This window comes from Myotis myotis, unplaced genomic scaffold, assembly GCF_014108235.1.
Source record: "Myotis myotis isolate mMyoMyo1 unplaced genomic scaffold, mMyoMyo1.p scaffold_m19_p_8, whole genome shotgun sequence".
Lineage (NCBI taxonomy): Eukaryota > Metazoa > Chordata > Mammalia > Chiroptera > Vespertilionidae > Myotis > Myotis myotis.
This window is the reverse complement of record NW_023416390.1, coordinates 80,361,398-80,433,486: the sequence shown is the minus strand read 5'-3', so window position 1 is coordinate 80,433,486 and position 72,089 is coordinate 80,361,398. Positions and strand designations below refer to the sequence as shown.

Below are 72,089 nucleotides of genomic sequence, written 5' to 3'. Positions count from 1 at the left end.
AGCTGAGTGGAGAAACTATTTTTTTCAGTCCACACAGTTGAATTCGCTGATGCAAAACCAGGGATACAGAGGGCTGACTGTATAGTTGTTGAAAAAGGTCCAATATAAGTGGATCCTCACAGTCCAATTGCCCATTGTTCAAAGGTCAAGTGTACTCTGTTTATCTTTCAGTGAAGAAAGGGGTAGGACAGAAGTCAAGAGATCTCTTTTTAAGCCTCCGCCATGTGGTTTCCATGAGTTACTTCCACTTGAAATCTGGGTGGGCCTCAGTCTTATCATCTGTAAACTGAAACCAGATAATATCCTTTCCCAGACTAAGTGTCTGTAATTCTAAGCCGTTAGGAACTTGGCTTGAGGTAGTATATCATTTCCATTGGTTCAAAGTAGAGTCAAATTTTAAGACTGTAATTTGCAAGACTACCACTAAGCTATGTTGGACCAATACCACCATCCCATTTGTGCATAGTTAAGAGATCTGACTCAATGTCTCTTTTTCTTTAATGAAAACACAGGCAGTCCTCACGTTGCATGGTAGCCCAGGACCATAGAAATGATGGTGCAAGCTCATACTGTGCAAAGTAACTTTAATATTGAATACATAAAATTGTAATTTCAACCTTTGAAATTGTTGTCAAAATATTACTTACATTATTATCACTATAAATGTATGTTATAAATGTGTCAGATGATGAAAAATAGGAAAACTAATATCATTTAATACATTGTAACTTAAAACGTGAAAGACCTTGAGAATTAAGGCACTTTATTTCTTCCTCATGAACTTACCAAGAGTCCTTTGAACAGCGCTTCCCTTCTTCTCATCATGTAACTTACACACAGAGTGAGCTTCTTTGCTGGCCCGTGACAAATTGCCATATTCCTTTCTAAGTTCGGACTGGCTTCCAACATTTTACCCTTTGCATTTTCAATGTTATAAAATATCCCCGAGAGTTCCTTTAATTTGGAAGTTTTTCCTGGCACCACTTCCTCTAGGACATCTTCATCCTTTTCATCACAGCCTCTTTATGTCCATAAGTTTGCCTTCACTCGGTTTCTCTGGCTCCCTATGCAGCCTCTCAAAGACCGCAGAGTCAACAGTCCCAGGGCAGCTCTTGGTTCTCTAGTTTCATTTGTGTTCCATCTGAATTTCTCCTCCAGCATTATCATGTTCTCTTTCTTTACTGCACTTTTCCTCATTGCTGGCCACTTCTCTCTTTTGATTACCCATTTCTGTAAAAAGGCAACTGGATGTATCACTGGGAGACAGGGATGCAACACAACCATATGGCTGCTCTTTGAATGTGAACTAATAGGTGTGCAGTGGCCAGTCACCACAGTCTTACTTAGAAGTAAATAACTGGTTGCTGACCACAATGTGCATCTGTTATTTAATTAGTGATTTGTGCACTGATATTTCCAATTGTATGCAATTATTTACAGTTCACATACTATGGTAACTGAAATCTGAAAGATATTTTTTAGGACTGGTGTTCCTTAACACCACTTGTGCTATCTGTGGTCCAGGCACATCAGAAGAAAGCAAAGCAAAACCTCTACAGCCAAACTGGGGTCTTGCTTTTCTCTTGCCAACCTAGATAAGGTCATCTCAACAATGTTTCTTATAGATTTCCTCTTATTCCTTTTAATCACCTCTTGTATTTTCAACACTTAAAGTCACCACAGAAAAAAAATCTCCCTTCCAATTCTATATCTCCTTTCCTTCCCCACATTCTTCCAAACCAAAACCAACACAATAAGTGGTCTTAATAACATGTTACCAATATAAAAGTAGAAGTAGAAAAATACGTAAATCAAAGACAAAGGAAGTTGTGTGATAACTATAAAATTAAGAAAACAGTATTTGAAACAGTATTTGACTTATAAGCCCCTTAAAGACCTCCTAAGTTCTTTTAGAATTTTTTTAAAGGTCCACATCTAAGCTACTCTGTGAATTCAATTGACTCGTGTGAATAAGCCAGGGACCTCATTGTTGTTTACAAGTATCAACTTCAAGTTAACAAATGAGCTTTCTAAGCACATCCCTTCAGAAAGAGAAGGTCATCTCTAAAATCACAATAGCAAGAGGATGTTTTCCCATGGTAATAAGATACATATTCCTCTGAGACAATAGGAGAACATCTTTCTTTTTACTGGTTCTTTAAATTTTATTTTTCCCTTTTTCTTCTTAAAATAATGATTCAGTCTGAGATGGTAGCCTGGCTGCTCATCTCTGTATATACAACCTCCACTCTCAACTTTAGAAGGAAATATTCCATATTTTCAGAATGTTCATGGATAACTTTAAATTTTCATTAAACGCATACAATTTTGGTACTTGATTTTATGATGGAGGTGTTCTGAGGGAATAATCTGTCTAAGGTGTTCATTTTATGGTAACCAAAATATGAACTTGAGTGATGATGATTTAGGAAGGCATCCCAGCCAGCCAATGCATCTGAAGTAATATTTCCAATTGGCTAATCGACACTAGGATTTAAGAAAGCAGCCAGCAAGTCTTCCAAATCAGCTTTCTGAATTATTGAGTTCCCAACCAACCTCATAATGATTCCAATTTGCCCAAAAGATTATGGAGGAAGAGAAGTCCTAAGTCATTATGAATCTAGAAAAATCCAGAATAATGGAGACAGTCTGCTTTCTTACAGGGATCTGAATTTGAGGAGAAAGATGAAAAAAATGTCATGGTTGGTCATGGGTATGGATGGGACAATTCTGTATGGGAGGGGATATATGAGTTAGAATAAAGCTAAATATTAGGAGGAGTTTAATGAATACTATAGGATCTCTCTGGTAGGCATGGTTTTCCTCTCCAGTGCTGAGCTAAGACTAAATGAATCCACTAGTTTCACAGGCATAGAACAGCAAGCAGGGACTAGAAACCGGAATGTCAAAGCACTACCTGAATAAGCAGAAATGAACTCGGATGCTTGGGGTTATGTGGTTATCTTCTCAACCTTAAATTTATCTGTCATATTTATACAACTCTGGGAGTTCAGGATGTGATCCTACCAAAGAATACCAAAGGGTCCATGTAAATGCTCCCACAACTAAAACAGACAGAGATAACATAAAGAAAGAGGTGTTCTCTGGGTTACTCTAGGTTCTTTGCATTTACCTGTTGTGCCACAGTAAGTTTTGAAATATGCGATACCTGACTCTTTAGTCAGGGGCACCAACCTCTTTTCCCTTATTGTCAAATAAAAATGACAATAGTTGACATAACAATAGCCATTCAGTGTGAATGAATCAAAATTATATTTATATTTTTGTCAGATCAACAAAAAATATAATACATTTTTTGGTGTGCCGTAGAATTTTAGCAATCAGTTTATGTGTGCATGAGATGAAAAAGGTTGAAAATCGCTGCTTTAGGTCACTACATCCAGTCCATGTGCTCACCATCCCCTCCCCCCACTTTTTAGCCATGCCCAGTCTAGACTAGAACTAGGCCAACTACTCAGACAAAATAACACTGAATTCTAAGCCAAGATCCAATGATCTAGCTAAGCTCTTCCCAAGTTTACTTATTTATTTTTCTAAGATGGCTTGTATGCTCACAAAAGATTCCAAATTTATACTTTATTTTCTCCTGAATTATTCATCACCTTTTCCTAGTGTATCTGGACTGCAGCACATCGGAATTATTTCATGATTCTTTCTTTTTTATTTCCCATTTCCTTCAGGGAAGGGTGTTTCTCTTTAGCCTGTGAGTATACCTGTCAGAGAGCAGCCTTCAGTGATAAGAATAACCGTTTAATATGCTCTTCTAGACAGAGACTGCAATCCCCTGAAAATAAAACTCTACATCATAAGAAGCTACAGAGGACACAGTGAAATTAGTTTGAACCAAGGCCTAAAGCAAGGACAAAAAATATGCCTTTACTAACTTTGTTTTTATTCTTTATTTATTGCCAGCTGTTAGTTCAGGGCTCTTACCTCCCATCTATCTGTCAGTATGTGAAGTCAGAGCGCCTGAGGCAGTGAGAACATCCACACTCTTTATATATAATATTTGTTTAAACTGGTCCTATTTCTGTACTTGGTGACATGCTCTGCTAGCAAGGGCAGTGATCACACTCATAACATGTATATGCACCATATGTGTAAAACACATACAACACTCTTACACACACATACACATGCATACAACACACACACACACACACACCCCTCTGCATGCCTTCCAATAGTACCACTCATTCCCTGTGTCAACAACCGTGGTACATCTAACACTGTAGTGCATATAATGTGGGAAATATAAAAGTAGTATAAGTGCTTCTTCTCCACATGGGGCTTGACACCTAAATGAGGAGACAAGCAATGTTTAAATGTATAAGGCAATAAAACAAGCCCTCAAATATTCATTAGTGATACTGAAAGAATAAAAGAATGTTACAGACTGCACAGGCCCAGCTGCCAGGCCTAGCTGCCTGTTTTATCTCAACTCCCCAGGCTTCCCCCACTAGAGATAGGAACAGAGGGAATGATGCCCTCCCTAACGCTGTTCCAGGAAATAGCCCCAACACAAAGAGCAGGCTGAGTAAACCGGGCTTCAATCGCTTCAATCAACCGTTGAGATAAACAGGTTGTGAAAACACCAGGCAGGAATGATGAGTAAATCTCACGCCCTATCAAGACACAAACCAGACCCCTTTGGAATTTCTTTGTTCCCCTCTTACCCTCCTGCATGTAACCCCTCCCTGATGTGTGATTTTTTGCCTATAAATATCTGAAAGACTCTTTGCTCGGGGCCCAACTCCTCTGCTCCTGCGTGAGTTACGAGTTGAGCCCCAGTGCGCTGGAATAAAGCCTCTTGCTGTTTGCATCAAGTGACGTCTCCTGCGGTTGATTGGGGTCGCCGTCGATCTGTGGGACAGAGTGAGGGTCTCTCTTCGGGGGTCTCACAATACATTTGCTGGGGTCTTAAGAAACTCATCTGCAAGAGTTAGAAGGAGACATGGCATGAGATGTTTTCCCTACGAAGAAGAAAATGAGTTAGGAAGACACGTTTCCCATTAGACCATTTTGAGGAAGATAGAAGAATACCAAGTCTCATTTGGCTCTTGTTTCATAGTACCCCAACACTCAAAGAATGCCCCTGGCTTAGGTTTTTAAAACACCAAACTGGCCAATCAAAGTCAGCTGTCACTTTGCTAACCCTGAACTTAATAATTTTTTAAGAAATTATTGTAAGAAATAATATGGATGATTTGATCTTCTAAGTCCAGTTTACAGAGGTGTGGGAATTCTACTGGACTTACTGTGGTATATTATATCTGGGGACACAGCTGAAAGCTACTCAGAACCTATATGTGTGATGTGTTACCTTCTGTCTCATTCACCTCTGTGGGCCATGGTTCTTCTGCATGAACTCTCTGGAACCTTGAGGTCCCAAGGAAAATCTATGAAGCTCAAAATGCTTATATCTTACAGTTGATTCTGAACTGTCTATCTGCTTTGTTTTGAGGGCCTATTTCAAGATGCTTAGTCAATAATGTTTATGGGATTAGTCTGAATGCAAGCACATTATTATTTATTTATGAAAGTTCAACTAGATGACATTCTTAAAGATTTAATAAAGCAATCAATAAAACACAGAGGCTTTTGGGTAATCTGTGCTACTGTTCTGAAAAAGAAATAGAGGAGCCATTATTCTCTAATAAATAGGATGTGGAGGGGTATTCATTCCCTGACTGGGGCGGGGATTGGGCATGCAACCCAGGTATGCACCCTTGACCAAGAATTGAACCTGAGACCCTCCTGTGCGTAGGTCAAAGCTCTAACCATTTAGCCATGCAGGTTAGGGCAGGTCCCAGTATTTCTTATTTGAGGACCAGAATATGATGATTGGAAGATTCTAAGACAGTAGTTCTCAACCTTGATTCAGCATTAAAATCATCTGGGTATCTTTTTAAAAAATAACCATGTTTCAGCTATGCCAGCAGCAGAGAATTTTATTTAATTGTTCTGGATTGTGGTCCAAAGTTTTCCAAGCTATGCCAATGCTCAGCCAAAGTTGACAATCACTGCTATTCTAAGAGGTCATCCATTTTCTCAATATACCCCACAAACACCTTGTAGGTGGGCTTGCTAAGGCCCATCCATTTCTGCAGCTAGGTAAGAGTTAATTTTACAATTGCTTCTCTCCAAGAAATAAAAGTTTTAATTCTGGAGTATAGAAATATTAAAGGGATTTCTTAGATGTCAGCCCTCACTCAAGTCTCAGAAAAGGCTATATCTAGCCATCACTCTTCAAGGGAGGTAACACATTTTCTATGCAAGTGAGTTAACCTAAATAACAATTATTAGCTACTAATGTGACAACTACTGTAAATAGTGCACTTCCTTTCATCTTGGATTTTCAAAGAGATCTTCAGGGAAGAAAAACTATACTCTTGATTTTGCATTACTTGGCAACTAGCAGTCAGTGGCCTGAAACTCCAAACAACTGTCTTTTGGGGCCTCTGTTAACTTTGTTCTAAACTTTACACAGCTAATTAGAAGTGTTCAAAGGCCCTCATTTTGAACTACTTAGTTGATGAGAAATGCATGCTTAATGGGCATCCTCGAAGACAATTTAATGAATCTAGAAGGAAAGCAAAGCAAATTGATTACTATGCACGGACTTGCATGAGCTCCCTGTGACCAGCTTGTAAATAGCAGAGCATGGAGGTACCCAGGACGTGGATGTTGGCAGCTCAGATTATTAATGAGGACACTGATTGTGCTAATGATCAAGCAGCATTTTTAAACATTAAATCTTTGGGGGCTAGAAGAAAATATCCAAAGTTAATATCATTCAAATATAGTACTTTGAAAAATCTTAACTCCTATGAGCTATTTAAACAGTTTCAGAAGGGCTAGGGGGCAAGAGTTAAGAGACATTGGGTTACTTAGGCTGAGAAGATTTGAAAAATGTCCCTCCCCTGAGAATTCTGCGGCCTCCACATCCAAGGTGATTATACTAATCAGTGGTGGTTGAGAGGAGCAACAGCTAAATCAATGTAGCAGCGTTTTTGTTGAATTAATCATGGTTTGCACTGGGAATGGGGGGATTAACAAAGTAGGTACCATCCTGATAATTTGTTAAGGAAAGCAATCCAATATAGCGCTTTAACAGACTCAGGATTACCGGGCTAGGATCTCTAAGATACCCTCTTCCACCCTTCATGGAGTCAGGAGGAAGGAAGTGAATGTCGCTCCTACAGGAGACAGACTTTGCTTAAAACTCAACTCTTTCCAACCCATACCTTCCGTTGTCCCCTTCAGCACCTCCCAGGTGCCCGCACTTCCACATGACTTTACATCAGGGGGGCTATTAAAGAGCATTCCTAGTCCCATCCCCACAGTTTCTGATTCAGTAGAGGTGGCGAGAGGTCCTATAATTTGCATTTCTAACAAGTTCCCAGGTGTTGCTGATGCTGCTGGTCCGGAGACCACACTGAGAATCACTGCCCAAGACTTTGTTCTGTTCCTGACAAACAAGGCAAATTGCCACTATGGTTTGAATACACCCTATTCGTTTAGGTGAGAGGCTCACCCTCTCCGCACACCCAGAATTAGCAAGGAAAGGCTCCTGACACTTTCACCACCTTCAGAGGCTCCATCTAAACCACTCCCGTCAGCCCATCTCACAGTGCATTTTTCCACATGTTAATAATCTGCTGTCTTATGGTGCCACTGAAACAATTTCAAAGGTCCCAGCTCTGGCCTTCTCTCCTGCATGGGCATCTCTGATTCATGGTTAAATGCCTGTGGACAACACCTCACCTGGCCCATCCAAGGCTCTGGAGCAGTGGTTCTCAACCTTCCTAATGCCGCGACCCTTTAATACAGTTCCTTATGTTGTGGTGACCCCCAATTTCATTGTTACAAATTGACATAATTAAAGTATAGTGATTAATCACAAAAACAATATGTAATTTTATATGTGTTTTCTGATGGTCTTAGGCGACCCCTGTGAAAAGGTCGTTCGACCCCCAAAGGGCCGCGACCCGCAGGTCTTTGGAGCCTTATACTGGCACAGGCCTTTGGTGTGCATAAAATTATATACCCTTTTATAGCATAGAAAACAGGAAATAATAGAATATCAGCATGGAAAAAGAAACTAAATTATAAAGATATTTCAAATTATGTAGCTGCTAAGTTATTTAACGAATGCACCTGTAAATTTTTAAAATTATATATATTTTCATTGACTTCAGAGAGGAAGGAAGAGGGAGAGAGAGACAGACAGAAACATCAATGATGAGAGAGAATCATTGATCTGCCACCTCCTACATGCCCCTCACTGGGGATTCAGCCCACAACCCGGGCACATGCCCTGACTGGTAATCAAACTGTGACCTCCTGGTTCATAGGTCGATGCTCAACCACTGAACATTCCTCACATGGGTGTTCTCCCAGCTCCAACTTATCTCCACTCATGTGTTCTTCACACTACCCCTCGGTGGCCACCTAAAATAAGAGTACTCTGCAACTTAACCCATATCCACACACACATACACACACACACACACACACACACACACACACACACACACACACTTTTGGACAAGATCAAGTCCATTGGTATTTTACACACAGCCCTTCACAAGTTGGAAGTACCCTTGCTTTCCAGCCCCATGTCCTGCCATTGTTGATCTTCAGTGAACTCCTCATCTTTCACACCAGTCCTCAGCTTCATCGCACACCAGTCTTCCGTCACTCTTTGTACTGGGCCCCCTGACCCTTAAATGCCTCCAATGCTAGTGGGTCACAGTGTGGTTTCACCTGACTAAAACAGCCTTCTCCACCTTCTCCTTGCCTAACTCCTAGCTCCTATTCATCCTTTAAATTACATCTCAAGTGTCATTTCTCAGATAAGTTTGGCATAAGCACAGATACATACAGAGGGGAGAAAACAAAATGGATATATGTTAATTATGATAAATCTGGCTTCAGAGGAAGCTCCTCAGTCTTTTTTCTTCATTAGCACAAAGGCTTCTGCTTAATTAAAATAAGATTTTTGGTTACTCAGTGCTAGTTGTAAATCCACTCTCTCAGATCTTAACTCCTCATTCAAGAAAACTTATGAAGGGTGTTATCAAACAATACTCAGTAGTGTAGGAAATTTGGATGCATCTTCCTTGAGAGGAAACTCCTGGAGACTTAGGAGTTCTAATTAAAGATAAGAAAGGTACTTCAAGAATGCTTTTGAGGATTGGAAGGTCTCAAATGCCAGATTGAGGACTTTGGATTGCTAGGCAAATTTTGGTCAATTTTACTGGAATGAAAGCAACTAGATGCTTTAAAAGAATGCAAGTGTGCAAGCCCACAATAATTATATCCAGGGCACTAAATAACATGCAAAACTGGTCACAAAGCCAAATTAGTAGTCTTTGAGAAAGAATTGAATAATTGGCAGCATTAGTAGCCCATCAGTGGGTAGCTGTGGTCCTGGTTTTTGTAGTTGGGGAAGGTCACTTCAGGGGCTAACAGGAGAGTTTAATGCAATGGCTGCTAAGCCAGGCCAGATTTCTGCCCAAAGAAACAGCGAGCACTAGGCACCAGCAGAGTCTCACAAAGAAAAAGCTCTGCTGACCTAATTGACCTTTTAAAAAAAGGTCAACTCATCAAGGAAAATGCCACACATCTAACACAAATGGGTTGCAGATTGACATTTCTCACTGGCTCCTGACATCCTTAGCGTGAGGTAGTAAACCTTTTTCCCTCAAATCTTAATACAACTTTTGGCAATTAACATTAGCAGTATTGCAAAAAGCTCAACCATGTTCATTTACTCCTTACATATGTAGACCACATTAACTCATTATCACTTAATAATTTATACAATCCTATATAATAAAGAGGTAATATGCAAATTGACTGTCATGCCCTCACACAAGATGGCCACCCACATGTGGTCACAAGATGGCCACCCACATGTGGTCACAAGATGGCCACTACAAGATGGCCGGCAGGGGACGGCAGTTATGGGCAATCAGGCCATCGGGGGAGGGCAGTTAGGGGTGACCAGGCCAGCAGGGGAAGGCAGTTGGGGGCAACCAGGCCAGCAGGGGAGGGTAGTTGGGGGTGACCAGGCCTGCAGGGGAGGGCAATTGGGGGTGATCTGGCCGGCAGGGGAGCAGTTAAGTGTCGATCAGGCTGGCAGGGGAGTGGTTAGGGGGTGATCAGGCTGTCAGGCAGAAGCGGTTAGGGGCAATCAGGCAGGCAGGCAGGCAAGCAGTTGGGAGCCAGCAGTCCCGGATTGTGAACGGGATATCTGACTGCCGGTTTAGACCCGATGCCACAGGGATTGGCCTAAACTGGTGGCAGTCTGACATCCCCCAAGGTGTCCCAGATTGGAGAGGGTGCAGGCTGAGCTGAGGGACCCCCCCCCCCCGCCAGTGCACGAATTGCATGCACCAGGCCTCTAGTCACTTTATAATTCCTTATAATTCATTATAAGGGTTTATTTATGAAATGAATTCAATGACAAGTGAACATGCTTTCTTGCATTTGAGTTTTAAATGCATTGGGATTCTTCTATCCAAAACCACATTTTTACATCATAACATATTCTAACAAGTTATTTGAGGGGTTATGAAAATAACCATATATTTAGAAAATGTTGCAAAATATAATTAAGGATGTTCTTAGTAAGAAAAGTACTCATCAAAGTGGATATCGGTGATGTTTGCCTTTTGTTATGGCTATCCTCCTTCACTGCATAATTTTCTCCCTCCTTTCATTTCCATTAGCCACTAACCACATAGTTCCAAATGCAAACACCCTCATGATTTTTCCACCCTCTTCCAAACCCAGCTACCTAAATCAGGCAATAGGAAAAAGTTTGAAATTGGTTATTTATGCCCAGTAAACCTGGAGTTTTTCCAGGTGCTTTGAATATAGTTTCTACCTTCAAAGACCTTGCAGCCTACTGTGATATTTATCACATTTCACCAATTTTACATTTTTGCACATTGTAACACACTTACATGCATCTTATAATAAATAATGTTTTAGTTTCCATAAATTAAGGGATATATGAGCAATGTGGACAGACTACATAGAGAGAGAATTGATTAATTTTTGTCTGGAGGTTCTGTAGGGGAGATGGTAGAGTGACAAATGTGAAGGAGAGAGCACTATTTTTAAGAAGAATATGTTGTCTAAGTCCTATTTTAATGGGGGAGGGGGAAGGACAGGAAAGGAGGGGGGTCATTGCTCTTGTGAATGTATTCAAACTCCAGGTTAGTATTTGGCAATTGATAAGATTGTCTTTATGATTTCCAAAATTCATTCACAGAAAATCAGGTAAGCAGCAATAGATTTACCTGAATATAAACCAGACAGGGCTGCTACTATGGCCTACCTGAGCCATTGATTGCTGAGGAAGCTAGACCTGCTAGCATGTGAGGCATAAATTACCAACAATAATCAAAATAGTAGGAAAAAAAAAGAGTTACAGATTAACTTGCATATTAATTTACATTATTGTTATACACTTTTAGTGTCTCTGTCAATTAGTCTTAATAATAATGACTGTGAATACCTACTATGTACCAAGTATTTTATGTACAGTGTTTCAATTATTACAACAATCTTATAGATATTTTAATCCCATTTTATTTATTTTATTTTTCCTAAGTTATTTTTTAATTATAGTCAATACAATATTATATTAACTTTAGGTGTACAACATAGTGTTTAGACATTTGTATACATTACAAAGTGACCAATACAATAAACCTAGGAACCATCTGTCACCATACAGAGTTATTATGATATAATTGACTCCAATCCCTATGCTGTATAGGAGTTTACATCCCTGTGACTTACTTTATAACTCGAAGTTTGTACTTCTTAATACCTTTACCTTTTCCACACAATCCTCCACCCACATCCCCTCTGATAACCATCAGTTTGTTCTCTGCATTTATGTCTTTGTTTCATTTTGCTTTTTTGTTTCTCATTTTAGATTCCACGTATAAGTGGAATCATCTATTATTTGTCTTTCTGTCCAACTTATTTCACTTAGCACTTTTACTTCACTGGGTCCATACATGTTATGGCAAATGGTAAATTTTATTCTTCTTTTATGGCTGAGTAATATACCATTGTATATATGTATCACATATTTTCCCTTTTATTGAATTTATTGGGGTGACACTGGTCAACAAATTATACAGGTTTCAGGTGAACAGTTCTACAACACATTATCTGTATGCTGTTTTCCTATTTTATTTTTTTAAATATATTTTATTGTTTTTTTTACAGAGAGGAAGGGAGAGGGATAAAGAGTTAGAAACATCGATGAGAGAGAAACTTCGATCAGCTGCCTCTTGCACACCCCCTACTGAGGATGTGCCCGCAACCAAGGTACATGCCCTTGACCAGAATCGAACCTGGGACCCTTGAGTCCGCAGGCTGATGCTTTATCCACTCAACCAAACCGGTTAGGGTGCTGTTTTCCTATTTTAAAGGTTAGGGAAAAAATACTCAGAAAGGTCAAGTATCTTACCCAATATCGCACAGCTATAAAGTAGAGAAACTAGAATTTAATACTTTTTATTCAAAATTCTGGCTTGCTTTAGTAGACTATGCCTGTTGATTCACAAATTCATCTTCATTGCATAGTAGAAATTTGATGAGATATAGGATAGCTAGATAACCAAATTGCCACTTCTCACTTTAACCTACCCAGATCACTTCCAGAAAACAAAAATTTGGCTCAATCTTATAAGTTAATAATACAAAGTGTTGTCTAGAGGACCCCTATTCAAAAATATCTCTCTGTTCCATATCACCAGTCCCCGGGAATTATCAATTTCTCATAATAGAGTATCTGCCACATTGCACTTCAACTACATCTTTACTTAACTGTTTTCCCATAAGAAGTCGCCCCATTGATCTCTAATCTTTGTAGTACCAAAGCCTAGTCAGACAATGTCTGACCCACAGTGCACACTCATTCAAAATATGTAGAATGACAGAATGAATGAGTGGATGTGTGACTTCATCCAGGCATTCAGTCTTGAATGAGTGCCTCCAATGTGCTACGCATTAGCCTGAAAATTAGGAAGATGACAATTTGATCACCTGCCCTTTCAGAGTCTACCTTACAGTGAATTAAGTAGATAGTAATTAAATAAGTAAACAAAGCCATATATTTTCAGATAATAATAGTGGCTTATATTAATAGAGCATTTACCATGCTCCAACAAAAATGTTATTTAGGCAAACTACAACTTGAGGCAAAGCCAACCAAAAGGGAATTCTGAAAAAGTGTGGACTTCGGGCAGAAGAAAAATGATCACAAATGGAAAGTTTAATACACTCTAAGAAGGAATGAAAAACAAATAACTTATAACAATACCTCTAATAAGGGGTCAATATACAATATATATAAAGAACTCATACAACTCAACTACATAAAACAAGCTATTCAATTTAAAAGTGGGCAGAGGGCCTGAGCATACACTTGACCAAAAAAGATATACAAATGGCCAACAGATATATGAAAAAATGCTCAACATCACTATTAGCAAAATGAAAATCAAAACTGCAAAGAGATACCACCTCATACCTGTTAGAATGGCTATTATCAACAAGACAAGTAATAAAGTGTTGGAAAGATTTTAGAGAAAAAGGAACTCTCATACTTTGCTGATTAGAATGTAAATTGGTACAGCCAGTATGGAAAACAGTGTGGAGGTTCCTCAAAAATTAAGTATAGACTTACCATATGACTCAACAATCCCTCTTCTGGGTATCTACCTGGAAAATTTGAAAACATTTTTTCTTAAAGAGATATGTACCACTATGTTCATTGCAACATTTTTCACAATGGCCAACACGTGGAAACAACCAAAGTATCCTTCGATAGATACTGAAATAAAAAGGATGTGCTACATATTTACTATAGAATACTACTCAGGCGTAAGAAAAGATGAAATAGTGCCATTTGTGACAACATGGATAGATCTTGAGAATATCATGCTAAGCAAACTAAGTCAGAAGAAAAAAGTCAAGAACCATATTATTTCACTCATATGTGGGGTATAAAACAGAGAGAAACAAACAAGAAGAACAAAAACTCATAGACAGATAACAGTATGGTGGTTACCAGAGAGAAAGGGGGTGGTGGGAAAAATAGGAGGGTAAAAGGGGGATTAAATATATAATCATAGAAGAAGACTTGATTTTGGTGCTGACCACAATGCAATATAAAAAGGATGTGTTATAGAATTGTACATTTAAAACCAATATAATCTTATTAACCAACTAGAGGCCCGGTGCATGAAATTTGTGCACAGGGTTGGGGGAGTCTCCTCAGCCCTGCCTGCACCCTCTCCAATCTGGAACCCCTTGGGGGATGTCTGACTGCCAGTTTAGGCCAGACATTCCTCTCACAATCCTGGACCGCTGGCTTCTAATCGCTCACCTGCCTACCTGCCTGGTCACCCTTAACTGCCCCCCTCTGCTGGCCTGATCACCCCTCACAGCCCTCCTGCCAGTCTGGTTGCCCCATGCAGCCTACTGTTCAGTCGTTTGGTCATCTCTCACTAACCCCCCTCCTGGCCTGGTCATAGGCAGCCATCTTGTGAGGGTGTGAGGGTTAATTTGCATATTACCTCTTTATTATATAGGATTATATAGGATGTCACTTCAGTAAATTTAATGAAATCTAAAAAATAATTAGATCTAAAACCAGTAGTTTATTTTTTAAAATCATTATCCTTCTTGAACTTTGAGCACTAACATAGGTTTTTTTAATATCAAAAATCTAATGATTTCTCAATGTATATTATTGATTTGTATGTTGATTCAATATAAATTCCCAGGAAATATAGTCTATTTTCTTTCAAGGCTAAATAACATGTTTGTGTTTTGCTTATTACATATTAAATGTCCTTTGTAATTAAGCTTAACCACTTCCTCTTAGAATTTAATGCTTTGTTTGCAAACTTAGAAAATTAAAATCAGAAATATCTGTCATTAACTAAAAAAATAAATGATATAAATGTGGATAAATGTTAACATGAATCAACAATGATAAGATTTTTTTGGCGTTGAAAAGCAAATTACCTGGTAAAAATAAAATTCACAATGACAACAAAAAATAATTAAATACCTTTGGAAGGTAGCACATTGAGTCCTATTCTCTAGATCTCTTTCTCCCAACATTAGGGCATAAAGTTTTAGAGGTCAAGAGAACTGAAAGGATAAGAATATTGGGAGAGTGGGGGGACAGAAAAGTATCACAAAAATGCATCCTGAAAAGCACCCTAAAAATCATCTAGTCCAATGATGGAACATCGAGGATCAGAGAGAGGAAAACAAAATGCAGCTTAGCTGCCCTAGAGGGGCTTAGCCTGAGACACAGTGGAGTCTAGTGCTCTCTCTTCCATTGCACCAAACCTTCTTCACAATTGGACTCAGAGTAAGTGACCTCAAAGTCACATTGACAACATCAGTTTAATCAAACTCATCATTTATTTCCAGTTTCAGAGAGCTAAAACCCAAGAGCAGTGCTCTCACTTAATCTGCTTTGTTCTTCCAGCTCTCAGCTCTCATTCTACAAGCGAAAGGTGCAAATGCCTGATAAAGCCGTGGCTTAGAGGATGCCTGTTTTACCTCCTTATTTTATATCTCCTGTCAAACATGATATTCGGAACCTCCGGGAGAGTCACAAGAGAACTGAGCTCACTCTCTCCCCAAACTGCCTCAACTTCCCCGAACAATATTGAATATGTGCCAGCAACAACTACTCAGATTGCGCTTCATGCAAAAATTCACCGATTCCAGCTTTCTAATTATTTTAGAGTATTAAACATGAAGCAGCCATATCTGAAGAATCGACTTCTTTAACTTTAGGAGAAGAAATACATTGCACATTTTCTTAACCTTTAAAACATGTCAAGGGCATAAATCAAAATATACCAAATTGCCTCCAGGCAAAAGAACATTCCTTTAACACAAATGCCTTGACAATTCTGTAGTCAAGAGGTCATTTTCCTCAGAAATGTTCAGAATGGGTATATTTCCTTTAAAGCATTTACAAAAAACCTTACATGTCATGCTGGGTGGCTGACAATTCAAGGTGTGAGAAAAACAAAATAAAAACAGAGCAAGGAAAAGGTTATTTGAGAGATTCCCAGCCAGGGTTGCTGAACTCTTAAGAAATGAAAGCAACAGTGCACTCCCGGCAGCATTTGGACATGAAGCATCGCCTCGCTCTTAGAAAGTGGTGAGGTTTCCCTTTTCATCTCCTGGTTTTCAGGCGTTTTTCGATACTCATAAAGATCACTTGCCTCTTTGTACACACATTGCATAAGCCCCTGTTTAAACCAAATAGTTCATCTTGCTAAAGTCACAAATGTGAACAGAGGAGACTATCCTGATCTAATGGCTCCAATTTGCAGATGAGGAGACTGAAAGGTAAAAAGGTTTGTCATAGGTCAGCCCGCAGCTGGCCGAGGATCACAAGCTAGAACCTGGGTTTCTTGGAACTCGGTGTGATGGTGTTTGCATTTATCACAATTTAGTTCTTAATTTAAAAATAATTACTCCCTAACACCAGGGAAGACTCCTTCTGCTTTGGCGACACAATATATTTTCCTTTCTTTCATTTCATTTTTATTTTATTTTATTTTATTTTATTTTATTTTATTTTATTTTATTTAGAACATGGTTCATAAAATCTTCTCTGCTCTCCTGACATCCAAAGATTCCTGAATAGATGTTGCTACAATTTTATTTTACAACATGACGGAGAAAAGAAAGAGAAAGCCACCTGTGTGTGTGTGTGTGGGGGGGGGGGGATAGGGCAGGGGGATAACCAATTAAAAAGCCCAGCCCTGGCTGGTGTGTCTCAGTCGGTTGGACATTGCCCTGTGCACTGAAAGGTGTCTGGTTCCCTGTCGGGACACATGCTCAGGACTGTGATTCCTGGTGGGGGCGTGCAGAAGACAACCGATCAATGTTGAGCTCTGCATCAATATTTCTCTATCTCCCTCTCCCTTTCTCTCTCTCTAAAAATCAATAAAAAATTTGGAGGAAACACATTAAACTAAGAGAATAGAAACGGAATGATGGGAAATAAAACAAATATATGCGACTACATTTTTGCTGCAATAAGACACTCTGAAAGCCAAATGGCAGCTTTTCCATAGCAGGTTTATTATAAAGGCACAATCTCATCCCAAATAGCTCTTAGATTCGGCTGTGGCTCAGAGACCTTCTGCCATAATAAAGGACACTTGAGGTTGAATATATTTAAGTTGGAATTATCTCAGAATACAGAAAGTGGTACATTAAGCTCGTTAGCTCATAGGGAAAAAAAGCAGTCAAGACAGTTCCATAAAACAAAGCAATCCAAACGTGAGATAAAAGTGATTAAATATCTCCAAGTTAGATGCTAAAATATGATACTGCTGTGGATATTAATTTCAGCAGCTGGCAACGATGTGTGATAACTCAACATTGCTCCATGCAATGAGTTTTTTGTGTGTGGCTTTGGATCCTTGTGCAAGGATTTCTAGTTACTTTAGTCAAAATTTTATTGAAACCAGTCCTCAGATGGGAAAAGAAAGAGGCCATTTTTAATAGTATTTTCTTTTTACTTTTGTAAATAGCTTATTGATTTCTAGAGAGAAAGAAGGGAGCGGAAGAGAGAGAAACATCAATGTCAGAGATAAACCATGACTGGCTGCCTTATGCACAGGGCCTACCCAGGATCGAGCCTGAAACTCAGGCATGTTCCCTGACCAGGAATCGAACCAGCAACCTTTCAGTGCACGGGACAATGCTCAACCAACTGAGACACACCTGCCAGGGAAAGAGAGACCATCTTTAGCTAGTATTTCACTTAAAGATTTATAGTTCAAACTGTCTGTAGTTGAAATCTGGAAATTTTAAGATTGCATCTATACCTAAGTAAGGGTTAAACTCAAGAGAGTAAAAAGAATAAATACTTTCAAAAATATTTTCCTTTAAATATTTAAATAACTAAAGCAAGGGATATCAGAATTAAATTAGTTAGGTTATTGCTCCCACTTTCTATTTAACTTGGCTATGTAGACATGCTCTAAGTGTAGCTTGATGGACTGTGAAAATAACTTCAAATTTTAATACTCATATATGTATTAACATTCATATTTTAAAAATTGTGACAACTTTTAAAACTTTCAACACACGCTTAACTCACAAAAGGGGCTGAGATTCAGTAGCTTTGTTCTGGATTGGGCTCTGCTGTGGTTAGCTCTGTGATAGTATTAACCTGTGTTCACTACCTCATGGTACGGTAGCATATAATCCCGAATCTCAGTTGCTTCCATCGAAGACTGTGTTTCTTGCTTGCATTTTATATCAGGTGATGGCGGACTACAGCTGTCCCATGTCTTCTTCATTCTGAGACACAGGCTTAAGGAGCAGTCCCTATCTGGGTATGCAATTTTGTGGCAGCAGGAAAAATGAGCAAGTCACATGACTACACCTGACTTGGCAGAAGAATGCATCATTTTCTCACAGGAGAGCAGCTGATAATTGAGAAAAATATGCACTCTAGCACAGATCATTTTTTGGTCACGAACATACATTCCCTTTCCTTATGTGGCCAAAAGACATTTATTCCCCCTTGAATAAAAGTTCTAAAAGTCCTAGCATAAGTCACAAATTCTGAAACTTGAAAGTACCTGTAGTCCAATCTAGATGGGGTTCCTTTCGATCTAGAGACCTATGAACTAAAAAGACAACTTATATTCCCCTCATGCATCCAACAGCCAGTGGTTGAAGAGGGCTGGAGTAGCTGCAATAAACCATCCCATTCAGAAAGAACTGGAGACACTCAGGAACGCTGGTCTGTAACAATTCTGAAATCCTGCTGGGCAGATGTCACAAGAGCTCACTACTCTAGCCCTGGGGAGTGGGCCCTTGTAGTTCTTAGCTCTGCCCTCCGGGAGCCCCTCAATTTCCCATTATCCTTCTTGGCCCATATGAAGAAAACATTGCAGTTTCCTGAAGAGGTTAAAAAGCTTTCTCAGTCTGCTCTCTTTGTGGAAGTTTGACGCCCTAAAGATCATATTATGTTTTACATATTCACAAACTATTTTAATCCAAGCTGGGGATTCTTCTGGTCATTCAACCCTCTCAAACCCCAAGTTGTCTTCTTAGCCATTGGAGTTGATTCAGCTCCAAGTGCAAAGAGGAACACACATGGTCATTCTCCAGACTGGCCTCTTGTCTCTCTCTAGACTTAGTTTCAGAATTTCAGACACAATCCTGTCATCCTTCAGGGAGAGAGCACATCCTTAGACCCTTTTCCATAAGCCATGTAACAAATGAAAATAGTTACTAAGCATCCATGTAGCAAATGGAAATAAACTAAATAGTCCTGGAGTGAGAATTATTCAATTATTTTTTAAACTTCCTGATTATGTTAATGAGAAAGTCTCAGTTTGATGCTCTTTTGCTTTTCACATCATTCTAATGCTGGATAACACTAATAAATAAAAATAAAGCAAGTTTTAACTAAAAGGTTCTGTGGGCAACTGCTCTCGGTTAGAATATAATAGAGGCATCTCATTTGCTGTTATAATTACTATCTATCTGTGCCAAATAAGACTGATTTTAAAAACATATTTATTTAAATTAAAAGGGTATGGCAAAGGAAAAATATTAAGTAAGTCATAATTCCAATGGCACAGAAAATATTAAAGTTTGAGAAACCTTGTTTAGAATATATTTCAAACCCAGTGTGGTTCTCAGCAGGAGTGGGTGGCCTTCTAGGAGACAATTTGTTTTTTTTTTAACTTTATTTTTATCGTTGACAGTATTTATTCGTTTTATTTTGACAACTTGAATTTTTGTGTGAACATTTCACTTGTAATACTACATGAATTGGGTGGGCAGGAACCAAGGGTGCTAGAAGCCATGCAATCCATGCAACTTGCTTCTTCAAATGAATTATCCACTGGACATTCGGACAAGTACTCTGTTTTGTTTGTCTGTGAAATTTTTAAAGTGAAATTTATATACTTGAATTATATAGCCTAAGATACTCTTACAGATGAATACACCTATGTGCCACTATCTAGAACAACATAGAGAACATGACTCTCCCAGAAATTCCCTCCATGTTCTCCAAGCCCTTCCTTTCCCCAGAATTAACCACTATTCTGACTTCTCTCACCACCGATTTATTTTGAGTCTTTTGAATTTCACATAACTGAAATAATTTACTCTATACTCTTTTACGATCTGCTTTTGTTGTTTAAGTTTATATCTGTGAGATTCATTTGTGTGATTGCTGGTAGCAGTGGCTTGTTCATTTTCATTGCTATAGCATATTTTATTGTACAAATATACCACAAATTACCATTTCAATAGTAATGGACACGTGACTTGTTTTCACTTGTGGCCTCTATCAACATTCCTGCACATGACCTTTGTGAACATATATGCTGCCTTTTGCTGAGAATACGCACCTAAGAGTAGAACTGTTGGGTCATAGAGTAGGCCTATGCTCAGCTGCAGTAAACCTTGCCACATAGTCTTCTAAGATGATTTTACCAATTTACAGTACCATCAGCAATGCATGAGAATTCCATCCCACTATATTATCACTTCAGCAAGTCCCAATCCCAGTGTCATCTAAAAGCACTGGGGATAATTGCCTTGTTAGGTTTGGGGTTTATTAATCCATTTTTTAATTGGCTACATTTAATTTTAAGCATCTGAGCCAAGATGCTATTTGCTTATAAACCATAGTACAACTTGGTTTATTTTGACAACTTGAATTTTTGTGTGAATTTGCAAGGTTTTAATATACTGATTTTTTTTCCCCTGGAATTCAACTATTACATAAATGTAGGGAAGATTGTATTTGATTTTATTTAAAACTCTGCCAAGAGATATTTATTCTATCAGAAAAGTCTTATTGATGGCAACATCACTCGTGGTCCTTGAGTCTATAATAAAGCCAATGCACCGACATCAGTTTGCATTCGTAGCTGCCAAATTCACAATGCTTCCATGTGGAAAATGACTGTAGAAGTGACTTTGATCATGTGTACTAGTGGGAACCCTCACCCTGAAGGGGGTGTGGCCAGCCTGAAAACGGCCCTCAGCCCCTCACCCAGGCTGGCCAGGCACCCCAGCGGGACCCCCACCCTGATCCGGGACACCCTTCAGGGCAAACCAGCCGGCCCCCAACCGTGCACCAGGCCTCTATCCTATATAATAAAAGGGTAATATGCAAACTGACCCTAACAGCAGAATGACAGGAATGACTGGTCACTATGACACACACTGACCACCAGGGGGCAGACACACAATGCAGGAGCTGCCCCCTGGTTGTCAGTGCACTCCCACAGGGGGAGCTCTGCTCAGCCACAAGCCAGGCTGATGGCTGCCAGTACAGTGGTGGTAGTGGGAGCCTCTCCTGCCTCCTCAGCAGCGCTAAGGATGTCCAACTGTAGCTTAGGCCGGCTCCCCACTGGCAAGTGGACATCCCCCAAGGGCTGCCGGGCTGCCAGAGGGATGTCTGACTTCCAGCTGAGGCTCGGTCCCCCGGGGAGCGGGCCTAAGCCAGCAGGTGGATCCCCCGAGGGGTCCCAGACTGCGAGGGGGCATAGACCACCCTCCCGAGTGCACAAATTTTTGTGCACCGGGCCTCTAGTAGAGTAATAAACAAAGAGATATATAGATGAATGAGTATCCATGGAAAATCTGGTGAAGAATGCCTGAGAAAGTAGGTGATGTTTACCTCTGGAATGTGGAATTAAAGGAAGACTTATGTTTATTATATAATTGTATACTCATTTGAACTTTGTTTCATTTTCACTAAGTGCAAGAGTTTTCATATTGATTTTTAAAAGGCTATTTAAATACATAGCAGTTTCTGATTTTGATGAAGACTATTCTTTTTTTTTTCTATTATGTCCCCCAGCTCACACCATCTGTTGCCCCTCTCTCTGATACAAATAATCAGAATTATATTTGGATTATCCCCTTTGTCCATTGCTCATTCATTACACATATCTAAAATGAGTACTGCTAATGAGCAATTATCCCCAGTGCTTTTAGATGACACTGGGATTGGGACTTGCTGAAGGTCAGAGCAGTCCAGACCAATTGGCAACATTTTGCCATGGAAAGCTGCAGTTTAGGCGTGCACTACCTGGAGTACAGTTATAGGTGAACCTGGGGCTTTGCAGTTATACTGTGTATGCACACAGTTAGCGGATGGGCTAGAAAAAAGCCTGTGCCTACTGTGAGGTAAGATGATAGGGATAAAGTAGAACTTGCATTAGCATGCAAACACCCCTCTTTTTTTAGCTCCCTTGGGTTGCCAACTCTATAGAACTTTTAGCTCTCTGTTCTATTGATCAGATTTGCCGTTGATATTCTCTTTAAACTTATATTCCAAGAACAGAAATGCGTGTGGGGCGGGTGGGAGAAGAAGAAACTGCCTATAGTCTCTACCCCTACCCCTACACACTTACTCCTCCCCTCAGAAGCATCTCTTGCTCAACCACCTGCCAGGAAGACAAGGAAGAGAAAGCACCAGTCTGAAGCATAAGAACACCTGGGACCTACTGCTAGGTTTAGAGTGAGGTTGTCTAAACATAGGCTATCTACTCCAGCTGTGAAAGGAGGGAGCTTGAAAAGATAAATTCTAGATTTTTAGCCATGTTCTACATCTTTGGATGGTGCATATATTTAGTAAAATATTAGCCTTTATAATGCTAGTTAATGTAATTTCAACTGTAGTCTACTTGAAACAAGTGGCTTATAAAATCTAGACCCAAAAGATAAAATAATATAGATTGTCATGTGACCCAGGCACCAAATATGCAAAGTGGCCTTTGGTATGCATCAACCAGACACTCTATTCCTCTTCTCAATTGTCTACTTGACCTGGAGAGTTAGAGACCCAAATCATATACTGTTCTAATTGCCACAATAAAATTTGGAGTTGTATTCCAAACACTGAATGTTCTTGTTATACATACTTGGAGGATTTCATAGTGCCTGCTCAGATTTATCTGAGTGCAAGAAGGGTAATAAATAACACTGCAATGATATGGAAGCTGCCTTTGGATCCTAAATTTATAATCTAACCCTTAGAGTGTAAAAGAGAAATCAAGTAAGTCCCTGCTTTCAAACAAGAAATCTTAATCTTTTTGAAGTTTTCTTTCTAAAATGATAATTTATAATTTAGATTAAAAAGTTTCTGAGATGGAATTATTTTAATGTCTTAATTAAAAGAGTGACAGTTTTTTGAAGAGATGATCAATATGGAAAATCAATTTTATTCTTAAGAAAATAAGGATCAATAAATCTCTGTTCATGCATTTTAACAAAATTGTATGTTAAGCTTTTCTACAAGAGATATCATTACAAACCCAATGGATTTTAGTTTTCAAAATTTTATCAGAAGTTACCATCATTTTTTATTTATCCTCTGACCCAAAGGAGAAAGAGAAAGCTAAAATGGGATCAAAGGAAAAATTACTTCTTGATTTACAACTCATATTTTCTGATCAGACTTACAAATCCAGCTAAGTGTTTAATCAATAGAGAGCACTTAAAAATGATGTCAGTTATAGAATGCTTTCATCTGAAAGTGGTGCTTAAGCTCACTTCTTGTTAAAAAATACTAAATTTTAAAAACTCACCTTGTTTCTCTTTTGCACTTACTTCTCTAAGTTAAATATAATACTCAAGAGTTTACATCAAATCTAACTTGCTTCTCTAGCTGTTACTGAAGAGACTGCATAAAATAAAAGAATAAATATTCAAAGTGTTAACAGATTTGTGGAACTTTGAATGGACATTTCAAGGACCTCTATCCTTGCACTGAGAAGCCCATATTTCATGAGGACTTCTAGGAGGTAAGCAACTGCTGCTGGGAATATCTCAGCCAATTCCAGGTATGAGGCACTGACTCAGAAGTGTCCAATTTTCTCTGTTGATGTGTAGAAATTAGGCCTCTTTAGTTCAGAAATAGAGAACTAAGAAGGTATTTGGTTTAATTCAATAAGATAAGGAAGGATGCAAGTGGAGTAAAAATGAACCAGGTCATAAAACCTTGGCCTATCAGCTATAAGACCCCCCTTGAAGATGAAAGATGTCAGTTAGGATGACCACAAGTAGTCATAATAGCTTTGAGTAGTCAATAGCAATTATACCAGGCTGATGGGTCTAATAAAGTAAAAAGTGTAAAAGGTTTCTACAAGTATTTTGATTAATTTATGGATAATTCAGTCATAAGTGGTTATTAGGAGAAGTTGCTGATATATTTTAAATCAACATCAGTAGTTGACATGTCAGTTTTTCCTTTAATCCTCTCAAAAGCTCTGTGAGCAGTTATTCCTACCTTTAGTTTAGTTCTCTTTATAAAGAGAAGTTCAGTAGGTTAAGTACTTTGCACTAGGTCAGACTGTGAGTGATGGAGTTGGGATCTGGACCCAGTTTGATCTGATTCCAGGGCCCATGAGCTTACTTCAAAGCTAGGCCTTCTCTCAAAAACCAAAGACACCTTGGACACACAAAAGTACTTCTCAAGCAAACCTTCAGGTACATAATTGTCTATGCCATTCTCATGCTGCAGGAACTAAAACTTGAAAATCTGCTGGTATATAATAATAAACATCTTGTTGTTCACTAATCAGTGAGTCAGTTGAGAAGTTCTGCTGAGTTTGGCCAATCTAACCTAGTCTCAATTGTATGTCTGTGATCAGCTAGCAGATTGACCGGGAACTGGCTGGTCTAGAATGTTCTCAGCCAGGATAATGTATCTCTTCCACATAGTCATTTGTCCTCCAGTGAGCTAGTGTGAGCCTGGTTTCATTACAAAGACAACTTCTTGTTAAAAAATAGACAACTTCTTGTTCTAAGAAGGAATGGAAGCAGGAATGGTCTCTGGAAATCTAGGCCTCGGGAGACCTAGATCAGGCAGCAGACTAATGCTTTCCCTGTATTTTATTGGCCAATGCAAGTCAAAAAGCCAACCCAGATTTAATGGATGAAAAAATAGATCCCACTTCTTGCTATAAGAGCTTTAAAATCACATTGCAAAGGCCTTAAACAGGGAGGAGTAATGAACTTGAACCATTTTGCAATCTATTTACCATAACAGCACAGAGATAGAACAAATAGCAGTGTTAACCAGAATTGATTTATCACCATTTATTTATTCATTCAACAAATATAAATTGATCCTTCATATGATCCAGGCACCATATAGGTGTTGAGAATTCTAGGTGTGTGTGTGTGTGTGTGTGTGTGTGTGTGTGTGTGCACTAGGACTGTCATAAAAAATATTACAGAAATTTCTCACAATTCTGAAGGCTGTGCTCAAGGTTTCAGCCTGTTTGGTTTCACCTGAGGCCTCTCTTCCTAGCTTTCAGATGGCCCTCTTCTCTCTATTTGCGCAGGTGGCATTTTTCTCTGTGCTTCTACTCCTCTGTCTTTTCCTTGATCCTCATAAGAATACCATCATGTTAGATTGGATTAGGCTTCCATTCTCACTGACCTCATTTAACCTTATTGACCTCTTTAAAGGTCTGATCTCCAAATGCAGTCATGTTGGAAATTAGGTCTTCAACACCACTTATTTATCCCCCTTGATCAACATTATATTAAAAAATAAAGCTATAAAAATCAGAAAAGCAAGATATAAACTTGTGTGAGGATTCAATTTTAGATAGAATAGGCAGGGTTGTCCTCACTGAGACCCTGACATTTGAATAGTGGAGCTGGTCACATGAAAATCAGGGGAAGAACATATCAGGCAAAGGGAACAATAATTTAAAGAACTTTAAAGACCCTAGGGCAGCACCTGCTGGATTTGTAGAAAGCCTGGATGGAGAGTTCTTTTTTCCAGTTTTCTTTTTTATTAAAAAAAAAAAAAGCAATTTTAAATATAATAATGTTACATGCAATAAACCTTAATATTTCAAGAAAAATGATCTTAAATATAATAATGTTACATGCAATAAACACCAGTTATTCAAGAAAAATGATCTTACATATAGTAATATTACATGCAATAAACATTAATATTTCAAGAATAAAAGAATGTTAAGTACAGTAATATTACCAAAACTAACATAATATGATATCACAAAAGTTGTAGGAAATATTAAAACTCTGCAAATAACAGGATTACTTCTATTATTTTCTAGTATATTTTCCCCCTCTGGCTCTATTTTTTTTTCATTAGTTTATGTTGTTCATTATATTCCAAAAATGAGTGAGCTCATATGATATTTATCTTTCTCTGACTGGGTTATTTCGCTTAGCGTGATGCTTTTAAATTCTATTTTGTCAAATATGAGTATTGTTACTCAAGCTTTGTTTTCTTTTCCGTTTGCATGGAAAATTATTTTCCATCCCTTCACTTTCATCCAGTGTGTGTCTTTTCTTTTGAGGCAGGTCTCTTGTAGACAGCATATAGTTGGGTCATGTTTTTGTATACATTCAGCTACCCTACACCTTTTGATTGGAGCATTTAATCCATTTACATTTGGGGTTATTATTGAGAGGTTCTTATTTATAGTCATTTTAATTCTGTATGGTTAGGTTTCTCTCTCTGTTTCTTCTTCTCAAAAATCTTTTACAGCAATCCCTTTAGCATTTTCTTGTAATGCTGGCTTGGTGGTGATGAGCTCCTTTAGCCTTTTTTTGTCTGGAAAGCTCTTTATCTGACCATCTATTTTGAATGATAGCCTTGCTGGATATAGTAATCTTGGTCTCAGATCCTTGCTTTCCATTACTTTGAGTACTTCATGCCATTCCCTTCTGGCCTGTAGAGTTTCTGATGAGAAATCAGGTGTCAGCCTTATGGGAACTCCTTTGTAGGTAATAGTTTTCTTTTCTCTTGCTGCCTTTAAGATTCTCTCTTTATGTGTCTGGGCATGGGTCTGTTTGGGTTCTTCTTATTTGGGATTCTCTGTGCCTCCTGAACTTGTGTGACTTTTTCCTTTACCAAGTTAGGGAAGTTCTCTACCATTATTTCTTCAAACACCTGCTCTATTCCTTTCTCCCTTTCTCTCTCTTCTGGCACACCTACTATTCTAATATTGTTATGTTTCACCTTGTCCCATAGCTCCCTTAAGCTGTCCTCCTATTTTGTATTTTTTTTTTCTTTTTGGTTCTCTAATTGAGTGATATTTTCAATTCTGCCTTCTAATTTCTTCTAATTTACTGATTCAATACTCAGCTTCCTCTAATCTGCTGTGTATTCCTTCCAATGGGTTCTTTATTTGTGTTATGTCATTCTTTATCTCAGACTGTTCTTTTTTCATAGTTACTATATTTTTTTTCATACTGTTGAGCACCTTTAACATCATTACTCTGAACTCTGTTTCAGATAAAGTTCTTATCTCTGCTTCATTTATCTCTTCTTCTGAAGAATTCACTGGTTCTTTCATTTGGGGCTTGTTTCTTTGTTTCCTCATTTTGGTTGTCTCTTTGGGTTTGTGACTATGTTTTAGGTAGATCCTCTTCACCTCTCAGTCTCTAGTTCAGGGCTGTGTTAAAGGCAGTTTCTGACAAATTGGATCAGACAAAGACTCAAAGCCTCCAGAGACCGCTTCTGTCTACAGAATAATAGGATTCTGAATTGCCCCCAGGCAATCGTCCTCAGGTGTGTCAAGAGTTTTTTCAACAGGGTGGGGCAGTTGCTTCTGCCTGGAGGCTAATTGTTACTTTTAATCTCTTAAGTGACCTCAGGGCAAAGTGTTTTCCAATAGGGTGTGTCAACTGTCTTCCCCCAGGCAAGGCAGATGTCTATGTGGGAAAGATGCCCTCCACTGCATGAAGGAATGACTCAGCCCAGGAAACTTGGGGTGTCTGCCTTCTGAGCTCTATCCCCCTGAGTCCTGGGTTCTGCTCTCACAGCTCCAGTCCACTTCACCCTCCCTCTTCCAGAGCACAAGGTGGGTGACTCCACAGGGAATTTTTGTGCATTGGTCCTTTAAGAGAGTGCCTAAATTGCCAGCTGCCACTTCCTGGCAGACGGCACCCCACTGCTTTCCACAGCTAGATGTTATGTGGGTATCCTCCTCAATTTAGTGCTCTTGGGGATTAGATCTCAGAGTTTTCAGTGGCACTTTTCCCCCCTTCTCTCTACCCCCCCCTACCCCCCCCCCCCCCCCCCCCCGACACACACACACAGCTGAGATATCTCTCTGGGACTTCAGTTGCCATATGTGGATGCCTGGCCAATGGCTGGAGAGTTCTGACAATGGAGACGGCATTAGAGTATGGATGGGAAGAGATAAAGTGGCCCAGATCAGACAGACCATAGTGAGCACTTTGGCCCCCAACAGGCTTTTACTTAGAGATGCAATGGAAAATTATTGGAGGCTTATGTGCAGAAGATTTGCATAATCTGATTAATATTTTTAACAGGATCTTCTGATTGCTTTGAAAATACTTTTGTGGTAAGTTAGGAGAAATAGTTAAGTCTTGGCATAGACTAAAATGGTACCAGTTGAAAAACTGGTTGAATTCTAGTTATATTTAGAAACTAGAGCCTGCAAGATATGCTGGTGAAAGAATAAAAGAATGTTACAAAATGCACAGGCCCAGCTGCCAGGCCTAATTGCCTGTTTTAGCTCAACTCCCCAGGCCCCCCCCCCCCCCACTAGAGATAGGAACAGAGGGAAAGACGCCCTCCCTGAGGAGGTTCCAGGAGATAGCCCCAACAAAGGGCAGGCTTCAATCAACCATTGAGATAAACAGGTTGTAAAAACACCAAGCGGGAGTGCCTTATCCCTATCAAGACACAAACCAGACCCCTTTGGAATTCCTTTGTTCTCCTCTTACCCTCCTGCATGCCACCCCTCCCTGATGTGTGATTTTTGCATATAAAAAGATGAAAAACCCCTGACTGGGCGCCCATCTCCTCTGCTCCTGCGTGAGTATGAGCTGAGCCCCAGCGCGCGCTGGAATAAAACCTCTTGCAGTTTGCATCAAGGGACGTCTCCTGCGGTTGATTGGGGTCGCCGTCGGTCGGTCGGTGGGACGGAGTGGGATCCCTCTGCGGGGTTCTTACATTTGGGGGCTCGCCCGGGATCAGACGGCCACCCCTCATCCGCGGAGCCAACCTTGGAGGTAAGGAGGGCCCCGAATTGTTTGTCTTTGTCTTGTGTTTGTCAAGCGGTCTGGATTTGGGTGCGCGCTTTCGGTTTGGCAGCCGTTCGGCAACTCGTGAGAGTGGCCGAACAGTGGTCGGTAGACGTGCCTGGAGGACCACAGGTTGCAGCCTTGGGGGACGCCCCAAGGGTGGTGGAGATGCCGGGGACGCCTGGTGGTCTCCTTTAGTAAGGGCGCTGATCGGCTTCAGCTGTTGGATCAGAGATTGTCAGGATCACGCCCGTCTGATTCCGCTATGTGTTTGTGGCAGACGAGGAGGGGGAAGTGGGTCCTCGTGTCTGCAACTTCTGTGTTATTTGTGTTTTTGGTGACATACGAACTGACTATGGGACAGACTCAGTTTTTCTTCCGCGGGGTCGGAAGGCTGTTCTTAGGTGTCTTTGTTTGTTTGTTTGGTGTCTGTGTTCTTTTGTTTGATTTTGTGGACTCACTGGACGGACGCTATGGGACAGACTCAAACTACTCCTTTAAGCATTATGGTCGTTTTAAAGTCAAGGGCTGGGTCAAACCTGCTTGTCAGCCTCAGGTGTGGTTTTCCAGAACTGCTGAGAACTTGGGACCTTGAAGCTTACTGAATTCAAATGATAAAAAAACTTATGTCTTGCATTTTTGAAGGTTATTCTTAAAAATGTTACTGATTGAGAAAAACTGTGTGTTGTGGTGGCTAAATGCCTTTGCTGAATGAATGTTTGGTGAAAGTGTGCGAGTGTGGAGGGAGGGGGCCTGCCCTCTCCTCTCCTTTGTGTGGCTCCACAACTTTGGTCAGGCGGGTACCTGAGTGAAAATCTGTGAAAACAGGTCACCCCTCCCTTGTCTGTCTCTCGTCACCGATCATCATGAGGTCGGGACAAAGTAAACCTGCTGTTCTTAATTACATGTTGAAAAATTTTTTAAAGGAATACAATAGAGATTGTAAAATTAAAGTGAATGCTAAAACACTGAGGAAGCATGAGTGAACAGCTGTTTGTTTGTGTGGAACTAGCCAATTTGCTACCAAAAGGGGGGACTGGATGCAGTCTTAACTCCTCCGGTAGGTTCTCACCAAAACGTTGGTCAAGAATTCTGTTCTGGGACGTGGGTGCCAGGAGTGCCCCCACACCCGTCTGGGGAGTTGGGCACTGTTTTGTTTATCTGCTCAGCTTCAGTCTGGGCTAGTCTACTGAGAGCGTGAATACGAGTGTTTATCTATTTTGGCTGCTCATTACTAGTCTGTGTAAAGTGAAAATTACTTTGATTTATTTTGCATTTCTGTTAATTCATCTGGCTGAACGTTTGGACTGGACCCGCGGTGGGCTGCAAGAATCTCTAGCAGTTCTCAGAGTCTTTTGCTCGCCACTACAGAAGGAATCAGCCCACTTAGTTAATATAAATTTCTGTCTATCAGTTGCTCTTTGCTCTTACCTGGGTTGTAAATCGCTGTAATTCCAAGATTGCTTAGTTCTGAGATTGCTTATAAAAGAGTAAAAAAAAAAAAAAAAAAAAAAAAAAAAAATCTGTGAGGAAAAGCAGCCTGGGCTGAGAGAAGTGGGGGGGTTGGCAGTTATGCTGCTGGCTGCAAACCTAACAGGTCTTATCAATGAACTTCAAGGTTACAAAAAGTAACTGTAAGCACAGTCTTTCTCTGCCCTGGTTTATTCTTTTAACCCCTCCAATGCTGAATCAGACCGATACCTGTTCTTAGTTTTATCACAAAAGGTCTAGATATATCTTAAGAGTAAAAGTACATTTAAAATATGTTCATAAATATTAATCTAAAATTGCCGAATGTTCACCTTTGGTAATCATTAAAGGATTAAGGTTTCTAAGAATAAAATAAAACAACAACTGAACTCCCGCTAGAAAAGAGGAGGAGGAGTCTGACTCAGACTGGCTGAAACCTCGTTGGGTTAGAAAAACCGGAGGCTGCATATTGAACTTATAGGCTGCAGTTTGCTGGGCAGATGTCCGAGCCCAGTTGTGTAGAGGTTAGCTGCCTCTGTGCAGCAAACAACCTTCTCCTGTGCCAGAATACATTTTAAGAAAATAGAATGCATAATAGACCAGTAAGCTGGGACAAGTAAAATAGGGAAACTGAGCAGAAACCACTTTCTCCCCAGATGACTCAGCACAGCCTTGCCTAGGTGAAGAGACCTCTCCAATGATCCTGTCCTTAGCAGTGCCGAGAGAGAAAGAATGGAGACTTTGTACCCCCCAGCCAAAGGCCCCCACATCTGTTCTTGTCAGGCCCCCATCAGGGGACTTGGGCAGTGTTCCTGTTATCTGCCAAAATTCCCAAGACTGTAAAAGTACTTGTTCACTGAAAAGGTGTAAATATGGATGTTTATTTGATGTTTATATGTCTACTTAGGTGTAATTATTTGTAGATAAATGAAACCCCTGGATAATTTTCTGGTGATTCTGGAGCAGCCTATTCAGTCTTGACAGAGCCAATGGGACCAGTAACATCTAAGAAGACACCAGTTCTAAGAGCCACCGGACAAACTGCCTTTTTCCTTGGACATCAAAGAGGACTGTGGACCTCAGAAAGAACACGGTAACTCATTCGTTTCTAGTCATGCCAGAATGCCTGTACCCCTAACTTGGATGTGATCTCTTACAGAAATTGCAAGCCATCCATAAGCTTGTTCGAGATGCCCTGCCAGTGCCACCTCGGACTCTGTACATCCTTTCCAGCCTGGGGACTCGGTATGGGTAAAGAAGTTCACAACCCCAGGACTCACCCCAACTTGAAAAGGACTATTCCTGCAGAAAATTGCATAATAGACTCAGATGATGCCTGCATCTTCATAAACATGGCTTCAGAAAGACAAGGACAATTTTACCTTATATAGAAAGGTCAAAGTATGGACTTTAGTCACCTCCCTAAAACGTTTGTATAGCCCTGCCATATCTCATGTTTAGTAGCAGAGGATTTGACTGCCTGAAGAGGCCATGATGCCAATATTATGTTATTATGTTTCATTGTATTAATGTGTTGTATTAACCTTCAATTCTCTTACAGGTTTAAATGCAGCTGTAACTGGCAAATATCCAGTCTCCCACACTGAGGAACATTGCTATAGCTATGTGTTAGCTGTCCTGGAAGGGGACTATGTGGGGTGAACTCCAAAAGTAAAGGGTGTCTAGCTGCCAAGAGGGCAGGTGCCCAACTGGGCAAAGGAGAATACCCATCAGGTTTTAGTCTCTATCGAGAGACAGTTGACAGTTGGCAGCCTGTATACTATCTTTTGGGCCTGTTTGACCATGCCCATGTCAGAGGTGACACAAAACCTCAACTGTAGAAAACTGGGAAAAGCCTGTTTGGAATAGAAGGCCTAAGGCATGGTTATGCATTTTTTAAGGACATAGAAAGAAGGTTTAAAGGCTAATTTGAAAGCATGAAATTTAAAAAAGGTTGTATATGTGATAAGAAGGAGAAGAGAAATGTTAAAAGAAAATTAATCAAATGATACAGGCCAGTAAGTCAGAAAGAGTAAATAATTTACATTCTGCCTCCCTAAACAGAGGGTAAATAGTTATGCCAAAGTACTTAGGGAAAATGATAAAAGAGCAGTAACAAGAAAAATCAGAAGATCTTAGAGCAGATCAGTATGTTTTTCTCCTTATATAATTCCTCTGAAATTTGGCAATGCTTAATAAGTCATGGCAATACATTTCTTTGCATAAATTCAATAAGACCAGTTTCCAGTAGTGGTTTTATTTAATGAAAACTTTGACTGGAGTATCATGTTTTAAAGAGTTCTGTCTGAGCTCTGAAGACTTGAAGCCAATAAAAGTGCCACAGGAAAAGCCTGGTATCCTGCTTGGGAGCCCTGAAGATGGCTGGTGCTGGAGCGTCAGGCCCATGCCCTCCCATCACTGGCGGTTGGTAAGAGTAGAAGGGGAGCAATAAGGATGCCTCTGCATCCCTGTGGAACCCCATACACTCTGGGCCGCAACGAGTAGGAGGGCTACTGAGATGGGCCTTAAAGCCTAGAGCGTGGGCTCAGGTGGAGTTGCTACAGGTGAGGGATTCACCTAACGCAGCAGATACCGCAGGCAGGCCTGATGGCAGCTGGATGGCTTGGCTTCCTGGCCCTATGGGGCACATTAAGATTCAATCATGAAATTCCAGCACAGGTAGTCAGTTACCATTCTTGTTGTGTTTATGCAAACATCAGGCCAAATTGAATACAGTAGATAAATTGGTCTTGATTTGGCTTTTTGATAGCCATAGAGGAGTTTTAAGAAGAAAAATCCTATTTCAACAGAGGTTATTAAAACTGAAATGTTTTCTTTCCCTCCCACCAGACCATTGTTACAGTTTGTCTCTGCCAGGTCACAAGCCCACCTCCTTCTGTGCCCAGGCCTCATCGTCCCTCTGACAGATAGCAAGGATCTCTTGGCTCTGAGAGAAACTTCTGTCCCTCCTCAGCACGAAGCAGCTACAGAAGAGAATTCAACGCCCATTTTCCCTGAAAAAATTCAGAGCCAGGATCCTTGAGGTAATATAGTAAGCAGTTAGACAGACATGAGCAGAGCAAGGACGATGGGCCAACTGGCACTGACTCCCCAGAAGCAGGAGGGAACTAGGCTGCAGACAAAGCAGCCCAGGAGGCTGCCCTAAAACCAGTAGGGCCTTTACAGATTCTAGTGACTCTTCCAGACCCTGTACTACTCATCTCACCCGTTTACTCAAGTTCTTTCAGGCTTTCCAGTCTACCCAGAAAGCAGACCAGAAGCACGTCCAAGATGATCTGCCTGTATCCGGTTCATCCCTTCCAACCTGGTGACACTGTTTGGGTAAAGAAATTTGTCACCCAAGGACTGAAAGGACCACCCCCATGGCAGTCAGGTCGACGGGATCCCGACGTGGCTTCATCACACTCGGCTTAAGACAGCCCAGGCAAAATAGGGAAGTCCAGGACTCAGTGGACCCTCATATCCACCCTTATGGGTCCTCTTATTATATTGCTTTTAATTCTTACTCTTGGGCCCTGTATCTTAAACCGACTGGTCACCTTTATCAGAGAAGGAATAAGTGCTGTGCAGGTACTAGTGCTCAGGCAGCAATACCAGTCTCTCCGCCAGAGAGATAGTTTCGAGAAGGAATGTCTAGAGACAGAAGTTCCATGATTAGAACTTACCAAAAAGCAAATGGGGGAATGAAAGAATAAAAGAATGTTACAAAATGCACAGGCCCAGCTGCCAGGCCTAATTGCCTGTTTTAGCTCAACTCCCCAGGCCCCCCCCCCCCCCCACTAGAGATAGGAGCAGAGGGAAAGACGCCCTCCCTGAGGAGGTTCCAGGAGATAGCCCCAACAAAGGGCAGGCTTCAATCAACCATTGAGATAAACAGGTTGTAAAAACACCAAGCGGGAGTGCCTTATCCCTATCAAGACACAAACCAGACCCCTTTGGAATTCCTTTGTTCTCCTCTTACCCTCCTGCATGCCACCCCTCCCTGATGTGTGATTTTTGCATATAAAAAGATGAAAAACCCCTGACTGGGCGCCCATCTCCTCTGCTCCTGCGTGAGTATGAGCTGAGCCCCAGCGCGCGCTGGAATAAAACCTCTTGCAGTTTGCATCAAGGGACGTCTCCTGCGGTTGATTGGGGTCGCCGTCGGTCGGTCGGTGGGACGGAGTGGGATCCCTCTGCGGGGTTCTTACACTGGCAGATCAAGTATGGGCTGTGATAGAAATGTTATAGTACAATGAAGAACTAGGACAAGTGGAATGAGGAAACTGAGGCAGAAAAATTAAACAAGCCAGAAAGCTTTGCAGGCCACTTGTAGTAGGAACTTAACTTGAGAACAAAGGGTTAAAAACCTCTTCTCACTAGAAAATACAGGAGAGGAGGGGGGTGGGGGGGGGGGGGGGGGGGGGGAGAGGAATCCTAATTCAACTTCTCACTAACCAGAGATTCCTCAGTGCAAATCGTCCTGAAGCTGTTAAAACAGCAGGGAGGAGGGGGAAGAAGAGTACAGCCTTGTCTCATCTCACTGTTTAAATAGAAAAGCCAGCAATCTTGGGATTTAATTGCCAAAGTCTTCTCATAAATTCTGGGAAATCCATAACAAAATAAAGGGGGGGGGGGTGTTCACATAGTTAATCTGTACCAGGCTATCTAGCAGAGGAATTAAAAAAAAAACAACTTATAGACAGGAGGGTATGTAAAGCAGAGACCCCTCCACCCCAGGCTCCTCAGATTAGCAGAGAGCTCCATCTGCACCATATAAGCCAGGTGTACAGATTTGCATGTCTTGCTTCTTTAATAACTTTGTATGCTTTAATTTTTTAATAAGTTCCCTTTCATTAATTTTTAAAAAATAAATTCACTTCAACACAATTCTTATCTGGAGTCTCTCATTTAAATTCCTTTATAGGAGCATGACAAGTACCAAGGTGGGACAACCCTTTCCCTCTGACTGTGTGTGTGGGGGGTGGGGGGGGTGGGGGGGGCTGTCTGTTAAAACCTCCTTGGTGTCTGTAAGCTGTGAGAAGTCCTGTCTTGAGTACCTTGGACGAACAAAATTGCCACTAACAAAAGATAAGGAAGAGTATGAGAAGAGAGTCACAGGAGGAATAATTTTTATTTCCTTGTTTATTTGTTTATTTGATTTGATTGGTTAATAAGAATGGCAAGAGCTCAGTTTTTGACATCTAACTTTAAGATGGCTGTGGAAGGGGCCCCCCAAACCATCCTAGCTTCAAAGATCCATGCGAAGAACCCACAAGATACAGAACATAGTTGTACTCATGGCTAGGCTTTGTTATAGCAAAGGGATATACAAAGCAAATTCAGCAAAATGAGAAGACACACAAAAGGGAGCTTGGAAGAAACAAGGCACACATTTCCAAGAGTGGAAACACACAGGACAGGTTTAATTCCTCCGGCAACAAGTATGGCAACACAGGCAAAGTGCTATCTATGAAGAAAGCTCATTAACCGCCCAGAGCCCCACATTTTGATTGGAGGCTGGTCACATAAGCATCCTCTGCTTGCATACGGGGAAGCCCCAGACTTCCAGAAGGAAAGCACACGTTCAGCATAAGCCACTTTCTTTGCATAATTTAAACCCAGTGAGCCACTCTTGCTCAGTTAACTGTTGCCTGGGGTACTCTGAGGGTCAAGTTCCCAGATGCCAGCCATCAGTCAACCTTGTAAGGTCTCATGCTGGCTGTATTAACTCTGTGGCCAGACCTTTTTTTAATTAATTTTTTTTTCACAGTGTCCTTTGGACTTCTTAGTGTATATGTCAAGTCGGCAGAAGTATATAGAGATATTGAGTTCAGAGGAAAATTCTGGGCTACAGATACAAATTTGGGACTCATCAGCATAAAAATTGTATTTAAAGCAAGGAGACTTTAAAGTTCCCTAGGGAGTAAAACAATAGAGGTCCATGAACAAGCTCTGGATATTTCTAAGATTTAGTGGCCAGAGAGATAAGAAGGAATAGGTGGAAAGGACAGAGGAACAAAAAAAAAAAAAACACAAAAAACTGAGAGGGAGTGGGTAGAAGCAGAAAGGTTAAGAAGAGAAGCAGGAGCCAAAGCCATCATAAAAGTGTTTGATAAAGTGTAACTCAAGTAAAATAAATGAGAAATTATGTTTGGGTTATGTTTTGATGTTTATAGGTAATCCACACTTCTTATTCTGACATGTGCGGACATAGTTAACCCATACCCTTGGCTTTCTGCTTCCCCGCAGGGCCTTATACAAAGCCTGCCTGTGGTAGATGGTCCATGGAAATAAAGAGAACAAGCGCAATCCCATCAACCAGCCCTCGCTGAGCAATTAGCCAAGGCAGTGACAGAGAAGCAAGTCTTGGGAACATGCAGGATCGAGTGGAAGGAGAGCTATCTGCATGTGAGAGAACTGTCCAGGCAGGTGGGGAAGGAAGAACCAAGATACAAGCTATTCAAAGACCTAATATAAGTACATGGTTTAGTCCAGTACCTGGCACTGTAAATGCTCCAGTATTTATCATCATCAACAACACCATCAGTATAATCCAGTACAGATCTAGTTACAGCAATTCTCACAAAAGGAGAAATGAATCACAGTGTGATTTAGATTTTCAAGAACCAGATAGACTTTCTTACCCCAGACTATAACATTCTGCTTCCAAATACCCTGCACTTAGCCTAATACCCCTGGAATTACTTATTATGTATTCTTTTAAAATTCCAGCCCTGGCCAGGTATCATCCAAAATAAAAAATAAAATAAAATAAAATACCACAGTGCATTTTATGTAGTAAGAATAAAAACTGTTTCCTGAAGTTTTGTTTCTGAGTGTGTGTGTGTGTGTGTGTGTGTGTGTGTGTGTGTACTGGGCAGCAAGGAAGAATATATTTCTGAATATTTGAGAAACACAGTCTAGAGAAATTGGAACAAATGATCATTCTGTAATATAGAAGCCATTGTCTTTATAATCAGTTTAACCTGAAGCCACAAAGAAATAAGCACGCAGAACCAGCGCACCCTCTGCGATTTCCACACAGGCCCCAGGAGCTGCAGAAGGCCCCGCCGCAGGAGGCTGCATCCAGCTGATGCTGGAACACAGGCCTGTGCAGACACTGCCAAATGTGTAATTGCTTCATTTTATTATTTAGATTGGAGATGGAGAATATTTTCAATCCATACCATTAGGCTTAGCATTTTTATTCAGTCCTCTGTGGAGCCTCGCAATTTTTAGCAGCATTTGGGGACATCGTGTGCATGATTATTACATTGTCTGGCTGGAAACACAATTTGAAGTTTGGAAGGAGACATATGCCAAATCAAATTCCCTAACAGGAGGCTCACTAGACATAAATTTTGCAAATCAGATTTTGTTCAGTATCAGGCAGACACGAGAGTTCCCAGGGAGTCGGAAGCGGGCTATCGTACATGGGGAAAATCATGGGATTCCAGACCAAATGGCCAGGTAGTCCTCCAAAGACTGGCCTCCAGGAAGTGCTTGAGATTTATCTGGCTTCCAAGTTTACAAACTGAAGTCCAGGGTCTAATGAGGGCTGTTGTCATGCCTCATGTGGTTGGTACAACGTCTTACAAATTGGAGGCAATATTTTTAAATTGGGTGATTTCACATGGAATCTCTGTCCCTAGCTTCTCTTGAAAAAGTCAGAATATACAGCAACGGGACTAAGATTCCATGCTGGTGGTAAGTAGCTGGGTCTCTGTGGATTCTGGCTTCTCTGCGCAGGCAAACCTCTCCAGCTGCTCCGTGAAAGCATATGCACCTACATCTGCGGCAGTCGCTTGCTTTACCTGCCTGGTCCCATGAACATTTTAATTTGCTGTCTCTAATCTAACAACATGTATCTAATTAGAGCAGATCCTTTGGAAACGGAGATGAGGACTGTCAGAGGGGTGAAGCCTGGGAACTAATTTAGTCAACAGTTTTAAATTCTCCCTGTTTCATGTCCTAAGCACAATCCATCCTCTGCATTCTGGTTGCTCAGTAAATGATTGTTGGTGACTGTCTTACAGGTAAACACAGGGGGTAGTGCATGGCAATGAAAACCAGAAAGCCCAGTATTCTTGTAAAGAGGAGCTTTGCTAAATATCACAAAAATATCAAAATAGATTAAGTCCTTTCCCACACAAATGCACATATCACTTATGAACTTAGATGCTCATGACAAAAATTAAATTCTCTGTAAATGCAAGTAATCCAGATGTATAATTTTTTAGGTGCTACAGTTCAGATTGTCAAGAAGCCCAAGTTACAGTGTTAGAAGAATGCCTTCATCTTTAATGCCCTTCTAATGCCCCACTGGCCCTCTGAACCGAAAGCCTTATTCATGCTTTACCGCCCAGGAGTGCCTTCCTTTATTCCCACATTCAGTTCAAGTCCACCGCATCCACATTGCTTTCTAGTCATGAAGCTCCTGCAGATGCTCTCTGCTCTGGATTATGGTAGCCCTTCCTGCCTTTTTCACTTTTGGGAGGAGGGATAGGAAGAGGCACTTATTAAACATACTTTCTGATTTTTTTTCTGCACTGCTTCATCAAATAAATATTAATTTGACATTTGCAAGACAGTGCACAAGGACTGTCAAGTTTAAAAATTGTGTACCTTCACGAAAGTTGTGTTCAACTGCATGCACCACGCGTATTCCCACAGTTCAAAGTTGAGCATGTAATAGGTCCGAAGAAGATGTTCATGAAACAAATTATTGAATGCAGAAAATGAATGAGGGAAAATAAATGAGTGTATGAGTAAATGAAAAGATGGACTGGTGAACCATGCATTTCTTTGTCCTTTGGATTGTTCATGCACTTAGTTTTTGGAATTTTACTTTTGCACCATAATGTCCCAGTGCACATTCCCAACCATGAACTGCTGCAAATCTGAAAATGCTTCACCATCCTGCTCCATTTTCGTGGCTTCCATGGTAAGATGAATCAGCCTAGAACAAGAAGAGAAAAGCAGCCTGAGCTGGATGAGAAAGCACCGAGAATGAGGAGTCCACAGACTGTTTCTGGGCCCAGAACCTGCTGTACGTGGACACATCAAGCTGTAGGTTCCATGTGGATGACTAATTGATCCACTTTAAATTCAGTTTCTTCATCTGCAGAGCAACAAGGGAAGATTGGGTCCAATCTCAGAATTCTTACAGCAGTTACTTATGATCCTAAATGGACTTGGGGAGACTGATATTTGGCTTTTTCTGACATTTAAAGCAATAAAAAGAAATAATGAATCCTAATTTACAAAAAAAAACAGAGAAAATGAGATTTTTCCCACCATGTTTTGCTCTGGTTGTTGTTGCTTTGAATTTTTTCCTATAGTTACTTTTGATCCATCTTACTGATAAATATCAGAAAAGGTCAAGTTGCTTAAGTTATAAATACAAAGTGACAAGGTTATCCTCTCTCTTTATCATGTCCCCTGGTCTGATCAGTCAGGATAGAACCTTGCTGCTTCTAGAATTGAATTTGGTGTACTTGACTTAGAATGTTTTATTTATTTATTTATTTTTTAATATATTTTATTGATTTTTTTACAGAGAGGTAGGGAGAGAGATAGAGAGTTAGAAACATCTATCAGCTGCCTCCTGCACATCTCCTACTGGGGATGTGCCCGCAACCAAGGTACATGCCCTTGATCGGAATCGAACCTGGGACCCCCCAGTCCGCAGGCCGACGCTCTATCCATTGAGCCAAACCGGTTTCGGCAGACTTAGAATGTTTTAAAAAATAGGTTAGACTTGTGAATTTATTTACTTAATGCACACCTTGTTCAGAGGAAGATAACAACAGTTCTAAAATCATCCTAGAATGGCACTCATTATTTCATAAGAGGAATAAAGTGGGGATTCTCAACAGTAGCATGTCTTAGAGTCACTTAGAGGACTTGTTAATACAAGAATGATGTGCCCTCATCCCACTTATTTTTTTATTTAATATTTCTCTAGTGAGGCTTGATAATTGCATTTATAACAAGTTCTCAGGTGAGGCTGAGGCTGGTGATCAAGGGACCACACTTGAAAACTGCTTTCCTGTAATATAATACCTCCCTATCAGTTTAGTACTTGTGGCCCTGAAAGTCAGTCAGAATCCATCAGCAAAAATTTACCAAAATATAAAATATTTTCTTTTAGAATTTAACTTGTCCAATAATAGAAAAGTCTACCTTTCATACACTGTGCACATCCTACCCTAACTGAAACCCAAATCCAGTTGCCTGTCATCAGTAAAGTCAAATTCATGAGACAGATGCTGGTGAAGAGGGGAAGTGGTTTATTCAAGTGCCAAACACCTGAGAATATGGGGGCTCTTGTCCACAAAGCCCATTTATACATCTCCGTGCAGGCAGAGATTTTTATAAGGAGAGAGAGGGAAAGCAGAACAAATAAATCAAGGGAAGGGGTTTGAAAAGTTCTTTATATGCAGTCCAACACAGCCCATTCTGATAAAGATCTCAAAATTGGTCAAGTGATGATCTGGTGTGCATCATTCTGGTCCTCATCATCCTGGCTCTATGTCATCCTGGTTCTACAGCTGAAGGTCAGCAAATCTCCCAGAACTAGGATGACCAAAGGTCAGAGTCTACATCTTCTGTAGTTAGTTCTTAGGATTCTTATACAAACATGCTATTTATCTAAAAGCTACATATTATTCATAGCCAGCACTTACAGAAACAATGTGAAAAGAATGGTGGGGTGGGTTACAATCCCCACTGTCACTCCAGCACTGGGAGACAAGATGCTCAGCACTTAGTCCTAAAAATTGACAGTCAAATGAAAAGACCTCTGGAGTTTTTACATCTCTAAGCTTCTACAAAATTTTAAACATATCAGAGAATGAATGAACAAATGAGGATCAGAATTATTATATTTTATACTAGTAAACTGCTTAATGCCAAAAATTATACTCTAATCTAGCCTCTATTTGCCTTTAATTAATTTGAGTTTGATCTTTTTTTCAGTTGTTATTTTTAATGTACTTCAAAAACTGAGCTTGTATGTTCTTCACATTCATAGATTTAAAATCATGAGACAGCGAGAGAACTATGTTTGGAAGAGGTTGCTTTTATCTATCCATCGCACACTTCAAATAAGCAGGGAGTGTTAAGAAGTCTTCACTCTCTCTAGTCTGTATCCTGACTGACAGAAAATAAAAAATGTAAATGAGAGAAAATCCATTATTGATCTACATTCTTTCTTCACGGGCACTTTCATGCAATTACTCAATGCTAGTGTTTGCTTGAAGTTCAACAATACACATCATACTAATTGATTTTGCTGTATTGAAATAAAATTGTAAAGTTACAAGATCTACTTTACCCTTTACCTTCCAGGAAATGTTTTTTATGCCAAGAAAAAAACCAAGTTGAATCACAATATAGCTCTCTTTTGAAATATGTCTATCATTTTATATTTACAGAAAACATAAGCCTTTTCAAGAAAGCCTTTTATGAGATGTCTCTAGCAATGAGAACAGGCAGATTTTTAAATACCTAACATTACAGATTCAATAAACTTGTCTTGAGGGCCACTTGTCTGCTTTAAACATTCATTTTTCACTAGTTTTTTTTTTCACTAAATATTCATTGTCATACCCATGTGTATGTTAAGGGAAGAGAGAAGCAGAAAGCAGAAGAGCATGGATGGATTGCAGGTTCTGATGCAAATCCAGGAGTCCTCCTGTTTCCATCTTTGCTTTTTCTGTTCCCCTGGCTACAAGGAGAGGGTTAGACTAAAGGAAAAAGTGAGGCTCACATCATTGATTGGACAATTTAATCTGCAATGGAGATTCCACTTTAATGTACTGGACAAAAAATTAGTCAGTGGCAGGAGGCAAGCCAATTAATAAGTGAAAAACTAAAGGGGATTGTGGTGTAATGAAGCCATAAAACGATGCAGTGACAAGAAAAAGTGGGGGGAAGCTTTCAAAGAGCTGCTTCTAGGTCTAAGATTTGAGACTTCATATATAGTATTATATGTATATGTATATATGTATGATTGTGTGTGTGTGTGTATATATATATGTATATATCATATATTGCCATAACTTTTCAAAGTAATGTATATATCACTATACTTTACTCCTAAGTAGATTGACATCCTTCTCCAAAAACTAATAATTCCCTACTTAACTAGAATACTATTTTCTTTTCTTTTTTAATATATTTTAATGATTTTTAACAGAGAGGAAGGGAGAGGGGTAGAGAGTTAGAAACATCAATGAGAGAGAATCATTGATCAGCTGCCTCCTGCACACCCCCTACTGGGGATGTGCCTGCAACCAAGGTACATGCCCTTGACCAGAATCGAACCTGGGACTCTTCAGTCCGAGGCCAATGCTCTATCCTTTCCCCAACTCTCAAGATCTGGGAACTTTGAATGGCAAAAGCCTGCTCAAAAAATGATATATATTTTCTTAAAGTTTACTTATTAAATTTAGTTTAAAATTGCTTGATAAGTTGGATGTAATGACAGATTTTCCAGTCTGTCCTGAGACATTTTCATCTTATTTCTTTTACTCTAAATTGTATCTATATATATAAAAGCCTAAGCTACTGTCACAACCACAACAAATGAATGGACAACCGAACAGGCTGTGTGGGGGGACCAGGCCGCCAGGGGAGTTAGTGAGGGATGACCAAACGATTGAACAGAGGGCTGTGTGAGGCGACCAGGGGGCAGTGAGGGATGACCAAACAACTGAACAGCAGGCTGCATGGGGCAACCAGGCCGGCAGGGGGGGCAGTGAGGGGTGACCAGGCCAGTGGGGGGGAGGTTGGGGGTTACCAGGCCATCGGGGGGGCAGTTAGGGGTGATCAGGCAGGCAGGCAGGTGAGCAGTTAGAAGCCAGTGGTCCCGAATTGTGAAAGGGATGTCCAAGGGGTCCCGGATAGGAGAGGGTGTAGGCTGGGCTGATGCCCCCCCCCCATGCATGAATTTCATGCAGTGGGCCTCTAGTTTTAAAATAAATGGATTAGAAAATATTTGGTAACTGGATATATTTTAGCAATCATTTACATTGATTTTTTCATAAAGTATTAGAGTTTTATAAAAATAAATATAGATATTTTTTGTTGTTGTTGATAATATGGTATTACCAAGCTTTTATTGGAACAGTACAGTGAGAGGTCCAAAGAGAATCCACAATGAATTATTTTAGAAAAAATTCCCTCATGTTGGAAGAACATACCTACATGCTCATACATAATTAGGCACAGGAATAAATTTGATAAAGAGAAAAAAAAATAGAACAAAAGTAGACAGATAAAGAAAACAAAGGGAAACATATGTAATGACAATGAGATATGAAGAAATCATCCTCACTATCACTAAACATTTTGAGGATGTAGGGAAATGATGAGTGAAAATTCAGGTAGCAGTTCTTTCAAAATGAACACAATACAATATACAGATGATGCATTATAGAATTATATACCTGAAACCTATATTTTATTAACTAATGTCACCCCAATGAATTCAATCTACACTAATAAAAGACAAAGATGCTAATTGACTGTACCTTCGCTACACCCACCAGCCAATCAGAAGAGTATGCAAATTAACCCAACAAAGATGGCGGTTAAATTGCATACACAGGTGCCCAGAAGACTGAAGATGGTGTAGAAGGAAGCCAAGCACTGCAGAAGGGAGCCAAGCAGTGGAGAAGGGAATGGATCAGAGGTAGCAGAGATGGGAGCAGAGCTGAGGCAGTGGACATGGAGGGAGTGAAGCGGTGGACATGGGAGGGAGCTGGGGCAGCAGGGAAGGGAGACAGCCGAGGGCAAAGTGACGAAGGGAGGGACCGAGGCAGTGGAGAGGGGAGCGAAGCCCGCCTCAGTGGGCTTCTCTCCCTTCTCTGCTTCACTCTAGTCTCAGGAAGCCCTATTCTTGCAGGAATCTTCCTGCAACAGTCCCCTCGTAAAAAATAAACAAAAAAGAAATGGCATGTGCAAATAATATTTCTTGGTTATTATTTAAAATAATTTTGTTGGGCAATGAGGCACAAGGAAAATGTGATAACTAGTAATATACGACCTAATAAAAGGTTTTAGTCTTTCTTTAACTCTGCACAAAATACATTGTCAATCACCTTTATGTTCATGTTTCCTATAGACAACACAAGATTTGAGCCCCTCTTAAATATCATTGTGCCTCTCACACAACCTGGTAGCATAGTGCCTTTCACACAGCAGGGACTCAGTAAATATCTGTTGTCTCTCTGTTTGATGAGGTTGGAAGCCTGATTTATTTTAATTCTCGTGATACCAATGTAGGTTATTAATAAAATATCCTAGGAGTCCTTTAAAGCACTAACTTTTCTTTGTGGGAATTTTTGATCTGTAAAAGCAAATGGGCTTTTTATCTTTAAAGCCTTTCCTTGACTTAAAGGGGAATAGATGGGAAGCGCATGCTCACAAAGCCCAAGACTGCGATGAATGTCCTCAGCTCTAAACAATGACAAAAAGTACATTAGCCACAAGATCAAGATGCCTAATCAATTTGCAAGCACATGGAAGGGCTCACAGTGATGGGTAATAACCAGCATGACTTTGTGACCGACAAATCATGTTAGACCAATCCAATTGCCTCCTCTGACAGAGTGGCAGGCCTTGTACACTGAGAGGAAGGGACAGACATAAACTATTTTGACTTCAGGGAGGCTTCTGACTGTTCCACATGACATGCTCATCAACAAGGTAGGAAAATATGGCTTGCTGTCAGAGATGGATTAAATTGATTAGCAAGGTGGCTAATTGGGAAGAGAGGGAAAGTCAGCAACTGCATGAGAACACTAATACTTGGCCGGCTTCGGTCTGGATAAATTCAAGGGCAAATGAATACAGCAGGCAGAGCGGAATATAGCTACACGGCAGGACCCTTGCCTGTAAATAGCATAGCTCACCTCTTTTGATGGCATTTGCTCTAATGCTGGGCACTAAGCAAGTGCCTGAACAAATGGACACTCTGTTATTGTACTCACAGGGAAGTCATTATTTTAGATTAAAATTTTTGTGTCTCTAAAATATACTATTAAAATATAAAAGGTATCTAGACGTAATCATTTCCTATTAAGCTATTAAGAATACATCTTCATTAAGGATAAATTTGACAGATGTCCCCAGATATGGCAGATTGAATGAGAATAGGAAAATGAAACGGATAATTTTCAAGGGGAAAAAATAGGACAGATAGTTTGGAGGATGTTAGATGTCTTGAGGCAAAACCAATAGAGGCTTCTAATTATGTGGACTGCAGTTATATTTGACCTGAAATTAATTTCTTCCACTTCACACACTGGTTAAGATCTGACCCTAAACTCAGTATTTAGGGCAGGTCAAATAATTTTTTAACTAATCAGTTCAACTGGAAGAATTACCATAGAAATTTGGTCAGAAATGAAACAATCATTTATTTCGACAAATCAGCTAACAAGTAAGTCCTCACTAAACAGCCATTATATGTCCCTTTCTGCTAGACACCGCCTCTGTTCTCAAAGACCTGGGGCACAAAGGAAAAGGTAACACCTGTGAAAGATAAAACATGTATTCTGATTTGTCTTCAACATCTATGATTTCTTTCTTTCAACCTCAGCCTTCCTTGCGTTAAATATGTCCTAGTGCCTTTTTTCTAAAGACTTTCACTTAATTGTATCATGTGTTGATGTTTATAAAAAATGTCCAAACATTCTTTGAGATTTCTCCTGTAAAAAGGTGGAGCCTAATTCTTCTCCCCTTAATTGTGGGTTGTACTTAAGGACTTCAAAAACGCTGGTGTGTCACATTGAAGAACAGGTCATAAAAGGCACAACAAATATTCATAAGGGAGAAATATTTATATACTTGGCAAGAATACAATTAAGAACTATAGTTATTAAAACATATAAATAAAGTGACAAAAACAAGCCACAGGAGATGAGAAGATATTTCCAACCATATCACCAGGATACATAATGAACTACATATTGACAAGGAAAAAAATAAACAAATTAATAAAAACAGTAGGCTGAAGACTTAATTAGATATTTTACAAAAGAGAAAATCCAAATGACCAATAAGCAAATTAAATCAGACCAACTTCCTTAGAAACAAGGAAATTGCAAATAGACACTATAACAAACTACCACTATATACCCATCAAATGGGCTACAATAAAAATCTGAGGAAGCCCAGTATGGATGATGATGTAAATCATTATCTGTTAAAGGTAAAAACAATCACACACTATGACTCAGCAATTTCACTCCTGGGTAAATGCACTATAGAAAACAGATGGATAGGCACCAAATACATGCATAATAACTTTAATAACAATGTTGTCGGGAAAGCAACACTGGAGCAATTCTTCCATGGAGTCACCAGAAAAGCATTTCGGGGACTCACATATAAGAGGTTGTGAGCAACAGTGGCAAGATTTATTGGGGCAAAAACAAAGACCTGCCCCCAGGTACCCATGTCTCATCCAGGATCAGAAAGTTCAGTTCCTTCTTCCTGCAGAACTCCCTCCTCTGGGCCTCAGACAACACCTGCACCTGTCCGTCCAGGAGGGCCAAGACCCAGAGGTGCAGAACTTCGCTTTGTCTCATTTCCCCATCTGTACATCCACTGCCAAGGCATGATGATGCCCAGGCCATGGCTGGCACTGTGCTAGGGCCTGCATGGCTGCTGAAACAAGAGCACACAAAGAAACCATCTCCTGGCCTCTGCTAGCTTTGATCATATTTCCTTGGGCTTGAGAGAGAGAAGATTTTGTTTCAAACTAACCAATCTGTTTCCTAATTCTTTGTGGGCTTGTGCTGCGCCCTCCTCCTATCCAATCCCTCTCCTGATCTTGCGAGGTTCCCTGCCCTATTGGACGCTTTCCTGATTTTCCCAGGCTACCCTCCTCCAATTTATGTGGGCTTTTTGGCTGCTGCTGCACATCTTTCAGAGAAGGAATTTCTCCTTGACTGGCTCTCCCTGCCTGGTAGTCTGCGAGGATGGACTGGCCGTTCCCCTGGGAGCTAGGTTCTTGCGAGCTCCAGGATTCTGTCCATCTGGCCTGCAATGGGGCAATCCCCTGGAGAGTCTGGGAGCTGTATTTCAGACTTAATCAGGCTTAATGTCTGATGCCATTTTGCTCCCTTCATAGCTAACTAACTAACTAACTAACTAACTACTGTAATAACAGCATAGATTCTGCAGCCAAAACCTAGGGGGAGATTATTTCAACAGCAGAATATGTAATATTTACAAACTACAGCATTGAAAATAATCAAATTAAAGCAATGTGAATCAATTTCAATGAGTTACATAAACATAATATTGAGTAAAAAAAAAAAACTCAACACTGTTAGATCCATGCCTAAAGGAGCCAGGCCAAGAGACATTGTGAGAGGTTAAGAAGTGAAAGGTGAACATGGTGGATGGTGAGTGCAGGCGGACCAACTAGTCATCTCAGATGGTGATTAAAGAAAAGGGAATTTATCTAAGGGAAGGGGATGAAATATGGGATATCCAAAGCGAAGGGCTGCACAGCACCGAGCCAAGGGGGCATTGGGTCGATATCAGCTCCTAGGAGCTGGAGTTTCATCCCCTTACTAGAGGCCTGATGCACAAAATTCCCTGCATTTGCAGTCATGGACTCCTTGCTCCTTACCACCCGCCTGCAGAGGAGGCAGGAGAGGCTCCTGCCACTGCTGTGCTGCTACACTTACCAGCCATGAGCCCAGCTTCTGGCTGAGCAGTGCTCCCCCTGTGGGAGCGCACGGACCACCAGGGGGCAGCTCCTGCCTTGGGCATCTGCCCCCTGGTGGTCATTGTGCGTCATAGTGACCAGTCATTCCTCCATTCAGTCAATTAGCATATTAGCCTTTTATTTTATAGGATGCAGTCACTGGTGGGAAGCTTTTGTCATCAGTGGGTTTGGGGCTGAGGTGGGCTTGTAATGCAGATGGAATGCAGGTGTGTGATCAGGTGCAGTTTCCATTCCTTGTATAGTCTGACTCCCGGTGTCCAGGGAGTTTTTCTTGGTCCTTTGTTCTCCTATGGCAGGGGGCTTACAAATGGCTATGAAGGATTGTACTGCCCTATAGTCCTACCAAATACCAAAGAATAGATTGTATAATATAATACATTCTTTATATTAGATCCAAAAATATAAACTAAACAGTAATGTCAAGGGAGGCATCTATTGGTGCTAAAATTATAAAGCAAAGCATGAAAGTCATTGCTATAAAATTCAGCACCATGGCTACCCCCAGCAGGTAGTGAGTTGGAGATATTCTGGGATGAATATGCGAAGAGCTTCTGCAATGCTAACAAAGTTTTAGTTCTTGACCTGAGTTCACAGGTTTCACTTTCTACTTCATCCTAATGTTATTTATGTTTTACACATTTTTTCCCGTGTATTGTATTTAAAAAAACAACAAATGTATACCACAGCCTCACAAACTAGCTTCAATTCTCACAACTCTATAATAATTGCTCCCCGGGTTTTTTCTCTCAAAAAGAAAAACATTTCTGGAGAGAATCCCATTAAATGGTTGAAAAGACATTTATGCTTTGTTTTTCCTGAATCATCCAGTTTGTAAATATTCATTAAACAAATTGAGTGCCCATTATGTGATAGGCACTGTTCTAGGCATTGAAAATTATGGCAGTGAAACAAAGTTAAAATTTAAAAATGCTGCCCTCACTTATGGAAGATGCAGTCTTGTTTAAATTTAAAATAATTATTTTAGTGATTCTGATTATCAGAATAAAGTGAACGTAGCCTCAGGAAAGGTTGCATCCAGGGATTCAAACATCATTGTGATTCTCACTCTCCACCTGTCTCTCACTTGGCTTACAGTTGAATTCGAGCCTTATTCCCTCAAACCCTTTCATAAATTAAAGGGCATAACCATAACTAGCTTTGTAGACGCATCCTTCAGCTTTCACTCTAAGGGCAAAGAAAAAACATCTGTCTCCAGTATCCATTTAAAAAAATCTAGGGACGGGCTCTGAGTGGACACTTTAGGATTATTCTTTCATCTATGAGCCAGTCACTGAGGAGAAGACAATGGTGCATGATGACTGGCCGAGCTTAGATCTTATATCCAATCCTGTGATCAGAGAAGTCTAGTACAGTACTTGTTATTCCTACTGGAACAGCATGAAGTAGGTGTGAGAAATTTCCAAACGAAAGTGCTGAAATTAGAATTGTTAGTGTTGAATCGACTAAACAGTTGATGGACTCTCCAATAACTGGACATAATACAAATTAGGCTATGGTCAGAGCAATCACAGAAGCAAAATAGAACAAGAAGCACTGCAAGTTCACAGAGGAAGGAAGAGTTATTTCTCACTGAAGAACCACCTTCCCTCACCCCATAGAGCCAGGTCTCAAGTTCACCCCTTAAGAAAGATACTGATCATTTTATTCGGAATTAAAGAAACAAAGATCTGAGAGGGGCCTAAGGTCGTGCTGGCTCTCCCAACACTTTCTGGAGAGAACCAGGGATGGGGAAATCCACATTAGTAAGATGTGCTGGAGAGGCAGCCCCCAGTCTGTCTTGGGAAGCAGTCCCGGGGCTTTATCGTCCTTACCTGTTCTGCTCAGGTTAACAACTGCTTTCCTTTCCCAGCTGAGGTAAAGTGAGTTTATTAAAAAGTCAACAAAGACCAATGATGCAACCAGAGAGAGGACATTGAAGAATGAAGTGCTCTGAGTTTAAGCTCTGTATCCCTAAATCTGCACTTTCGAAAGCCCTTTCCTCTTCAGAGTGGCTAAACGGGTGTCTAACAATGAGGTCCTGCTCTCGCTGCTGCTGGCCTACCCTGAAATTTGGAGCTTTATTACTGAGATTTGGGCTTATGGTTTTAAGAAACCATCACAAAATGTGGTTACATCCTTCAGACCCTATGTTTGAATTTCTATTTATTCAATATATTCTAGGATCAATCATCTATGAGAATAAACTTAAAATAGGTGTAATATATGCACCTCTATGTTCACTGCAGTGTTACTTACAATAGCCCAAGTGTCTATCAGTAGATAAGTGGATAAAAAAGCTGTGGTACATTTACCCAATGGAATACTACTCAGCTATTTAAAAAAAAAAAAAAAAAAAGGAAATCTTACCTCTTGTGACAGCACGGATGGACCTGGAGAGTATTATGCTAAGTGAAATAAGTAGGTGAGAGAAAAACAAGTACCATATGATTGCATTTATCTGTGGGATTTAAGGAACAAAACAAACTAACAAAACAAACAGACTCACAGATACAGAGAACAGACTGATGGCTATTAGAGGGGAGCAGCTTGGGGGTCTAGGTGAAAAAGATGAAGAGATTAAGCAAACAAAAAAAAAAGAAAAAGAAAAAGCTAAAACAGCAACCAAGAAAACCCCAAGACACAGGCAATATTATAGTGATTACCACAGGGAAAGAGAGTGGGGGAAAGTATCCTATTTAATAAAAGGGTAATATGCAAATTGACCCTAACAGCAGAATGATTGGGAATGACTGGTCACTATGACACACACTGACCACCAGGGGGCAGACGCTCAATGCAGGAGCTGCCCCCTGGTGGTCAGTGCACTCTCACAGGGGGGAGCTCTGCTCAGCCACAAGCCAGGCTGACGGCTGTCAGTACAGCAGTGGTGGTGGGAGCCTCTTCTGCCTCCTCAGCAGTGCTAAGGATGTCCAACTGCAGCTTAGGCTTGCTCCCCACTGGCAAGTGGACATCCCCCAAGGGCTGCCGGGCTGCCAGAGGGATGTCTGACTGCCAGCTTGGCTCAATCTCCCAGGGAGGGTGCCTAGGTCAGCAGGTGGACATCCTCCGAGGGGCCACAGACTACAAGAGGGCATAGGCCAGTCTGAGAGACACCTCCCCCTCCCCAGTGAACAAATTTTTGTGCACTGGGCCTCTAGTAAGAGTATAAAGGGAGGATAAATGGAGATGGAAGGAGACTTGATTTGGGGTGGCAAACACACAATGCAATATACAGATGATGTATTATAGAATTATACACCTAAAGCCTATATAATTTTATTAACCAATGTCAATCCAATAAATTCAATTAAAAAACTTAAAATTAAAAAAAAAATTAGCCCTTGTCCTTTCTATCCTCACAATCCAAAAGGATTCTCTACAATCAATTACACTGATGTGATAGGACATCAAAATGTCCATACCCTGCCACCAGCCCTTGCTGTGGGACCCTTAAAGGTGACTAATTCCTCACTCAGCCTCCCCTTCAGGATTGTGCAGTGTGCGTGCACATCTCCCTCTTGGCCCTACTGCTGGGTGGAAGTCCCTTTAGGGTAAGAGACTGCACTTTTCCCATCTCTGTGTTTCTTGGGCTCATAACATAATGATTTATGCAAAGTAGACATTTGCTAATGGTTATCTGATAATTTTTAAAAATTCACATTAAATTATAAGTGATTGTGCCATCCTTTATCTTTCCAATACTCATATGAATCAGAGGAAATGCTTATAGATCTAGGGATAAATACATTTTGAGATCAGGAGACCAGAGGTGAGGTGTGAAAGAGTGTGTGTTATGGCTAATTAAGGGGATACAGGCGCATAGTAATTAAAAGCATGGAATCCACAAGCACATATCTCTGAGTACAAATCTTAGTAAGCTCTTTAAAACTCTTTGGCCCTCAGTTTCCTATTTTTGAATGGTATAATGTCTTTGTCTACAGGCTATTGTGGGGATTAAGTAAAATGATGAAGTACATAAACCAAATAAAGTCGCATATGAATGTCTTCAATAAGTAATAAGTGTGTGTGTGTGTGTGTGTGTGTGTGTGTGTGTGTGTGTGTAAATTGCATTTTGAGCTCCTGGCCATCTTGTGTGATGGAAGCCTTATCTCAAAGAGTTTGAGTTCTCTGTTCTTTCCAGAGGGTGTCATCTAATTTGGGGGACCATTTACATAGTTCCAAGTGTGAGATCAAGGCAGAGGCATCAGGCCCACTGATATGCACTGAAATCGCTGTACCTTTGCCACCCAATCACTGCTGACACAATCCTAGTCCCATCTTCATAGATCCTTAATCCTATGGGCTCTCTGCCAGGCTGTGCACTGCTGGGAAGGAACCTGCAGGAGGTCGCCTCTAGCCCTGTCTGCATGCCAGGCGCCATTCCGGATCTGGAATATTGATGCCTAAAGAAAATACAGAGCCCTTCCACTGGGTGGGTTTTTCTGTCTCCATGTTCCTGTCAGAGCCCTCTCTCTGGGACCCATCAAACTCTCTGTGGTCACTATCTCTCCTGCTCCCACCCTCTCAGTAACCTGAGAAATGTTCTTCATACTGTATGTGGAACATGCCCTTCTCTTCTCAAAACCCATTTCTCCCAACTATTTTGCCTTTACCTCGCGTCCTCAGATCCCTTAACAGGCCAGGATACTGAAAACTCACTTTTTCTTCTTTGCACTTGGCCCTTCCTTCCAGGGGCCGTGGAGCTGGAGGAGCCACAGGTAGAACAAACAGGGAAAACACTGGGAGGAAGAGCCATCCAGCCAGTGACCTTGTTACCACTAGTTCAGCAGCAGGTGGGCATCGCCGGTTCTTCAGATGCTTTCATTCTCTAGCTATTTTCTGGGTAAGCTCCCCATGGTCCTTGAAGAAGGGTGTCCCAAATTGGAAGCTCTATTTATATGAGATTACTGCCCAATAGTAGAAACAGTTGTTGCAGTGAGAGAACATGGAGTGTTTTGAAAAGAAGGGAGAGCCAAGGGGCATGGTGCTGGGTCCCACGCCAATCTCCTCTGTCTCTGGTGTCCAGGGTAAAGGTAACAGTAACACTGAGGCAGGCAAGCAAACTGAAGAGGGTTAATGGTCTCAAAGGGCCCAGAGGTCAGCAACAGCCTCCAACTCCATGCAGAGGGTCTGTCCAGAGAGACGGCTGCTCCTTAGAGAGGTTGCTGAATGCAAAGCAGACTTGCCTTGTGCATGCAAAGTTCATTTTCCTGATTTAGAGGAGTTCCTTGCCTTCAGCTACCTGTAACCCCCTTTAAGGGTCCCACCAGGTGGGACACTTCAGTCTGAAGCAGAAGTTCCTGATCCCTACAACTCGGTGCCTCCCAGAGTGAAATGCTTGACCAGGATCAAGCACCCTGGTCACAGAGAGTGGCGAGCTGGGTCTGAGTTTACTGAGAGAACCGTCCATGGCACTGGCTGGGCTCCCAAGAGGACATTACAGGACGTTGTTTGGGAATTAAGCTCTTTTGAATGTTGATGATGCACTAAGTATTGAGGCTGCAGAGCATCCCTTGAGAAACAGGAGGACTCCTGGAACAAGGTGGGAGACTACATTGTGTTATGTCATATGATAGGAGGGGAGATGTGGTGTCATCTCCAGCCCCCGGGGCCCCCCACCCCCGTCCTAGCTCCCTCAGGCCTGCAGGGTTGCCCAGAGTCCTGTGTCATCCTGAGGAGGACCCTATCCATGCCTGCCCATGGCAGATGGAGAGCTCCCCATAATACAACAAGAACATGGGCTGGGTTCTAACTTAACATGCGTACTTTTTAATATTAAATTTATCAGAGTGGCATCCTATGTAATAAAAGGCTAATATGCAAATGGACTGAACAGCAGAACAACCAGTCGTTATGATGCACACTGGCCACCAGGGGGCAGATCTCAATGCAAGAGATGCCCCTTGGTGGTCAGTGTGCTCCCACAGGGGGAACACTGCTCACGGCTGGCAAACACAGTGGTGGTGGTGGGAGCCTCTCCAGCCTCTGTGGCAATGCTAAGAATGTCCAACTGCCAGCTTGCCATCAGTCAGACATCCCCTCCAAGGGCTCCTGGACTACAAGGGGGCCCAGGTCAGGCTGAGGGAATCCTCCCCCCAGCCCAAGTGCATGAATTTCGTGCAGTGGGCCTCTAGTTGGTTAATAAGATTATATAGGTTTCAAGTGTACATTTCTATGATACATGACCTTCATACTGAATTTTGTACCCACCACCCAAAGTCAAATTTGAAACTGTACTGTTGAGGCGGTTCTTCAGAAGTTGAAATGAATTTAGAATTGAATCTAAAGCTTCTTTCTTCCCCCTTTCCCCCACAAAAATCACTTCCCTGCACAATTGATGCTAATGACATGCTCTGTGTAGCTTGAAGATTGGACATAAGAAACACACTACAAATTCTGATTGGATGCTGATTCTCTTAGCTCCTTCCACCAGTGGTGACCCTACCTAAGAGTCATAAAACTGCCCAGAATGCATACAGTCATTCACTGTAGATCTCTTACTAAAATGTCTATTTTATTTAATGTAAATATATTTTGGAATGGAACTATAATTTGTAAAATTTAAATTTTTTTTATTCTCACTTAATTTGTATTTTCATTGTATAGATAAGACAGAGAGATGTTGGGTCAAACAACTACTGAAGAGAACTACAAAGAAAAGATGAAAGACAAAAACAAAGAAATAAAGCAAGGAATCCATAGTAGTCACTAGTAGCTAGCCATTCTTTATGATGGCTGAAGACCCTTCTCACAAAGTCTTCAACATGGAGGACCTAACAACTAGGGCATCCACATTCTTTTTTAGGGACATCATTTCCCAAAATGGTCAACATTGGCACATAAAGCAAATCCCAACAAATTTTAATGGAACTAAAGTATATAGACTATATTTACAACCATGTTAGAATTAAATTACTAGTAGATATCAATAACCAAAAAATTGTAATTAGCAAAAACACTATATATTTTAGAAATTTAAAAAAATACCTCTAGCTATATCTGTATGTCAAAAACTTTAAATGCATTTGCACTAAATAGTAACAGAATGCTATATTACAAAATTTGTGAGCTAGATATAAAGCAGAAATTAGAGGGAAATTTATAGGCGTAATGCATGCATTGGAAAATAAGAATGTGTGAAAATGGGCAAGCCTCCATCTGACCCAGACCCTCCTTCACAGAAGAGCTTGCTGCTGAGCTGTGGGTAGTGCAGTTGGCAATCTCATTTGTCAGCCTTCAGGGTCTGCCTCAGCTGCGGGCCGCTGCCGACCCTGAGTCCATGCCCACAGCTAATAACTGGGTGAAGAAGGGGCGGAACAGCCCAGCCCAATGCAGCAAACCCAAGGCAGGACCATCCCTGACCAGCAGTATTTGCTCCAGAGCGCCCCACAAAGTTGTCTCAGTCTTAAGGAGCCCGCATCACAGTTCAGCTTCTCCTTGTGCTTTAAATCTGGTTCGTTCTTCTCATTTCTCACTACAAACTTCTTCTCAGTGTATGCACTGAGAATCCAGTCTGTGATACCATCTCAAACAATAAGGAAGAGTACAGCACAGTAAACCAGTAAAAGTTATAAAAGAAACTAATAAATATGTGGCTAGAAGTTTCTGAAAATAAATATAATGGAGATCATTAATGGTCTTTTGAAAAGATGAACCAAATTTATAAATCACTGGTGAAAGTTGAGAAAGAGAGAAAGAGAGGAGAGAGAGAGAGAGAGAGAGAGAGAGAGAGAGAGAGAGAGAGAGAGAGAGAGAGAGAGAGAATAATTAGCCAATAGAGAGGATGAAGAAAAGACATCACCCAATTTATTATTACATTAAATACATAATAAAATAAATAATGCCGCCCTAACCGGTTTGGCTCAGTGGATAGAGCATCGGCCTGCAGACTGAAAGGTCCCAGGTTCGATTTCGGTCAAGGGCATGTACCTGGGTTGCGGGCACATCCGATGTTTCTCTCTCATCGATGTTTCTAACTCTCTATCCCTCTCCCTTCCTCTCTGTAAAAAAATCAATAAAATATATTTTAAAATAAATAAATAATGCCAATATTTTTATGTATTAATGAATGTACACAGTTCAAGAAAAACATAACTCACCTAAACAAAATTAAGAGGGTGTTGAAAATCTCAACAGCCCCATAGCCATTGAAGTGAATGATTCAGTAATTTTAAAAATTTCTCATAAAAATCCAAAGCCCAAATAAATGATTCACTTTCAATTTTTATCAATTATTTAAGTTATTGAAAAAATAATTAAAATATTACATAGTAAAATAGAAAATGAATAAATACGATGGGAAAATGAAGGAACACTTCTCAACTCATTTTATGTGCACAGCATAAATTTACGATAACAAGGACACCATGAGGACATGAGAACATAAGGGCAGCATAACGAGAACGGTGTGAGAATAAAAGTTTCAGATAACTTTTATTTATCAACATGCATGCAAATACCTTAAATAAAGTGTTAAAGCACTCTAGTGAAAAGAAAATGCTGGATTTATAATGCAAGTTTTTGTTTTTGACATTAGAAAATTAATATACCTACCACATTAACAGATTGCAGAATAGTTATACAATTATCTCAATGGTTTCAGAAAAAAAGGGTCTGCGAAATTCAACATTCATTCATGGAAAAGAAAAAAAAAGAGAGAATCTTTGGAAATCAATTTTGGAAGGGAACTAATCCAAATAAAAGTATATGCAGAGAAATTTAACCAAACGTCATATTTAATATTTTTTCCTTTTGCACCAGAACTAAAACAAGGATTTCCACTATCACAATTTAATTTGGCATCATGATAGAGTTCTAAACCACTATAAGATTTTGTACCACCTCTATTTAATATATAAAATAAATGGAGATGTGTATTATTTTTATAAGTTGAAGCACCATGAAATGTCAATTATATTCCAATTGATTTATAGATTTAATTCAATGCCATGCAATGTCCTAGCAAGATCACTTCTTAATTTTGAAAATCATATTCTAAAATATATTAAATCCAATGTAGTCAATGATAACCAAGATACTCTAGAAGAAGAAAAATGAGTTTAGAGGGTTTTCTCTCCTATATATTAGAATTTTTAAACTATAATAATAAAATGTGTATAAACAAATAAAGCAATGCAATAAAGACCAGAGATATAGACGTCCATAAAAGATACTTGACATATGACAGACAAAGACGACATAGCAGATAACTGGGAAAGTGACAGACAATGAACAATTCTTAGAAAATTGGATATTCATATAAAAATGAAAGTGAACTCTTTCTTACTTTATACATAACCATCAGGTCCTGGTACATTAAAGATCTAAATGCAAAAGGTGTAATTAAAAATATTTTATAAGGTGATTCCTCAGGAGTTCTAATTAAAAACAGCTTCTTAAACAAGACATAAAAATACTATCCATAAAGTAAAATACTGATACTTTCAACTGCATTATAATTAAAAACTTATGTTCACAAAAATAAAAAGACAAGTCCAGATTGGTAGAAGGTATTTGCAGCAAAAACAACTTTAAAAAAATAAGTATTCAGGATATATAAAGAATTTCTATAAATTAATAAGAACTAGACCATTCATTTTTTTAAATAAATAAATGATTTGAATAATCACTTATATAAAGGAAGTGTAGATAACCAATAGACATGAAAAGCATGTATAATCAGGGAATGAGAATTAAAACTATAATTAACTATCATTACATACTCACTAGCTGAGCAAAGGTTAAAAAGTCTGATGCAATTAAATGTTGGTTAAAAATGTCAAGAAAAGGAACACATCAAATGTGATTGATAGGATGCAAAACATTTGACATTTAGTAAATAAAAGATATATGACTTAAGACCTTATAGAAACTTTTACACATGTGTACCAAGATACTTACTCGTTAAACATGTTAGCAGAAACATTCTTCATAATAGCAGTAAACTAGAAACAATCTAAATGACCACTTAAAGAAGAATGAACAGGTGAATTGTAGTATATTCATAGAACATACTACTATACAGCAGTGACTGAACTACAGCTGCACCCAACATTAAGAGTCTATATATATTAAAAGCCAGCAACCAGAATGCTGTAATGACTGCAACGCCTGGTTGCTATGATGCCCACTGTGGCCAGCGATCAGCCCAATCAAGGGCGGGTCAGTCGGCTAACCCCTCCATGGCCCTTCCTCCCGGCCACCCCACCCCAGATCATCCCGCCACACACCAATAGAGAGCGGGACCAGCTGGCCCACCACCCACAGACCCTCCTCATGGCCAGCCCCACCTCTAATCATCCACCTCAATCAGGGGCAGGTCAGCTGGCCAATTGCCTGCGGCCCCTCCCCCCAGATGGCTCAGCTTTTAGCAGGCCCCAATTGGGCCAACCTCCCGCAGTCTCCTCCTCCTGACAGGCCTGGCCCCGATCTGCTGATTGGGGCTGGGCCAGCCAGACCCCACCCTTGCATGAATTCCTGCACATTGAAAGTGAATTAATTAGAAGAAATATTTTACTATTGCTATTTGCACTGCCCCCGATCACCATCCCCTCCCTCTGCCTGCTGGCACCTGCCTTGGTTGGCCTGGCACTACCTACTTGCTAGCCCCACCCCCCGCCAACTGGTTGTTCAGCCATTTGGTCAATTTGCATATTACCTTTTATTATATAGGATAATATTGAGTAAAAGAATTAACATATGTATGTAGTTGACACTTGAACAACATAGGTTTGAACTGCTGTGTGGGTCCTCTTATATGCAGATTTTTTCAATAACTACATTAAAATATGTTTTGGAAATTTGCAACAATTTGAAGGAAACTTGCAAACAAACTATGTAGCTTAGAAATATCAAAAAAATTAAGAAAAATTTAGGAATGTCATGAATGCATAAAACATATGTGTAGTCTATTTTATCATTTATGACTATAAAATATACACAAATCTATCATAAAAACGTAAAATATAGTGCCATTTGCAATGGAGAGAAACTTAAACAAGGGCAGAGATTCAGTACTAAATCACACCACACAAATTGACTATAATGCATACTGTATTACTGTAGCAATTTTGTAACCACCTCCTGTTGCTATTTCGGTGACCGCCAGTTTTGCAAGTATGCGTTTGAAGTGCGGTCTCTCTAGTAAAATGAGTATGGAGGAAAAAGTGAACTCTTGGGTTCCTGCGCATTTTCTGTGTTTAGTGCAATACTGTAAACCTCAAATAACACCCTGGACCTCTACAAAGTGCCACTAGTGATGCTGGAAGTGCTGCCAAGAAGCAAAGTCATGACATTACAAGAAAAAGTTGAATTGCTTGATAGGCACCATAGACTGAAATCTGCAGCTGTGGTTGCCCTCCATTTCAAGATAAATGAATTCAGTGTAAGACCATTGTTTAAAAAGGGATATTGTGAAGCCATCACTGCAGCTACACCAGCAAACACAAAGCCTTGCACTTTTGTGAAATACCTGCTTATTTCCTATTGAAAATTTCGTTTTTATTTGGGTGCTGGGTTGCTATAAGGCATATCTATAGACTCTACTATGACTTGAGAAAAAGCAAAGTCATTATGTGACAACTTAAAACAAAAGAAAGGTGAAAGATATAAAGCTGGAAAATTTACTGTCTACAAAGGATGGGTTGATCATTTAGAAAGTGGTTTAGCTTAAAAAATGTTAAGATGACAGGAGAATCAGATTCTGTGACCAAGAGACTACAGAGTTCCTATACGCCATTAAGAAACTCATTAAGGAGAAAGGTATCTGCCTGAACAGTTTTTTCATAAAGGAGAAAAAAAAGCCACAAAGACATTCACTAATAAAGAAGAGAAGTGAGCCCCAGGATTCAAGGCAGGAAGGCAGAAAGGGACGGGTTAAGTCTACAGTGTTGTGCACCTGCAGTCGAGTTTATGGTCAGAACTGCTTTTATCTGTAAAGCAGCTAAACCCACAGCCCTGAAGGGAAGGATAAGTACTAGCTTCCAGTCTTCGGTTGTAGGAGACGAGATGGCCTGCACGAGCACCTCTTTCAGATTGGTGGCTTCCATGCTGCGTCTCTGAAGTCAGGAAGCACCTTGCTAGTAAGGGACTGTCTTTACAGTTCTTCTGATATTGGACAATGCCCTTGGCCACTCAGGACCCCATAAGTTCAACATCAAAGGTGTAAGTGGTCTCCTTGCCCAAAAAAGAATAAAATCCTGATGTGGGGGCAGGAGGGAGGGGGTGAGGAACCTGTGTCCAGGTGTTGTGCATGACAGAGCCCATCAAAAACAAATCATGAAAAAGGTTGTGGATAGGGCACAAAAGTGAAGTAGGGTGCAGGGTTTCAAGATATGGATCTTGGCCCTAGCCAACTTGGCTTAGTGATTGAGGCCTGGCCCCTCAAATTGAAGGGTCCTAGGATTCTGACCAAGGGCATGTACCTCGATTGCAGGCTCGATCTCTGGCCGGGTCAGGGTACATGCAGGAGACAATCAATCAATGTGTCTCTCTCACATCAATTTTTTCTCTCTCTGTCTCTCCCCCTCTCTCCTACTCTGTCTAAAAATCAATGGAAAAACAACAACAAAAAAAGATGGATTTTGGAGAGAAGAGCCAATAGACATATGGAATGAATTCACAGAAGCAACTTGATGGCAATGAGTGTTTCCAAGCCAGTTCCAGATGAGGAGGAAGAAGACTGAGAGAAGCGGTGCCAGGAAACAAATATGGACACAGATGTTCTGACAGGAGGGTTCGGAGTCTTTGATGCTTCTGACTTTCGTGACATGGATGGACCACTCTGAGATACGGGCCCTGACACTATAGCCAACAGTGAAGAATTGGTTCTGTGTGGAAACATCTTTAGAGAAGGGAAAAAGTAAAAAAAGTCAGACAGAAATGAAGATGTATTCCTGCAAAGTTACACCAAGTGCGCCTACCTCTCTGGCTTCCCTTCCATGCCCCTCCCTCTTCTACCTCTGCCTTCTGAGACAGCAAGACCAGCCCTCTGGTTCCTCCTCCTCCTCCGTCCTCAGCCTACTCAGTGTGAGGAAGACGAAGATGAAGACCGTTAACGTGATCCACTTCCATTTAATGAGTAATCAGTAATCATCATGCCATAGAGTTAATAAACATATCCATGTGTATGTGTGTATCTCCACATGAAAATCCAATAACTGTACAGCAGGAACTGTATGAGACTTCTTGTGTCGTCCTCACCACCATCACCTAAGTATTCATCGTGCAGAACATCATGGGCAAGACTTGAATTGAAGTGGACAGCCTACCCTTACACAGGAATACTATGAGTGGTATTATAAAATTAGTAATGTGCTAGTTTTCTTACCATTTTATAACTTTGCTTTCAATTAATTATATTACCATACAGTACGCCTCTCTTGTAAATGGAGAAACTGCATATCAGCTTATGATCTCAGGCAAGTGTTTGTTTTGTTTTTAACTGGGACTGTTTCTACTACTATGTTATTTATATGACTGTAATGCTGTATGTCATAAAATTTTAGAGTGATCCATTCATTAATGTATAGGTTAGGCTACTGTGAAGCAATTGTATCGATTACACTAGGCTACCATAAAGTAATCATATTGCTGCGGCTTCATTATAGGCACCAATACCTGTATATAAATATGAATTTCGTTTGCACATTATCTTTTCATTTTTTATGTCTTGCATTAGTAACATAACTGCTACTGTGTTTTGTTTCATATAAGATAATATTGATGTATGAACTGACAGACAGATGGTTGATTCATCTTATAAATAGACAATGTAAAGTTACAGTATCAAAAAATACAGTACAGTACTATAAATGTATTTCCTCATCCTTATGCTTTTCTTAATAACATTTTCTTTTCTCTAGCTTTCTTTATTGTAAGAATATAGTATACTAGAGGCCTGATGCATGAAAATTTGTGCAAGAGTAGGTCTTCCCCTGCTGCCTGCACTGGCTTCCTTCTGGCACCTGGGACACAGGCACCCAGGACCCCAGATGGCTTCCCTCCAGCCTGGCTTGGTCAGGAAGGACATCCGGAATGACATCCAGAAGACGTGCAGTCTAATTAGCATATTATGCTTTTATTATTATAGATAATGCGTATAAAAATATGTGTTAATAGACTATATATGTTATCAGTAAAGATTCTGATCAACAGCAGGCTATTAGTAGTTAAATTTTGAGATAATCAAAATTATATGCACTTTTTGACTATGCAAGGGATTTGCATCCCTAACTCCCACATTGTTCAAAGGTTAAATGTATATATAATATGATTCTATTTTTATAAACTGGATAAAAAGAACTATTAAACTACAGTGTTTAGTCATGTAGAGATGATTATATAACTTTGCTGCATTTATATTTCATAGCTATGAAAATTAGTAACAATAAAATGAATGAAAGATAAAGAAATAAAAGCGATGATTGTAACAACATTTTGAGTTGTTTACCTTTAAAAAGAAGGAATATATCATATCATTATGTCATACCTCTAATTTTTTATTTTTTAAATTACAGTTTAATTTCAATATTATTTTGTATTCAGGTATACAACATAGTGGTTAAACAATCATATACTATATCATACATCTAAAACTTACATAATGTTATATGTAAATTATATCTCAAAAAATCAAAATGACAATGCAGTATCATCTCACACCTGTCAGAATGGCTATCATCAACAAATCAACAAATGACAAGTGCTGGCCAGAATGTGGAGAAAAAGGAACCCTTATGCACTGCTGGTGGGAATGCAGACTGGTCCAGCCACTGTGGAGAACAGTATAGAGTTTCCTCAAAAAAATAAAAATGGAACTCCCATTTGACCCAGTGATCCCACTTCTAGGAATATATCCCAAGAAACTAGAAACACCAAACAGAAAGGATATATGCAACCCATAGCTAAGATTTGAAAACAGCCTAAGTGCCCATCAGCAGATGAGTGGATTAAAAAACTGTGGTACATCTACAACTGTGGATTACTACACTGCGGTAAAAAAGAAGGAATTCTTACCATTTGCAGTAGCATGGATGGAACTGGAGAGCATTATGCTAAGCAAAATAAGCCAGTCAGAGAAAGATAAATACCACATGATCTCACTCATTTGTGGAATACAGTGAACAACATAAATTGATGAACAAAAACAGATCCAGAGACAGAGAAGCATGGATCAAACCATCAAACCTCAGAGGGAAGGTAGGGGAGGGTGGGGGTAAGGGGCAGAGATCAACCAAAGGACTTGTATGCATGCATATAAGCCTAACCAATGGACACAGACACCAGGGGGTGAGGCCATGAGTAGGTTGGGGGGGACATGGGGGGATAAGGACACATATGTAACACTTTAATCAATAAAGAAAACAAATTTTAAAAATAAAATAAAAACAAATAAATAACATTAAAAGGATAAAATACATCTCACCTCAAAATAATAAAAGCACTTAATAAAAAATAAAGAAAAAGAAGCATAACTATTGCAAAACGTAGATTCAAAGGAACTATTTTTTAAGATAAATATGTGATTATATTTAAATGTTTATTAACAGGTGCCTGCATTAAAACAGACATTAATGATATAGGAAAGTAAGTGGATAAATAACATCATGTGATTCCCTAAGAAAACAAAAGTCGTGGAATCAACAGAGCCATAAAAGGAGAGAAGGAAAGAAGGCGGATGAATGCAGTTTTGTAAATGACAGGCCAGCGTCTGATGACTGTATTTTCTCTGTGAGGTAGGAAGTGAGACCTTACTCCAATAGCCAGCCTTCTTGGCAGCAGGAAGCCCACAGCACTTTTCCTCTCTGCTGCTTCAGCTTGCTGGGCTGGAACCCGTGGTTGCGGCAAAGCCAAGGGCAGCAGCTATGCAAGTGATGCCCCGTGCAGATGCCAGGGTGTCCATCAATGCCAGTGTAATGGGCATTCTGCCCTGCCAAGAGCTCTGGACTGTCTCCCGTGGGTGTCAAGCTGCATGCACCAAAGCTTCAGGAGATTGCAAAACTGAAATCTGCAAGGATTTTCGCTTCCCCCAGTTGTTTATGAAGCTTACCATATCCATCCATGAAAACAGAGTCAGAGCGCGCCCCATGTTTCAACAATACCCTGTACATACGTGTGTTTTTACTTTTATCTTATTTATTTATGTATGTATTTATTATTTTAATTGTTATTGAATTTATTGGGGTGACATTGATTAATAAAATTATAGAGATTTCAGCTGTACAATTCTATAATACATCATCTGTGTATTGTATCATGTGCTCACCATCCAAAGTCAAGTCTCCTTCCGTCACCATTTTTTCCCCATTTACCCTCTCCCACCTCCCTCCACCACCCTTTTCTTCACACTTCAGTTCTTTCTTTGGAATTGATATGTTGCAGGGATCTCCAAGTTCAGTGTTTGCCAAATGGCAATGTGCAGTTTCTGGTCCAGCAGAACATGAGGGCACCTGCGATTCTACGCTGTTGGCCATCTTCCAGGTGACCTCAGTGCTGCTGGTCCCCAGCCACACTGCGAGCAGCATGGTCCTAGAAACTGCACGTTAAAGAGCCTAGAAGACCCAACATATCTATGCACATTGCATTTGAAAACATGCCTGAATTAGAGGTAAATATGCTTAGGTTCATGCTGGGACTTTTTAAAAAAAATCCTCACCCAAGAATATGTTTAGAGAGTGGAAGGAAAAGAGAGGGAGAGAGAGAGAGAGGCAGAAAGAGACAGAGAGAAGCATGGGTGTGAGAGAGAAACATTGATCAGTTGCCTCCCATATGTGCCCTAACCCCGAGTGGGGATAGAACCTGTCGGTATTAAGTATGTGCCCTGACTTGGAATCAAACCCACAACCTTTTGGTGTGTGGGAGTATGCTCTAACCAACTGAGCCACTGGCCAGCACCATACAAGGACACGCTTAAGACTACCCATCCAAGTGAATGATTAGCATCCCTGTCTGTCGAAAGGAATTGAGCAGCCTCTGCGTATCCCACTATGTGAGCTGCAGACAATCAGTGGGTATTGTCTCTGTTTTTGTTAAATTTATTTTTAATTCAGTGAGAGGCATGAAGATACTAGAAAAGTACCAAGAATATCAGGGATGCTCAGACTAAAATAGAGTATTCAATTAGACACAGTCTTGTGGAACTGTACAAGTTCTTTATCTCTTTCACTTACTGATATGTTATCAAATTCCTTAGCATATCTTGAATGAATTTCATGGTTTAGAAATCAGTCATTTTCTCTGTATTAGTTTCTCCTATGGATTGTTAGCAAAAGGAAAAGTTATCCTGTGAGTAAGCTATGGTATTAAATACAACATGCCTATAGAGTTTATATTCTTCATTGGCATGGTGGTTCTTTATCCCTTAGCACATTGGACAGCCTCTCTCACTTGTTAAAAAATACTCGTTCTTTTAAGAGTAAAAACAAGACACTTCCAAGTTGAAAAGACAAACAGCTGGTGGTATTTAATTTGGGATTCGTGCTATCTCATTTGGGAAAATCAAATGATGCTCACAAGATTTTGGAAAATTTAATGAAAGTAGGTTTCCTGAGAAAAGTTTGAGATTTCAGATATAGAGAAAGAATCCTACAGGAATCCAAGGATCAACAAATAGATCACAAAGTAACCAAATTCTAGTTCAACTGAGACTGCCCTTTCACCACATGAAAATGAAACCGTGGAGACCTAGGTAGAAAACTGGTGACTAAAGATGTCTGTGTTCATTCAAGTTGTTTGGTGGGGAGGTCACATTTTTATATTCAGATAGATAAGGGCTCAGAAGGTGTAATACCCAATAATCCTTCCTGAGAAACTTATTGGAAGATGTAGACCAGCCAATGGAAAACTTATTCTAAATTAAACACTCAAGAATGAAGTTATGCTTTTGTTATGATTTTAAAAGGATGAGCTCTGATCACTGAAACAAGTTAACCAGTGAACATACAAGACATCAGTAAAACAGAATAATAAAATACAGTATCTTTTCTCTGTACTTTTATTGCTGACACTATTGCAAATGTGTCTTTTGCCCCCTTCTACCCAACTTTCATCCCCCTTTCCCTCTGGCCATCTCTACACTGTTGTCTGTGTCCATGGATTATGCATATATGTTCTTTGGCTAATCCCTTCACCTTCTTTCAGAAAAGAAAAAGAATGAAGGGTCATTATCTGCATAGAAACACTGTTGTTTTGGTACAATTAATTAAAAAACAAAATTAATTAATAAAGAAAAAAATACAAATAATAACCCATACCTAAAATTCAAATTATTTAAACAAAAAATAAGAAATACATGAATGAGAGAATAAAAAGTCTTAAATGCTAATATCTTTAATAACTCAATAAATACTTTTTAGCATCTATTATGTGCCATGTATTTTGTTAGATGCTCATCTTACTAAGGGTGGTTTACCATTAAACATCAAAATTTAGAGAAATATAAGTGAAAATATATTTTCTTCTGGCATCCTTTTCTTTTGTTTATAAATTTGTTTTGCAAATTTAATATTTTAGTTAGTTGCTGTCCAAAAATAAGACACAACTTTTTTACAAAAAAATCAAGAAGCACAGAAGTGTTTTTTAATAAAAAATAATATCTTGCCCTGGCTGGTTTGGCTCAGTAGACAAAGCATCAACCTGCAGATTGAAGGGTTCTGGGTTCAATTCAGTCAGGGGCTCGGTTCCCAGGGTGGGGCGTGCAGGACACAGCCAATCAATGATTCTCTCTCATCATTGACATTTCTATCTCTCCCTCCCTCTCCCTTCCTCTCTGAAATCAATAAAAAAATATATATACATATATATATAAAACAGCATCTTATCACCCTAACTCACCCTAATCTCAAAACCTAAAAGCAACTACTTTTAAATTATTTATTTGTTTTCCTATTTTTTAGTCTACATATTTTCAATATAAATGTTATCCTTTTATTGTCTGAATCTTCAGTAAGTGAGGATATTTGTTAACTCTGCTCTGTGGAAGAAAATAATTTTCCTAATTCACAGGATGTTCTCAAGTCCTATCCCCTTTTTCCTTCAGGCTTTAACTTTCCTTCAGTGTCTTCCGGCTTGTAGGCTGTGCTCACAAATGAGGAAGAAGGTGGGCTGGCATTTAGCACCCACCTGTGAGTCACCAGAAATAGCTTCACAGTGGGAGTGTAGGAAGTGAGGCAATTGGTCCTTGGGAAATACCAGGTTTGACTCCCCTCTGAACACCAGGTTTCAATGAGGGATACCAATTTTATATTCTATACTAAAGGCCCGGTGTACGAAATTTAGATATAGAGAAAGAATCCTACAGGAATCCAAGGATCAACAAATAGATCACAGCCTCTCTCACTTGTTAAAGGGTGGGGGGGTCTCTTAGCCCAGATTGAGAGAGGGCACAGGCCAGGCCGAGGGACCCCACTGGTGCACAAAGAGGGCTGGTGAGGGACACAGGAGGTTGGCCAGCCAGAGAGGGACCGCAGGAGGGTTCCAGGGCATGTCCAGCCTGTCTCTCTCAGTCCCTATTGGCCAGACCTCAGCAGCAAGCTAACCTACTGGTTGGAGCGTCTGCCCCCAGGTGGTCAGTGCACATGATAGCAAGTGATTGAGCAACCTTAGCACATCTATCCTAATAAAAGGGTAATATGCTAATTAGACCGGATAGACTGGACGTCTTCTGGACATCCTTCTGGACAAAGCTGCAGCGGCTGTGAGGGCTGAGGGCTGGAGGCGCAGGAGAGGCAGTGGTGCAGGAGAGGCAGTGGTGTGGGCTGGTCCAGTGCCGCAACCCCTTCTACAGAGGCAGCGAGGGAGAGGCGGCAGCATGGGAGAGGTGGTGGCGCAAACCAGTCCAACGCTGTGGCCCCTTCCACAGAGGCAGTGGGAGAGGGGGCTGCACAGTCCCAGCCCCAGTGCTGCCCCTTCTGCAGAGGCAGACACAGAGGCAGCAGTGCGGGCCAGGTCCTAGATGGGGTATAACCTGCTGTGCTTTAACCTCCCACAGCCCCTCTCCCAACTGGCCTGGCCCCATATCGCCCCCCACCCACCAGTGGGCAGGGGCAGGGCCAATGCTAAGAAACAAGGGCAGGGGGTTGGCAGCCACGGTGGCCGGCAGTGGCAACAGCTGTGGAGTGATGGGTGTGGCACCTTCCCCTGATGGGCCCAGTTGCTGCCTCCCACACAGAGAGGCCAGACTGCAGCTTAGGACATACCCTGAGAGCTCCCAGACTGTGAGAGGGGGCAAGCCGGGATGAGGGACCCCCCCCCCCGCCCCCCAGTGCACAAATTTCTGTGCACTGGGTCTCTAGTCATTAGCATATTATGCTTTGATTGGTTGAATGGCTGACCTGATGACCGGACACTTAGCATATTAGGCTTTTATTATATAGGATATTGACCTTCAAGCCCCCTGTTGTCAAGCCATGTCTCACTTCTCTCTGCCTCCCAACTCTCAAGCCCTGGAACCTCCTCAGAATTCTACCAGGAAGAAAGACACTTTCTTCTGAGATAAATCTCTGCATGTACTTAATCTGCACCTCTCTCCACTTCATTGTCAGGGAACATTCTTTTATTTGTTTTCTGTCTTCCAGCAGTTTAGTAAGTTCTCTCTAAGCCAATGGACCTCTTTGACCTTCTGTTCCTCCTATGCCTCTTTTGATCTTTACTGTAATTTTAATGGGAGTGGTATAAGGAGGAAAGGAAAGTATATATTTTTAATACTCTATCTTGGGCTGGAATCCTAAGTATATTTTTAAAATAAAAAACATAGCAGTGTAATACAAGTTAGGATATTTTCCAAATATTTAGAGGAAAACAAAACAGAAAATATTGTCCATATAGAAAAGTACAGATGACAAAAGAACCACCTTTTCTTATTATTTCACAGGTGCACACACAGAGAAAGGGTGTATTTATCAGACTGGTATAGCCTGATTGCATTCACTATTTTAATCACACAACTCAAATGCTTTATCCTGACTCCAAGCTCACAAAGCAGTCTGCTCATGGGTTGCCACCCCTTAGAACAAATGGGGAGACAGTGTCCAGTTAGAGTTGGTTGAAGTGTGTAAGAGCCCAGTTTCCTCTGCATTTACTTAATTTTGAAAATAAGCCAACTGACATTCTAATGTTCTGCATAAGGTTTCTGTGAACACTTCCTCAGATACAGACCCATTTCAGGTGTGTTAACAAAACCCGTTCCCTGTAATTTCAGGCTAAGAGTTAGACTCATGGGCTACATTAGATCTGTAGTATCATCAGCCTCTTACTTTTCACAAAAACTTATTTTGTGTGGAACAAATTGGTGAAATTGTCAGGATTTTTAAAAAATGTTTTATTTTTTGTGTCTTTCATATCCTCCAGAATAATATATAAAATGTCTATATTTTAAGAGAAATGAGCATTCTTTTTAAATTGCAGACTCTGAATTAGAATCAAACACAAAAACACATGCTGCTTATATAATGCTTTTATGTAAGTAATGCCCTGCATAATTGTTCTTGTTATACTGAAAAAACTCTTCAACAAAAATAAGTTAAAAACATCCCACTATTACCAAACTTGTCCTTTTTATCCCTTTTCCAATATGTTTCCAATAATCTGACAACTTCCAGTTTTCATAATCAGATTGGTAAATCAGTTTTGAATTATTATACTGAACAGAAAATGAACTCTTCCATACAATAGTAAATTTGATAATTATGTAAGATACATTTAAAAAATCGAAAAATAACTTTCTAAAAATTCAGGTAGAAGGAACTGTAAAAACAAAAAAAGTGAAGAAATTGTTAGTTATAAAAAAATGAGTAAGCAAATCAATGACCAGGTTTCCCCAACTTCCATTATCCAAATTAAGTCTGTTTTTTGTGTGTTTTTTGTTTGTTTTTTTAATGTGACTCCCTAAATCAGTGATGGAGAACCTATGACACGCGTGTCAGAGGTGACACACGAACTCATTTTTTTGGTTGATTTTTCTTTGTTAAATGACATTTAAATATATAAAATAAATATCAAAAATATGTCTTTGTTTTACTATGGTTGCAAATATCAAAAAATTTCTGTATGTGACATGGCACCAGAGTTAAGTTAGGGTTTTTCAAAATGCTGACATGCTGAGCTCAAAAGGTTCACCATCACTGCCCTAAATCAAGTCCCATTCTGATTATTTTCTCTGGTTGTTTTGTTGCTGATTGTTGGATTCTAGACAAGCTGCCCTATGGAGTATAGGTCACTTATTAGATGTAAAGCTTGTGAGGCTCTCAGTGATCTGACAAGAAGGGATCTGGTTGAAATGAAGAATATAAAGAAATATAGGAAGAAAAATGCAAGATAATATTTTAGTAAGTGACCCTACCACAATTTCATTTAGCTCCAATATATATATTAGCTGATATCACTGATAAACATTTCATATATATTATTATAGAAAACTTGTACCTCCAGGAAAATAGAATAGATATATGCTGTCCTAGTCTTCTCACTAAGTAGAACTAAAATTCGGATATCCTATATAATAAAAGCCTAATATGCAAACGACTGAACAGCAGAATGACCTGTTGCTATAATGCGCACTGACCACCAGGGGGCAGACACTCAACACAGGAGCTGCTCCTAGCCCGCAGGCTCCAGGCCAGCCAAGGCGGGTGCCAGCAGAGGCCCCCCAATCACCCCGCCAGTTGCCCCACAGATCAGCCCTGATCTCCAGCCAGGCCTAGGGACCTGTGTATGAATTTCGTGCAGTAGGCCTCTAGTTTTTTATATGATATTGGGAGAATAAAGCCAACCACCTAGGGACTTTGGGACCCAAGGAACTCAGTAGTGAGTTCTCTGGATTTTCTTCTGGTCTCTGATATCCCAGATTTGGAGCTGAGAAAGCCAGGAACCCAGAAATACCAACAGACACAGATTTAAAAATGCATCAATAAACAAAGGTCCCTAGCCAAGTCATAAGGCAAACGGCAGCCTATCAAGACTGTAAAATTTTAGACAATAACTACTCAATTCCAACCATATACCACATGGGGAAAAAGAACTGTAGCCACACACACACACACACCAGCAAAGGTTGAATGGGGAGCACAGACTTCCATATACACAGGGCAGTCACAAAGCCCTTCAATAACCCCAGGGTTATGGCAGGGAAAGGCAGGCAAGAACCTGGGTGTCTGTGCCCACCAGCAGTAGTGAGTTACTACCTCCATGGTGTCAGTGTGGTGAGCCTGAACTTCCATCTCCCCCTAGTAGTGAGGAGATGGTTTCAGCAAGGCCTCCTGGAGAATCTGGTCCTTCACTGTCATCCTGTAGTGACAAAGCCACCCCACTGACCTAACAGAGGAGCCTACGGAGAGCCAGAACTCGTAGCCCTATCCAGGAATAACAAGGAGTAAATGGAAACAGAGAGGGAACATGAGCTTCTACCTCCAGCTGGCAGTAAGGAGGCAGCACTCCCTTCTCATGACGTAGTCAAGGAAACCCAGCTGAAACCAAAGGTATAAACAAAATCCAGACTCATAACAAAATATGAAAGTGGTCAGATTTCAATCAAAAATCACTATCACACTCAAAACTAGGTAGATCTCAAACTGAATGACAAAGGAAATCAATAGATAATAACACTGAGATGACAGAGATGTTGGAATTATCTGACAAAGGTTTGAAGCAGCCATGATAAAAAGAAATGCTTCATTGAAAAAGATAGAAAACATCAGCAAAGAAATAGGAAGTCTCCACAAAGAAAGAG

The 72,089-nt window shown here is 40.3% G+C and overlaps 1 pseudogene; it reads left to right on the top strand.

The window, feature by feature from the left end:
• Positions 1–48,858: 48,858 nt before the first annotated feature.
• Positions 48,859–64,912, top strand: LOC118662084 (annotated as a pseudogene).
• Positions 64,913–72,089: the final 7,177 nt, after the last annotated feature.